Source organism: Mesoplodon densirostris, chromosome 8 (genome assembly GCF_025265405.1).
Source record: "Mesoplodon densirostris isolate mMesDen1 chromosome 8, mMesDen1 primary haplotype, whole genome shotgun sequence".
In the NCBI taxonomy this organism is placed as follows: Eukaryota; Metazoa; Chordata; class Mammalia; order Artiodactyla; family Ziphiidae; genus Mesoplodon; species Mesoplodon densirostris.
Window position 1 is genome coordinate 2659324 of NC_082668.1, and position 72089 is coordinate 2731412.

The following is a 72089-nucleotide window of genomic DNA, read 5'->3' on the forward strand; positions in this document are numbered from 1 at the left end:
CCGGCCATCTCTCTCTGGTTGACCTCTGGCCATCTCTCTGTGGTTGACTCCCGGTCATCCTTCTGTGTTTGACCCCAGGCCATCTCTCTGTGGTTGACCCCCGGCCATCTCTCTGTGGTTGACCTCCGGTCATCTCTCTGTGGTTGACCCCCGGCCATCTCTCTGTGGTTGACCTCCGGTCATCTCTCTGTGGTTGACCCCTGGTCACCTCTCTGTGGTTGACCTCTGGTCATCTCTCTGTGGTTGACCCCCAGCCATCTCTCTGTGGTTGACCCCCGGCCATCTCTCTGTGGTTGACCCCAGGCCGCCTGTCTGTGGTGTGGAGCCCACACGAGGTCTCTGGAAGTCCAGACAGAAGCTCCTGCTCTGCTGTTACAGCCCTGGCATACAGCCTTTCACCCCAAGGGAGTCGGGGTCTCCCAAGTCCAGAGCACCCATATCAAGTCTCCCCAGAAACATCCTGGAAGCAACTCTCACTAAGCCCAGGGTCAGAAGGAGACACCACTCACCCCATGCCCTTCCAGGGCAGGGCTCCCCAAACAGCTCTGTCCAAAGGAACCCCCTCTAGTTTCCAGGGATCCTCTTCTTGGCCTCTCCCCCTCTCCTGTTGGCTGGAACCGGTGGTCCACTCAGGATTTAAAGCTGGCTTCCTTCCACCACCTTTGCAAGCCCACCGCAGTGGCCTTGCAGCTCCTCTGGACAATGGCGTCTGTCTCCGCGGCCTCACGTGGGAGGGTCCCATCTTCACATCCTGGTTCACTCGCTTTTCCACGCTCTCCCCCCTCCCCCCAGCCTCTGGAGTGTTTATCAACTGAGGGCGGAAAAACTGTTTCTCATTCATTCTGCATTCTTCCCAAGTCTGCTGTTTATAACATTGGTTGCACAAACATTTAACGTTTAAAGACTACAAAGAACTTTTCTCAATGTGCAGTCTCATCTGGGAAGTTTCAAAAGTTAATTTTGAAACTCAAAACCTGAAAATGCTCTGCTTTGTTCTCTCCTGTTCTGTAGGGGCCTCCCTTCTTTGAGACGTGGATCTTGCACAAGATGCTGGCGGCTGGAGGATCTTGAGGGAAGGGTCATCTGATAAACGTCACTGCCGGGAATGAAGCCTCCGTGCCCCCGCCCCCTCAGCGCTGGTCCAGCCACCTCTACCTCTCACCTCATCTCAGCTCTGCCGGGGGCTCCCACCTGCTCTCCCTCCGCCTCCCTCCCCTTCCTCTCACCTAACAGCCTGTCTCTCTCCAGCGGCAGCTAGAGTGGTCTTTCTCAAGCTTCAGCTGGGCTGCACTGAAAGCTTTCCACAGTCTCCCATGGTACCTTCAATGAAACTCAGTCATCTTACGAGGCTTGAAGCCCCCGTGATCCAAGCCAGCACCCCCTCCCAGCCCCTCTCAGCGTCTCCAGCGCACATGCACCCAGGTCTTTGTTCCCTCTCCCTTTGTTCCCTTCTCACACCCAGTGTCCCTCTGCCTCGACCGCTCTCCCCAGTGTTATGTGGAGATAACACCGTAACTTCTGTGAGTTAACTTAAATGTTACTTCCTCAGGGAAGCCTGACTACACAATCTAAGTAATGTCCCCATGGTTTTCTTTGGGTGCGCATAATTTCTTTCACAAATTACGATTAACTAGTTGTACAAATTATCACAAATTACAATTATGTATTTTACAATCTGTTTACCCGTTTATGAGATATTTCCCTCACTATAAACTGTAACTCCATGAGAATCCAGAATATGGTCCATAGTCAGTGCTCAAAAAAATGCCTGCCATACAGTTTGTGCTCAGTGAGTTACTGCTCTTATTATATGTATTAAATCTGTGAGCACTCCTTCTAAATATTCAATTTTATCTTTTTTGCCAAAATATACTAATCACAGCTATTATAGATAATATATATAATATAATATAATCACAGCTATTATATATAATTATATATAATTATAAAATACATAATATATAATATATATAATATTATATATAATATATATAAATATACTGATCACAGCTATTGTATTCCTGCATGTCAGATACAGTATTAGACACCTATACCTCTCAGCAAGGTCTTGCCACATCAGTTTTCAGGTCAGTGAAATGTAGCAGGAAATAGTAGGACTGGATCCTCTTATTTGAAGTGAAGGAAGGAAAGAAATGATCATAAACTGTGTTTTTATGATACATCATACTTTGGAGTAAGTTCTTCACAAGCATTCATCTTGTTGTTTATTCCTTGCAAAAATCAGTTTTACAAATGAAGCCATAAAATTGAAAAAAACTGTGTTGCTAAATTAAGAATGGAGTCAAAACATGTACCTCAATTTTCTAAGTCTAAATCTCTTGCTTTTTTTGTTGTTGTTACACTGTGTCTTCTCCCTACTTTTAACGTCCGTTATGGTAATAAATATTAATAAATTCTTAAAATTACCCCCCAAAAAATGCCTTCACACACACACAAAAAATGCCTTCACAGAGCCAATAAATGAATGAATGAATGAATCAATCAATCAATCAAGGAAATCTGGCATGTTGGAAGCTTTCAGTTGGTTGTGCTTTGCAAGAAAGCCCAGGCACACAGAGGAGGAAAAAGGCCAAAGGAAGATTGCAAGGACAAAGAGGCTCCAGACTTCTCCTATTATAAACAATGCTGCCAAGAACCCACTGGCATGGAAATGTCTGTGTGTCTCTGGTTATTTTTTTAAACTAAGTAACAGGAAATGGAATTACTGGGCCAAATGGTACAAACATTCCCAAGCCTTTACATGTACATTGCCTTCCAGAAAACTGTCAGTCAACAAAAGTGTGTATCTGTCCCACCAGCCCTGTGGATACTACTGGGTGAGACTGATATTAGAGGAAGAGAAGGAGTCTAAAAAGAAGAAAATAAATGGAGAGAGAGACGTGCAGACACAGCAATGTATTGTTAACCCAGCACCGACGGACATAATACAAAAGTCTAAACGTGGGTCTGGGGCCGACTGCACTGTCTGTCCACGCTCTTCTCTTCCAGCCCCCCTTCCATGGCCCCTCCCATCCCTGCACACACACCTCTTTCCCATCCCTCCGTGCTGGGCTTGGCCAATGGGATGTGAGCAGGTGTGACGGAAGCCGAGGCTTGGAACAGTTCTTGCACTTCTGCCCCTCCGTGAGAGCCGCGTGCCCCGAGGAACCAACGGTTCCAAAACGAGGAAGTGTGTGGAGCAGTCCCCGCTGCCCCCAGGTGTGTGTGCTCTGTGAGGACCAGGTAAGGTGGCCAGGAGGAGTGGGCAGGACGGTTGGGAGGACACCGCCATGTCTGAGCTAGGGTTGGCGGTGATTGGATTAGGGCAATAGGTGTACATAGTCAAAGTAAATAAATAGATTTTTTGGATCTGAAACTTAGAGGACTTACGGGCAGATCAGTGTGGTGGCTTTAAAGGGACCACAGATTCCTCAGTCAAGAGATGGGGTCTTTTCCCAATAACATGTGACAGAAGTGACAGTGAGTGAATTCCCAGGTTGGACCCTAAGAACTGCAGCTTTCACTTCTGCTTGAGAAGCCGGATCCATCTGGAGAAGCCCCTGCAGGGAAAACCAGGGAACTCTGCTTGGTAGCCTTGCTGAGCTCGAGCTCCCAGCCAACAGCCAGCACCACTGCTGGCGAGGTGAGTGAACCACACCCAACGCCCCAGCCCTGAGGACAAGGACCCAGCCAAGACCAGGGAGCAGAAGGGTCAGCCAGCGGAGCCCAGTCAACCCAGAAACTCAGGACGGAAAACAAACGGTTGTGCTGAGGTTCCCGTACACTAAGCATTACCTTTATAGTTTACCGCTTTGGAGGAGCTTCAACCAAGGAGCCCCACCCCACCCAAGGAGCCGACCACCGAAGCTTCACCCTTGGAAGGGCTGGGAGATCTTCCACGACCCTGAGAGCATTTCCATGATGCTGCAAGTGGAAGCCGGCGGGAGAAGGTTGAGAAGCAAAGGGGGGCAGGGGGAGGAACTGGAGAGAGGAGAGAGCAGGTCGACAACACTTTCAAGAAACTTGGTCTAAGAGCACAGAGACATGACGCAAGGGCTGAAGGGAGACGCAGGGCTGCGAAAGCGTTTGTCAGGATACAAGCTATTCGGCACGTTTCTAAGGGCGAGATCTAGAGAACAGAAGGCTCGGTGGTGACGGCGTGAAGATTCTGAGCAGGCGAGAGGGGCCTGCGAGCAGGGCTGGTCCTGGGAGCAGAGAGACGTCACCCCCTGCCACGTGGGCAGCCAGCCAGGTGGGTGTAGACGCAGGTGAATTTGTAAATTGGGTGATGAGGGCTTCTCGCTGATAATGAGGACTTTCAAATAGAGTGAGGACATCAGTTGGGACTGAAGAATGGAGAAAGGGTGTCAGGAATATGAAAAGCAGGACGAAAGGGCGGTAAGGCTGTGAGGGAGAGGATTGCCAAGGAAGTGAGTGGGCATGACCACAGCTTGGGGCAAAGACAGCAGAGGGTGTTCCTAAGAGGGAAAGGAGAGAAGGCCTGAGGAATTCCCAGGAAGGAGAATACAATGCGTCTCTGAGATGGAGAATTAGTTTGTGCGCCCTCTCTTCTCTCTGTAGCCAGAAAAGTCCTACTAGACAGTCACCTGCATCTCGGGATGAGCAGGGGCCTGGTAATATGACTCCCCTCGGACAACTGGGGCTGTGACCTTGAAGATGATGGGAAGGGGGCTCCACTGCCCAGGAAAAAAAGGTGGAATCAGAACTTCTGTGCTTTGAGACTGAAAAGAAAAATCTGTCCCCAATGCTAGCAACTAGTGATCTGTCTTCATTATTTCTCTCCTTTCTGACTTCCTGCAGGTTTGAAAGTTTTCAAGATAAAAGTTGGGGGAGGAGGAAAGGAAGTTCTGCTTGAGCTCTTAAGGTGTAAATCTTCAAGTAAGAAAAGGGGACCGACTGGGGCTCTGGGTTCTGGAGCCTAGGCCACACTGCCCCGTCATCCTAAGAGAGCCGGGCTCTGGGGAGATGATGGAATGTGGGTTTGGGACATAGGTCGGGGCACAGGAGCAGGAAGATGTCCACCGAGCAAGGTGGAGGCTACCTGTCCTCTGAGCCAGACCAGGGAGGCAGTGGGTCTCTGGGTGAGCAGCCAGCCTGTCGGACCCTGGACCGCCAGCCCTAGACGGTGATGCCGCATGGCAGGAAGAGGGGCTACGGGGCTGGGGACTGACTACCCTGCACAGAAATCAGGCACAGGGACCCCAACACCCAGACTGCACAAGGCCTGGCGTCTTGGGGGGGACGGGGAGGGAAATATTCAAGAGAGAAAAATCTAGTACTTCCAAAAAAAAAAATGTAGGGTCCATATTTCAGGGAGCAAAAAAGCCTTTCTCAGGCCCCGGAGTTTGGTAGGACAAGGAAGCATCCACTGCCTCCATCAGTGGTCAGGGCTCGACCTGCCCACGCTGTGCTAGGCCCCAGCGAGGACCAGCACACACGTCTCTGTCCTCTTGGCATGCCCAGCACAGTGTGGTAGCTTCCGGTGGGCAGATCTGACAGCGGAGCCGGGGGACCAGGTAGGGGGGAAGCAGCAGGACTGAATTCAGACTCGGCCGGTCAGCAAGGCTCCCCAAGGAATGAGATCCAGGGAGACCGGGTTCTGGAGAAAGCCCTCCTCCTGGTCACGTCCTCACATGGCCTTTCCTTGATGCCCTCATGCACAGAGAGAGGGAGGCTCTTCCTCTCTTCCTAAGGGCCTCGATCCCACCATGGACCTCTTAGGGGAACCACTGACTGAAACCACGCACCCTGGCCAGGCCCTACAGTAACCACTTGATTGAGTTCTCTTACTACACGAGGTAAGGAACTCGGAACTAACTAACTACCACCAACTGGAAGAATTCAGGAAAGGTCAAAAAGAGAAAGTAGACACCAGTCTGTAGGTCCTACCAACCCCCCAGAATCCTTCTCGCTGGAATCCACGTTGGCTGAGCCATGCACGCACCACCAGGAAGGGCCCTGAGTCAGAACGATTGGCCAGAGACAACCTGGAAACTAACCCCATCCCCTAAAACCCCAGACTGCGAGCCACGCGGCAGAGGAGTCCTCCTGGGCCCCTCACCCTCCTGCCCCCCCCCCGGGCGCCCCTTCCCAGTAAAGTCCCCTGCTTTGTCAGCACGAGTGTCTCCTTGGACATTTCATTTCCGAGTGTTAGACAAGAGCCCGCTCTCGGGCCCTGGAAGGGGCCCCCTTCCTGCAACAGACTCACCCTCATGACCTCATATAACCCTACTCACCTCCCAAAAGCCCCACCTCCTCATACGGGGCCCTCATGATCACATTGGGAATTAGGGTTCCAGCGTAGGAACTTGGGGGGATGCAAACATCCAGCCCATAGCAGAAGCGACAGGACCAGATGCGCGTATCGGAAAGGCCATGTACACAGTGAATCCGAAGGGAGATTGGCAAGCGGGAAGACAGGGACGGGTGAGGGGACCTGCAGGGGGGAGGAGAAAGGCTGGGGGGTCTGAGGGGAGGGGCAGGTGGGACCCACAGAGCCCCCAGCACTGCCTCCTGGCACAGGGGCCATCACAGTGCAAGGCCTAAGTGAGCCCCCAGGCTCAGCCCCTGGTCAGCTGAAGGGAGGAGCCTGGAGCACTAGGCCTTCGGCACTTCTGGTTCTCCTCCTGCTGGCCGGCTACATGGTAGATTTGGAAGGCAGGAGGCACGTGACTCACTCTGACCAATTAGATGTGGGCAGAAGCACCCTGAGTCACCTCCAGAGGAAGCATTGAAGAGCCAGTGAGTGGGTTATGGTCGCACTTCTCCCCCTCCCGTGCCACCCTAACCCACAGGCTCCAGACAGTGAAGCCTTGAAAGGCTGAGCCCCTCACCAAGTGGCCAGCATGGTGAATGGCAAACAAGTGTCTGTTGCTCAAGCAGTGAGATCTTGCTTCAGCTGCTGAGATCTGAGATGTGTTTGTTACCACACTTGACCTAGCCCATCCCTGACTGATACATCCCCTCTCTGACTCCATCACAGGATGGGGGCCTCGGGCGGCAGGTCACGTTTCCCTTTTCTCCAAAACAGCATCATCAGCAGGACTGAAGTCCTTGCTTACAACATTCTGGGCACTGTTTTAAGGTCTTTATTTATATTGACTCATTTCTCACCACAACCCCATGAAGGGGTTACTATTCTTGTCCTCATTTTAAAGGTGGAGAAACTGAGGCACAGAGAGGTGAAGTAACTTGCCCCAGGTCACCCAGCTAGTAAGTGGCACGGCCAGGATTTGAACCTGTGCCCTCTGGCTCCGTGCTTTTGTTCACTGAGCTGTGCTGCCCCTCAGGAAGCAAGAAGTAGTGGTGAGAATTTACTGGGAAGGTACCTTCATCCTGGGGAAAGTTCTCCAGGAAACAGTAAAACGTGAATAAAGAGGAGAGCCTTCGGCACTCTGGGCCCAGGCCGGTCCCCAGGACCCACCGCGAGGAAAGCAGGAGGCCTTTCCCGGCCGGTCCCGACCCCGACACCTCCTAGAATGTTGCAGCCACAGCCTGGAGACCATCTCTCTCACCCCTGGCTCAGAGAAGAGAGACGCCCAGGCCCGCCCTGTCCCAGCCCCTCGGCCAAGCGTCCCAGGAAGAACAGCCGCAGGCACGTCTCACGTCACTGCACAGCCATCCGTGGGGCGGAGCTGCTCCACCACACCCAGGGCCCCTGGTCTCCAGCCAGGAGCACTCCACCATCCGCAGCTCGAGCCCACTGTCTGGACGGGCCTTCCAGGCTCTGCATCCCTTGCCCTCCATCCCCCCTCCTCCAGGTCCAGTTCCGGCTTCGGCACCAGCTGGAGGACGGATCAGATCCAGATCAGATCTGAGCCGCGCTGGTCGGCCCAGCAAGGTGTGTCCCCGAAGGGCGAGGAGGCGCCGTGTCCCTGAAAACACCTCTGCAGTTCAACCAAGTAGGTCCTGGCAGAGGCTGTGTCATCTGGGGGCTTGGGGGTTAGGCCGCCAAGGATTCTGGCACTTATTTTTGGCCGTGACCAGAGGTGAGTGCTGAGGCTGAGTGCATGGGAATATTATTCCAACTGCCTTTAAGAAAACTCGCTCCCTGTCATAAAACTCTTGGCTGGCACCTTGGCTCTTGAGCTTTCAGCCTTAAGTGCCATTGGTACGTTTCTCAGCAACATTAATTAAAATCCTTTTAAAGACCGGCCTGTTTTCCACACAGGAAGGCTCTCACCTGGGGAGCACTTTCACAGGTGAATTGACTCTTTAAAAGCTTTTAAATTAATGTCATTCCCCATAGCTCTTATTTTTCCAAAGAGAAAGCCTTACAACCTCACCTCCTTCCTCCCCGGTGGGCAGGAGAGCGAGGTCAAGGTCGGTGGGGAAGCAGGGGCAAGGCTGGCCCTGCAGAGGGCGCTCCATGGGAGGCCACACCGCCTGCCGGCACCTACACATGGGCAGCCCTCGCCGGGGCTTGGCTGCAATAACACGCTTCCTGAAAGGGAGGTCTCCCTCGCTTTGGCTTCACACACTGTTTCTGTTCAGAAGAAATTATCCGTAGAAGACTAAATGCCCCCCCACCACATTGTTCTATTCCTCAAAGACCCTGATAGCATCTCAGTTCGTGCACTTAACCCCCTGCTCCTGGCCAAGCAGGATTCCTGAGCAGATGCCGCCCCAGCATATGGCTGGGGCCTGTATTCAGTGCTTGGGGCGTGAGATCTAATTTCGTCCTCACAGCTACGCCCTGAGGAAGTGTTATGATCTCCTAAAAAGGCAGAGAGAGGCTCAGAGAGGCCAGGCGAATTGTACCAGGTAACACAGCAAGTGAGTGGGGAAGCAGGGGTTATATTTCAATTCTTCTGGCTCTGAAGTCTGTTTTATTTCCACTCTGCTCTGGAGAGTGGGCTGGTTTTGTAAATATTTTAATAAAGATGAAAGGTGCAGAGAAGAATCAGGTTGCCCAAATGTGCAGCTTGGGCTGTGACTCTGGCACTTCCTATCTCCCCCAACCCGGTGGGCGGCAGAGGGGGGCGTTCCTTAGCCCCTCCCCACCTGTTAGAGAGATCAGGGCAGAGGGCAGGGCTGAGGAGGCCCCCAGGGGCTCCCAGTAGAGGCCTTGGAAGCTGGAATAGAACAGTGTGCAGCTGTAGCCCCGGAGGCCCGGGGTGAGCAGATCAGCCACCCCAGGACCCCCGGGACCTGTGGTATACCTGTGGGACAGTGGGGAACCCAGGGCCAGGGCAGCCTCCAGGCCGTGGACCTGCTGCCCGGTGCCAGATGATCCAGGGACAGCACAAAGCGTGACTTAATCCAGGTTAGGTAGAAAGTAGCGCTGGGGCAGGGCGCTCGTCCAGCGGGCTTGTCCTGGGAAACACGACCCCCAACAGGAGCGAGAGTGCACGGGAATGGAGACGGGGGCGGGAGGAGGTCCGCAGCAGGCGGCGCCCAGTGCCCGGGCAGACTGGGCCACGAACCACCCAGCCTGGGGGACGCGCGACCCCAACTCCACCCTCAGCTGTGGGCAGTGCTCAGAGTCAGAGCTTCCAGGTGCCCAGAGGGCCCACAGCACGTCAGCAGGACAGCCAGGGCCTGGGACGCACAGGAGAATCCGGACAGAAACGGACGTCGAGGACAGAGCCCGTCGGTGGGTTGAGCTGCTGTGAAGGCGCCCCCTCCCCTGTTCTCGGCAGGGCCTGTCCGCTCACACACACGGCGCTGAGCCCATCTGCAGGGGCCCCAGGAGGCTCCCCGGGCTTCCGCGCAGAAGACGGGGCTCAGGGAGCAGGTATGCTGAGTGGAGGGCCTGCGGGGACCCCCGGAATCCTCTCTGGAGGTCACGGGCTGCGCGGTCAGCTGGGGTCTCTGATTCCGGGATCCCGCGGGCAGGGGGCACCTGGCCACATCCACGCGGAGGTGCAGGGGCCGCTGGGCCCAGAATGAGCAACAGGGAGGGGGCATCAGAGCTGCTGCACTGCCCTCGCACCCTGCCGGCGGTTCTCCCTCCCCACCCGACCAGTCCACTCTGGTCTAAATGAAAACCTGAACTTCTCATCCCGTTTAAAGCTTCCCGCCACCCCCAGCTCAGGCCTGACCCTCAGCCGGGCAGAGCAGTGGGGCTGGTCTGCTTCCCCACCAGCCCCTCCTCTGCCCACCCACCCCGACGGTTCTCCAGGCCGGGGAGTGCCGGGGAGGAGAGGGTGGGGTGGGGCTGCGGAAACCCACACCGGTGCCTCCCTCTGAGGGTCGTCCGCACGCTCTCCGTGGGGACCCCTGGCGTCCCTGTGCCGTGCTGGCCGTCACCGTGGCCCTCAGCTCCGCCTGGTCCACCCACCACGTCTCCCCCGCCTTCCCCTCAGCAGGAGCTTTCCAGGCAGCTGGCACTCAGCCACGTTCCGAGGCTCTCACACCACACCTTGTCCCGTCCCAGCCGGGGATGCAGAGACCTGCCACCCCTGCCCCCAGGCTGGGATTTATTTACAGGTAGTGCCAGGACCCAGGCTGCCGGCAGGATGACAGCCCAGCTGGGATCCATGCCCGATGCCCGCCCGTAGAGGGAGGCTAGCAGAGACACGGAGAGTCCGAGGGACCCCTCTCCCCACCCCTGTCCCTGCCAAGCCGAGACCCGGCCTGGGGAGACTCGGGGGGATCCCTGAACTGAAGGTTTAAACACCGGGGTCAATCTGGAAGACATTAGGTTACATTTCTGTTATCAGGCTCTGTGGAGCCTTGATTCCAAAAATATGCTTGGTTACAGAGAAATAATAATTACCTTTGGAAACCTTTTATTAAAGTGCACTATACAGGCAGAGAAGGGCGCCGGCTGTAAGTGTGGAGCTCAATGAATCTTTCACAAACTGGAGACACCCAATAAAACGGTTACTTTTTAAACTTTGCGTGTGTGGCCTGTGAGAACACTTCCCGCGGCAGGGGAAATGAGTCTTCCAGCCCACAATCGTTTTCAGCCCCCTTGCAGAGCCCCTCACAGACACAGGTCGCTGGGAGGTCTGGCCACATGGAGGACAGTGTCCAGCCGGCAGACAGGTCCCGGTCACCCCTGTGGGGATAGCGGGTTCCTGACGGGGAGACCTGGGAACTGGCGCAGGACACAGGCGATGTCCTCCAGAGCATCCGCCCTCCACCCGGCCCCGGATGAAACATCAGTCATGTTTCACCTGGGAGCTAGTGAAAGCCCGAAGCCCAGGCCGCCCCCCGGACCAGCTGATCAAACCTCCGAGGTTCACCCCTCAGAGCCTGTTTGTCGGAGGCGTCCAGACAGCTCCACGGGCTGGAGTTCGTGCCATAATCCTTGGGAACTGCCGTACACACACTCCCCAGGAATGGGCGGGTTCAGGAAACCTCAGAGAATCCTTTTTACACATTCAGAAAGTTAAGGAACTTCTCGAGGGCTAGTTGACCGGGGCGTTCGTCAGTGCAGGCCGTCATAGCAAGGAACCACAGACCAGGCAGCTTAAACAACAGAAACCTGTCTCCTCCCACTTCTGGAGCCTGGAGGCTGAGATCAAGACTCGGTTTCTTCCGAGGTCTCCCTCCTTGCGGTGTAGATCGCTGTCCTCCCTCTGTGTGTGTCCACATCTTCATCTCCTCTTCTCATAAGGACGCCCGCCCTGATGACCTCAATCTGACTTAACCTATGTAAAGAGCCTCAGAATGCAGCACATGCTGGGGTACTGGGGGTTACGACTTCTACATGTGAACTTGGTGGGGTGGGGAGACACAGGTCAGCCCACGCCAGCCAGGTACCTGCCACCTGACCAGTAGAGATGCCTGGGGCTGGGGCTGGGGGGCACCTTGTACAGAATTCTGTTTTCACGTGGACAGAACATGATGCTGGACGAGCCCTAATCAGAATCAGCCCGGCTTCCGATACCCAGAGGGCCAGCCCCCGGCAAGCAGCCCCTGCTCCGGCTGTCTTTCCGCAGCTGATTCTGGTAGTGTCTACACTTCACACGGATTTCAGACAGCGTGTCTGTTGTGTGGGGGAGGACGGATTTGAGCGGGAAGAGGCCGGGGTAGGGGAGGCGTCAGAGGCTGCAGCGATCGTCCTGGTGATAAGTGCTAGGATATAAAAGGGGCGTGGGCCGCGAGGGTGCACATGGCCCATGGAATCACTCACAGATGTCTGTGCACAGGGAGGAGAGCCAGGCTGCACGAGAAGACTCGCTGTGTCAGTCAGGACTGGGGATGCTGCCCTGACAAGTGAGGGCAGGAGCACCGCTCAGGGTCCCCCTGGAAATGCATCCCTGTCTGGACTCCATAACTGTAAAGGTGTTTTATTTCCTGCAACATTTAGATCAAAGGGCTTTGTTTTAAGACTTGGGGCTGCTATTTCCATTTCTCTGGAGAATTCATAAGAGGGAACAGCCAGCTCCTATCAGGGCAGGCTGAAGGGAAGAGAGAGAAAAGGGCTGCTTTCCTTTCAAAAGCAAGACCCATCAAAGACCCCTGGGCTTGCCGATCTTGTGTTGCCGGAAATGAACTCGGCCCCAATAGCGGATAAAGAATGAAAATTCCTTTGCTGGAAGGAAAAAGGATCGGGTACTTGTTGTGAACTTGCCCCTCTCTCCAGGAAACACACACATGCTCTCTGAAGCCAAAAAAAGAGGATCTGGGCTTCTCTCGTGGCGCAGTGGTTAAGAATCCACCTGCCAAGGAAGGGGGACACGGGTTTGAGCCCTGGTCCGGGAAGATCCCACATGCCGTGGAGGAACTAAGCCCCTGCGCCACAACTACTGAGCCTGCGCTCTAGAGCCTGTGAGCTACAACTGCTGAAGCCTGCTTGCCTAGAGCCTGTGCTCCGCAACAAGAGAAGCCACCACAGGGAGAAGCCTGCGCACCACAACAAAGAGCAGCCCCCGCTCGATGCAACTACAGAAAGCCCGCGTGCAACATTGAAGACCCAATGCAGCCAAAAATAAATAAATAAAATAAATAAATTTATTAAAAATGAGGATCTTCTCATTTGCTGCTTCTGCAGAAGTGAAGACACTTCTTCCACCTCCATCGCTGGCGGGGGAGACTCTGGGTGACCTCATGTTGTCCAGACCAGCCGTCCACCAGAGCTATCCTCACCCTCTTCCTTACCAATGGGAGACTGCTCCACTGGAATGTTCCAGGGGAACAAGAGACACCTCACGATCACTTCCACTTACATCACTCCCACTTCCCTTTCAAAGAGCTCAACAGCGCTGAGGTTTTATGTGTAAGGGGATCCTAGGGCCACCCACGTGGTAGAAGCCAGGGTTGCCAGAAGAATTTCCAGATTGCACATATCTCCCTTCCTGGATCTGGGTTCTTAATCTCATTACTAAACGTTGAGTCTTTTGCACTGAGGTATGAGATTTCAAATATTTATAAGCAGAGGCATCATTTGTAAAATGAAATCTTATGCAGCAACCTAATTTATAGAATAAATTACCGTGGAGCTCTGCTGGCTGCGGTGGGCCCAGAGCCTCCCCTCACCCCTGGGTGGGCTCCAGACAGCCCACAGAGCTCAGGTAAGTGCCTCCTGAAAGCCGGGGAAACAAAGGACTCCCTCACCAGGTGGAAACACCCAGCCTCCCCAGACGGACAGAGGGACAGTGGGACAGCTCAGGACACCAGTTTCTAGTATGTGCCTACGTGTGTCCTCAGGGGAGGTTTGTATGAGCCCAGCAACGCACCCAGTGTTGTGTTCACGCCTGAGGATAAAAGCGTCTCGGACGATCTTGCCTTTGCCCCCAGAGTACTGACGGGTCACCCGTGGGAGAAATGTAGCAGTAAACAACAATCGTGATTCACTTAAGGAAGATGTGAAGGAGAAGGAAAAAATATGGGAAGACACACTGTGCTTCTAAGTGTAAATTGGATTTTTAAATAAGTTAGATTTTCCCAAATTTTCATGAGTTTAATGCCACCCCCAAAATTCAACTGAATGATGCCAAAGATTACCTGAAAGAATAAACTGATAAGAATAACTAAGACTTTTGGAAAAAAGGAGCAGTGAGGGTTACTTGCCATTGGGATATTAAAACACATGAGAAAGTCACAACAACAAAAACAGTAACTTAAGGGTGCAAAGATCAATAGACCAATGGTGGGTATAAGATACACCTGAAAAAGACCCTACTAGTAAAACTTAATATACGATCAAAGAAGCATTACAGATGGCTAGAGAGGGGATGGAGCATTCAACTAATGGTGTTTGAAAAATGGATTCAATGGGAAAAACTTTAAGTTAGAGCCTCACTCCAAGCCATATCCCAAAATAAATTCCAAATAGATGGAAAAGCTAAACATAAAAAGAAACCATGATAATTTTTTTAGAAAATATAGTTGAATATTTAACTGACTTCATTGGTAAGTAAGATCTTATCAAGTATGAAAACAAATAGCAGAGGAAAAAATTACCTAAAATGTAAGAGGATCTGTACCTCAAGTGATAAAATTAAGCAAATGACAAATCAAGAAAAAGTATGGGTAACAAAGATGACAAAGAGTTAATATCTTACTCTAGAAAGGGTGTTTTAACACAATTATTTTTTAAAAGGCAAGCTTCCAATAGAAAAAAAAGAGGTAAAGACCTTCCAGGAAATTCACAGAAGAAAAACATAGAAATGGCCAAGAAATTATATTAAAAATATATTAAACCACATTAACCCATGTTTTCTTCTTTATAGTTTACTGCATTTTCTAAATTTCATAATCAGAAGAGAGTACAGGCAGTATGGATCCATTTATAGAAAGCTCCAAAGAGGCAGAAACTTATCCGTGAGGCTAGGCATGAGGGCAGAGGTTCCTTCTGGGGGTTAATCTCTGGATGCGGCAAAGGGGGTGAGGTATTCTGTACCATTCTAATCCTGATTTGGTTATGATTACACAGGCCTGTTCACTTTGTCAAAATTCACCAAGCTGAACACTTATAATGTGTATACTTTTCTGTATTTATGTGTACTTTGTTTACTTTAAAAAATTTATATGGCAAAAGATCCCACAAAAAATAGAAAAGAAGAAATGTACAAAATATATTTTTAACAGAGGTGACCTGTAAAGTGTAAATGCCCAAAATATACAGTGAGGGTGAACTCACAAGAAAGACCCAAATACCCAATAGAAAAATGGACAAAAGATATAAACAGGTAAAAGAAAGGAATCGGAACAAATAAATGTCCATCACACATCTGAGAAGGTGCTCACAATCACTAGAAGTCAGGCAAAGGCAAATTAGAGCAACAAAGAGACATCACTACACCCATCAGACCACAAAAAAACTTAAAAATAAAAAAAATCTGTCATACATATTCATGGTCGCGATATGGAGAAAGGGGTCTCCATACACTGCTGGTGACAATGTGAAGAGTCCTGGCGCTTTCAGGAAGCAAAGTGGCAACTGATATGAAAATTAAAATGAAATACGTGCCCTCCAGGTAGAATCCAAGGTAACAGCAACTAAAAGAGACACGGTGCTTTCAGAGAAGTTTGTCTTCTCCTTGTCTTCAAGGTCATAGGAGTTGCCGGTTCATATCCTATGTCCCCTGCTGGATTCTCCCCCCGTTTATTCATCCCGGAAGCAGGGACTGACCTGGACTGGTGTGTGCTCCCCTGCGCTGTCTGAGGGCTCTGTGTGCCCCTCTTGGTGTCCACCAAGCTTTGCGCTGGTGCAGTAGCCTTCTCTTGGGTCTCCTGGTGCCCCACTGAGCCCACTCCATCCCGCCTGCACACTGCGGCCAGCAGGAGCCTCAGAAAACACGGATGTGATCAGGGCATCTTCTGTCCATTGTTCTTCATTTTTCATTTTCAAAAAAAAAATGAAACACTCTCACCAGGGCCTTCACAATCTGGCCCCTGCCAGCCACGCCTGCTTCATGTCTCCACCCTGAGCCCCTCCCTCGCCCACCCCCTGCCACTCTGGCCTTCCGTCACCTCCTGGACCACACCAGGCGCCTTGTCCCTTGACAGCCTTCCCTCAAGCCCCCAGTGCTCGTTCTCCCCTTCCCCAGGATGCCCTGTCTCCCTGCGGCCAGGCTCCGGAGAGCATCACCATGCGCCCGCTGTCCCTTGGACCCTTCCCAGCTCTTTCACAACCATGAGTAAATAACTCTGTAAGCCCTGGAGTGATGTCTGTCTCCCTCCGAGACCGGAGCTCCTCGGCACAGGAGCACGTCCACCCCCCTCACCGCCGCATCCCCAGGTCCCCGCAGGGTCTGGCTCCAGGAAGGCACCCAGTCAGTAACTGCCGAATGCTGCATTAGTGCATTGTCCTCTGAGCCCAGCAGGTGGCATCTCCCAGCGCGCTCATGCGATGGAAGGAGAAGGGACAGTGGGGGAAGCATGCTGGTGTCCCCTGGGGGTGACCGATGCTCAGGCCCCCCATGTTTCCTGAGAATACCCCAACTACCTCATGGCTGGGGGTGTGGGGAGACCCCGGGGTCTACTCCGCAGTCAGATGCCTGGGTTCCAGGCCCAGCTCTGATACCAACAGCAGTGGGACCAGGACCTCTCCACGCCTGTTTCTTAACCTAAAAACTGGGCAGGTGGGAGGAGGTGGAGGATGACAGTGACACCAGGTGTGCTACCTGGGCAGCCACACAGGGCCCCTTGCTCAGAAGGCCTGCGTTTGGTGTAATGCCCTGTTGTCCCTGTCATGAGAGCCTGAAGACGTTTTGAACAAAGGGCCCACACTTTGATTTTGCCCTGCGTCCCACAACTTGTGTACCCAGGCCCGATAACACTTATCCCAGTGTGGAAATGCCAGGGGCGCGCCTTCAGCCACCAGAAGCGTGAAGGGCTCAGCAGGTGGCATCTGCTGCCTTGGGGGCCCACTGGCTCATGGGGGATGGCTGGCCTGACACCTCGTAGCCTGAGGGTGCCACCTCTCCAGCCCCAGGAGGATTTCAGGGACCACTGCACTGCTAGGTCGAAGTGACAAAGGTGCAGCCCGCCCCCTCTTGTCCCCCCTTTCCCCTCTTCCACGGGGCCCCTCCACCGTCAGGAGAAATGTTCACACGTTCCGGGACCCCTCCCTACAACTTCCTGTGGACACTTTGAGGCTTCTGACCCTCCAGGCTCACAGGGGGGCTGGAGTCGCCTCGCCCCCGAGCAGTTGGGCCCCAAGCAGCGGAGGTGGGTGAGCCCTCCGCCCTCCGCCCTCAGGAGCCACCGCAAAGCCACCGTGGCAGCTTTATGACGGGGCAACCGGCCTGGAGGGGAGAGAGCTCTGCTGACTCTCACTATCCTGCACAATTAGCAAAGACATATTTCAGGAATCATATATGCAAGCAGTCGAAAGGCAAATGGTTTTAACAGTGAATTATTAAAAGGGTTTTTTGCCGGACTGAGAGTCCCACAGCATATAAAGCCCGAAGCACTTAGCGTAATGGATTTAAGCGCCAGCAGGCGTGTGTGCTCTGCGCGGTCCCCCTGCTGGCGGTGCTGACCCAGGGATGCTCTCGTTCCCACCCTGGTTTGTTTCCCAGCAGCCGGGGCGCCCAGGGGTGATGCTGGGTGCTGAGTCCCCCTCACCGCCTCCCAATGCAGCTGGAATCAAACCTCAAAGCCCCTTCTCGCAGGGCGCTGTGGTATCTCTGGAAAGCCGCCCTGCAGAGTGGCTTATAAAGCAGGTCTGGTCCTCACCACCACCCCGGATAACACTGGAGATCATTTTAATGCCTCCAGTTCTTAATTTGAAAAACAGACGAGAAAAACACCTGAGATCATCTCTAAAAGTACAGCTAAACCCTACATTAACTTCACCTTATTTCTGCCATCCTCAACATTTTTTTTCTCTGTAGGTTAATAGTTCTTGAGAGAAACATGCTTGCCTCACCTGGAGATGGAACAGTTTCCCCCGAGACGACAGGTCACGGGAGGGGAGAGGAAGGGCCCCGGGAAGGATCTCACTCCGTGAGGGGACAAACAGGGAACCGAGGCCAGCCAGGGCAAGAGGCTAGAAGGCGGTCAGTTCCGCCGGTTCTTGGACGAGGTGTTGAGGAAGCAGCTTGGACAAAGGGAGGGAGGCAGGTGGGACGGAGGCCAGACAGGCCACCAAGCTGCCCTGTGCCGGGCCGGGCCACAGACTGGAGCCCGGCATGTGTGGGCCCAATGACCCCAGCCGGGGCCAGAGAGGGGACCCAGGGGACAGTCAGAAAGGGCTGGTCTGGACAGTGCCTTCGAGTGCAGAATCCAGCCCCACCTTACACAGGAGGAAACTGAGGTCCAGAGAGGTGAACCTGTCCCCCCTTCTCACAGAGGAGGAGGGCAGAGCCAGGCATGTGCCAGGCCCCTGCCCCCAACACAGAGCCCACCCCCCAGGCAAGCTGCACAAAGCTGGACAAGCTAAGAAATGCCAGAAGCAGGTACCTTAAAATGTACCTTTAAATGCACATCCTTTGCGTTTAAAGTGCTAACTCTACACCAAGCTGAACAGGGCAACTCTGAACCTTACTCACTTGGAGTCTAATGAGTCAAGTTTGAGCAGGAGCCCTCAGTGACCCACCCTGACCTGTCCTTCCCCTTCTAGAAGCACAGCCCAGCCCACACCCCACACACACCCGGGGCAGCCACTCCTCTGTCACCACCCCACCAGCTCCAGGGTGACCAGCTCGTCCCCATGACCTGGGACTGGGGGTCCCCCAAATGCAAAATTTCAGTTTTAAAAACAATAAAATTCCAGACACACCAGGACAAGCTGGTGAGCCAGCTCCCCTCCCAGGCGTCCCTGTGCCTGAGGGCCACCCCTGCCCCCAGACAGAACACCCTCCCCGGGGTCTCCCTGCTGCTGACTGCCTTCTTCCTGACCCAGAGCCACTGGTGCACACGTGGCAGCTCTGTGGTCAGGGGGGCGCATATTAAGGATCCTGTCTCCACATGGCGGGGTCTCTTACTTTGCAGCTGCTCACAAAGCAGCAGTTACCCAGAGCATCACAGAGACGCTGTTTGTGAAGCACACATTAATTGGGGCTCTCCTACCACCCACCATTCTGCTGCCGGCCGCCCCCCGCCACCCCAAAGACCAGTTTTAGGAAGTCAGTATAGGATTCAGGGGTGGCCGATGTTCCAAGAATCCCTCCTGCTCTGTGAGCACCCGGAGCTGAGTTAGCCATTCAGGACTATAGTGCATGAAGAAACTATCTAAGGACATAAACTGCAGCCCCGTCAGAGCTGCTAGACTGTGCTGGGAACAGTTTAAATGGCCTCCCTTTCTCCAAATGAACCAGGAGTGGTCCTTGTCCAGAGGCCCTTTCTCTCTCCTGTTGCTGCTGCACGGGGCAGCAGAGGGGTGTGGGTACACTGGGCACGGGGGTCCACACCACGTCTTTTCCAAGACACTTGGAGTGACCATCTCCCTTTCTCCCCTAGGGCCCCTCCCCACCTGCTTCTTTTTAAAAAGGGGGAAGGAAGGAAGGGTGGTGGGGAATAAAAAAAGAGACAAGAAGAAAGCGCCAGCCCATGCTTGACTCCTGTTTGGGGGCCTTGGAGCAGAACCAAGGGCCAACCATCCCCTGAGACCTGCCTGATGTGGGACACTGGGGCCTGTACGCAGTGAGAGGTGCTGAATCTCCTGCTGAGTTTAAGGCTGTCCTGGGCATTGCAGCCACATGCGTGGAGCCAAAGCCTGGCCCCCAGCATTAGGGGCTGGGGCCTCTCACCACTCATTGTGCCAGCTTGACATAATGCCCCCAGCCCTGGTGTGGAGTCCTCACCACGCCTGCGCTGTGACTGTCGGTGAGGGGGCTGGGCAGGGGTCTTCCTGCTGCTTCTGTGCCCCATCACCCAGTCCCCCTCCCAACACATCCTGGGCCACCCGCCTTTCACACCCGGGACCCCGAGGTTCAGCTGCCTGAATGCACTTGCTTCCCGCCCAGCGGAAACTCAAACTGATACTTTCCCGTCTGCTGACCACTCACCACTTGTCCGTCCACTTTCCAGCTTTGCAACGTTCTTAACGTCTCTCATGCGCCAATGTCCCTTTTCCTTTCTTCTGTCCTCACCGGTCCTCACTTAGCGGGATTTCAGAAGGGGCAGTGCAGTCCTGCATCTTTAACCACAAGTCCTCTGTCTACAGGGACAGCTCCAGAATTTCTACAGAGGACGGTCTGAGGGCAGCAGTCAGGGCGGGGAAGGAGGTTGCCTAGGGAAATGGTCCTAAAGCAGCTTTTGCTCAGCAAGCGCACCTTTTTTTTTTTTTTTTTTTTTTGGTGTATGCTCTATTTAGATTGTATGCCAGGCAGGATCCTGGCAGGTAACAGAGGACATCTCCAACTGAGTAATCTGAGGAGCATTTTTTATGGAACGATTTACAAAAATACAAGCAGAACTTTTAAAGGAAGCAGTAGAGGTAGCAGAATGTTCCACATTATTCTAACAACCACCAGGAGGTGCCACCCTAGTCCTGAAAGGGGCGTGGGGATAGCTCATGGGACACTACACACGTACACCTGCACTCACACACACATATATATACCACACATACACATATATACACTCACACACAATCACACACACGTACACCACACACACACAAAGCCACACTAAGTTGCTGCAACTCTTCCAGCTTTCTCAAATATTTTGTATAGATGTTGGCACATTTAAATATTCTAGCACTTCTTCAATTAATTTTAATGATATATGCTTTTCTAGAAAATTAATCTCTTTGGCCACATTTTCAAACTCTTTCAGCATAGAGTTGTAAGAATTATTCTCTTCAAATGCTGGTTTCTCTGAGGCTATTTTCATGTAATATATTCATGTTTTTCTTACATTTTTCTTGATTAACTAGCTAGTAGTTTATTCTATTTTCTTTTTCTATAGAGTGAGCTCTTGACCTCCGTTTATCAATTCTATTGTTTCTGTTTTCTAATGAGTTACTTCTGCTGTTATCTGTAGTCCTTTCTTCTGCTTTCCTTGGGTTTGTTTTTTTCTTTTGAAATTTCTTAATTCCCTCTGACAATTTTTAAATTATAAACTTATTTTCTCAGTATAGTTCCAACTACATCCAATAAGCTCTAACATAACTTTTTCTCTTCCATTCTTTTCTAAGTATTTTGTTATTGCTGATTTGATTTCTCTCTTTTAACCGTCAGATGATTGTTTTAAATTTTGCAAGAAGTTGGTCTTCTGTCTGTTTCTAATTTGTCCTTTAATTTGTATTTTCATTCTCTGCAGTTGGAGAGCACCGTCTGTGCTATTTCTGTCATTTAGGATTTATCGCTGATCCAAGGACACATAGAATAAGGGTCATTCTACATCTTCAGGGTACAGTTACAATGTAGACTTTTAGATCCAACTTACATTATTCACTTAAATCAATGCAGGGTAGGAGGTGACAGCAAGGAGGGACTTCTCTCAAGGTAGTGGGGGCACTGCCCATTGTGGGGAAGGGAAACCCAGATATTGCCTTTGTAAATATCAAGCTCCTTTTGGTGGGTCTGGGTTCTGAGCCTGCCTATCTAGACCACAAAATTCCCACTGGGCTATCATCCCCCCTGAGAATGGAAGGGAGAAGAAAGAAAGCTTTGCTTTAGAGGGAGAAGGGGCACTGCCACTGCCCACACCCCAAGTTAACACACAGGTCCTCACCGGCACCCAGAAGCAGAGGAACAAAGAAGGGCTGTGGACACCCTGTGGCACAGTGTACGAAGGCCTCAGACACATAGCTGGAGCTGTCAGACTTCAGGTAGACGGACGTGGCCTGGGCAGGGCACAGCTGCAGAAGCCAATGGACAGAGGACCAGGGCTCTCTCCGCTGTGAACCAGAGGGCTTCTCATGTAAGATTCAAGGGGGTGAGGCTTCAGTTTTTTAAAAATCTCATATCAGACTTGCCACCCATCTTGGCGGGTGGATGTTTCAGTTGAATTTAACTTGATTTGGGAGAAAGAATTTCACGTGTCATCACCTGCACTCTGAATGGTGTGGTGCAATGAACACCCTTAAGCCCACTTTGCTTTCGTCCGCATAATCTATCAAGACCTGAGAGGCAACTGGCAGAGTTTCTCCCACAACTGCATGTGTGAAAAGTTCTCCTTGTATTTCTGATCCTTCTTCAAATAAATATTGATATTGCATTATATATTATATACAGCTTTGTGAAGATGTATAACTTGATTGTGAACTGATCATTTCATCAATGAAAAGAAACCCTCTTCATGCAGTTTAATATTCCTGCTTTGACTCAATTTTTCTGGAGTACAGTGTGAGAGCCCTACTTTATTTTTGTTTTTATTTTCTTTTTCATTTACTTACAAACATTCTTATTAATATATGTCCAGCTTTCTGAGAGTTAATATACAACTGGTTTGTTCTATGTGCCACCTTGAGACTCTTTTTCTTAAAGGTGGTAATTTATTCCATTTACATTTATAATATAATGGATACATTTGGTCTTACTTTAGGAGATGGGATGTATCTAGATCTCCAGTTTTACATGCTTCCTAGCAGTCTCCTTGCATTGTTTTATTTATTGCTACACTGTTTACTTTTTCCTATCTTCTGTCTTCTCTTACAGTTTGCAAGAATATAATCTAGTGTGGTTGTTTTAGCTGTCATTGTTTTTACACCTTTAAATAAATGACCTCAACCTGTATTTCTGAGTGTATGATCTTCTGAAACAAAATAATATGAAGAAATTAGTATAAGTACACTTTCCCCACTTCCCCCACTCACCTATTTTTGGGTGGTGTGCTCTGAGAATTTTATCTAACCATTTGAGTTAAGATGCTATGTTTATCTTCTAATGATTATTCGTAGTTTTCAGCAAACACTTATTGATCACCTACTAAGTGCCAGGCTCTGCTATTGCTGGTGGCACAGCAATAAACAAAACTAAATCAGCCCCATACCCAAGCTCATAAAGATTGTAGTCTGGAAGAGAAGCGAACTGTTTCGTGATGAATCCTACAAAGAGACGTGTAGTCCATTTCAATTCTGAAATGCTTTTTCTTTCTCAGCCTCTCTGAGATCAAGATGTATCTTACACTTGGTGGCCTCTGACAATCTCCATCAGCCATGTGGAGACCTGATTAGATTAGGAGCCCGGACAACGTTTACGTTCTGATGTGAAGCACACTGCTGTTATTCAGACCTAATGTGACGTTTAAATGTGATGTCTGTGCTCACCACCGGCCTGCCCTCTCCTTCCCCGATCCACATTTTCAGTGGATGCCTTGAGTCTCTTTTGGTTGGTTAGAACAGACCTTCAAGTCCTGGCAATAGCAATAGAACTGCTTCTTTGAAGACAGCAGGCACACGGGACATGAGTCCTCCTGTGGGGGGATAATGTCTTCCGGTGCCGTTACACAAGCTGGGGATGGGCAGGGGAAATACCTTGGTTTCACAGATGGCTACCCTCAAAACCTGTGGATATTGGCCTGCTACCTTTTGTCATCCGGTCTCGAGAGGACTCTGATGCCAGCCTCCCGGGCTCCCTTTCTAAGTAACTCGTGTTATTCCTGGATCCTTGAGACTCTACTCCTCATCCTGGACAGGTAGGGGCTTCACCTGGCACCAGACGGAATTAATAATGTTCCCTCGGACACGCTAAGTTTTGTTAAAATGTAGATTTGTGTCTTCTTCAGTCACAGAAAATGTTCTCCTATTACAGCTTAAAAATATTATTCCCGCTCCTTTTGGTCTGGCCTCCTTTTCACACAACCGGTTCTCCTCACATTGCATCCCATTGCTGGCTGTTCATACCGACCAGCAGCTCTTGATTCCTTAATTTCAGAGCTTTTTGTTTCTGTTTGTGTTTTGTATTCCCACTGGTTATTTTGTCTAGAGTAGTAATTCCAGTCCTTGTTGCTCTAATAATAACTTAAATTCTGCAACTGCCTATTGGTTTCTTTATCATCTTTCCTTTATCAGCTCTCAAGCATCTTTTCATCTTGTATTTCATCTCTTTCTTAAAAGTCCATATTTTCTTTATTTGTCTTGTGTGTGCAAGGTATTGAATATCTCTCTAAATTTTTTTCTGGATAAACTTTAAAACCATGTTCTTTATTTGTTGTATGATATGTTTTATCTTTCTTTTTGTTCTGGAATCTTTTTGCACAGGTCCCATGTCAAATACTTTGTTCAGCATTGTTTTGCCAAAACTACAAGGATTTCAGGAAATTTTCGGATCCCATACCAGACACGGTAAGACCAACAACTGATCTCACCAAATTGTGGGTTCTTCTTTCTGCTGCAACCACAGAATCTGAGATTGGGGGTGTTAGAAGAAACGAGGTGATGGTGGATGCAGGGGGTGCTCTGGTGCGCAGTGGTGATGAAGGATACAGGGGGTGCTCGAGCATGCAGGGATCTCCCTGGTACACGAGGTGTACCTCCCCAGTGTATTGTGAGCAGGTAGGGAAGGTCACCCGAGTTTCAAAGGCCAGGGCTGCCCAGAAGAATAGTCAGTGATGTTGGGGAGATGGGCACTCCAGACAGAGGGAACAGCACAAAGTCCCAACGGTGGAGAGTTCACACTCAGGGTCAGGTGCTGGTGGCTTGGTCGAAAATGACTGGCCAGGATGTGTGCTGGGGAGGGAATCTGCCTCAAAATGCCCGAGCAGATTGCTGATTTGGATCTGGAAGATGACAGGGCTTCCTGAATTCCAGTTTAAATTATCCTAAAGCTTCATTTTCCTTTCTACTGCTCGAAAGGAAAGAGAGGTCTTCTTGGACCAATAAGTGCAGGAAACACTGATAAATCTCCCTGCCTCGGGGATTCAAAAATGCACACGAGCGTGACAGGATGAGCTGCTTCCCCAGCACGCTGGCCCCGATCCCTTTCATCAGAGGCCATCCGTGACATCTCCTCAGCCAGGGCTCCACGCCCACCCACCGGACGGCATTGCAGGAAAGAACCCTCAGGACACTCGGCCAGTGCTGTGCTCCACCCAGAGCCCCTCACTAAATGAGAGAAACACACACACCACACACCATCTACCACACACACATACACCATATGCGTGCTCACACGCCACACCACACACATACATACACATACACCACTCACACACCATAAACACACACACCATACACACCACACGCATCACACCACACATCACACACACAACACATACATACACCACACGCACGCTCACACACCAAACCACACACATACACATACACCACACACGCTCACACACCACACCACACACACGCACACTCACAGTTTTGCTGGCACTGTCAATCACAGGCCCCCTCATCTCATCAGGGTAAGCATGTGATCTGGGCCAATCACAGAGCTCCATCTTCCCATGTGCAGTGATTGGTGCAGGGCTGGGCATGTGACCAGGCAGGGCCAGTCAGGTCCTGCCCTGAGATTAGATCCGCGCGACCTGGAGAGAGTCTCTTTCAGATTGTGAGCCATGGCGTGGCTGGGGCTGCCAGGGCTCCTCTTGACCACAGGCAGTGCCAGGAGAAGCACCCACAGGCAGGCCGAGGGAAGGGTTGTGTGGTGTGTGTGCATGTGGTGTGTGGGGCGTATGTATGGGTGTGTATGTAGTATGTGTGTGGTGTGTGTGGTGTAGGTGTGTGTATGTGTGGGGTGTGTGTAGTATGTGTGGTTCGTGTGTGTGTGTGATGTGTCATTTGTGGGGGTGGGGCTAAGGCTCCCCTTGTGTGGTGCGCCCCTTTGAGTTGTCACCGGAACCAGGAAGTCTGAGCAACCCCCTGCCTCCAGACCGGATGTGCTTCCCGTGTGACCCTGAGTGGAAGTGTCCTCCGAGCCTCTGTCGTCAGCATGTGAAGTGTGGCAGGACTGGGCCACACTGGGCTCCCGTCGCTCCCCACGATTCCCACATGAAATCCTGCACAGCAGCGGCTTAGTCGCCCTGGAGAGGGGGGTGGAGGCCAGGGGTTGCGGATCACATCCTGGACTCCTCCAGCTGTGCTTCAAACAAGCGCCTCCCAACGTCTCTGTCTCTGAACTGCTCAGAGGAAGCACTGATTCATGTCACGCTTCACGTGTCCACCATGAGATCAGGAAGGCCCTCGGAGCTCCTTCAAGCCCGCGGTGGCTGTACCTGCGCCCCATCAGTCACAGATGAAACCGCGGTCGCACTCGGAGGAGGCGAGGATGTCCTGGAGCTTTGCCACACAAGAATCACTGGGACTCGAATAAGGAAGAAGACGGGGCCAGAGGAGAGACTGGAAAGGAAAGAGGAGCTGCTTCCAGAAGGAATGGATTTGCGCGTGTACTTTGATCCTGCTGTGATTTTCATTTGTTTTAGCCACATCCTTTTCACTGCATCACTCAGCCAAAGGTGCTTTAAATTAGATGGAGCTAGGAAGCCCTTCCCCCTCCTCCTGCCCTGCCCACAGGCCATGGTCTTCAATCAGTGTGAGACGTATAATCACGCCATGCTCAAATGTAACTGGAATAAACTGAGACAAATAAATAAACTCAAAGGCACCACATGCATCTGGAATGCTCTTTGCCATGGTTTCCTAACATGCCTGCAGACAGCTAACTCTCAAGGCAAACAAAAAGTGGCAGTATTTACCCAGTTTCAGTTTGGAGCATGTTAAGAGCCCCTGGCTCATAGATCGCTGCTGGTGGAATGTGCACACAAATCAGTGTTCATCATCACCGTGTCCATCATTCCCTTCCCTTTTCTGCATTCCTCTCTTTCCCAGTGATCCAGGCTGAACAGGGACTTATGTTGGGTTCACCGGCCTTCCCTCGTACCTGTCTTCAGTAGCACAGTACAGAGGTCGTGGTGTCCTGAGAGCAGGAAGATGGGAAATGAAAAGTGAGCCCAGGACCTTTGATCAAAGAGCAAACCGACACCCAGCCTGGCAGCCTCATTTTGCTCAGCTGTCAGGGGAGAGCCGTCCATCGACAATTTCCTCTCCTCTGTTCTGGTGAAAGAGGCAGATGCCTCCGGGCTATAAGGGAGTCTCTGAAATGAGCCTCTTACCTTTCAAAACCTTCTTCTGCAGACCTTGCTCCCATGAACAGCCACGTGGCTCTGGACTCACCAGCACCTGGAATCCTCCCCTCCCCTCTAAGGGGACATCAAGTCCATTTCTACCTTCGGGAGACACACGTGTGGGCTCTGCTCCTGGCCCGTTGGGCACAGCTGTGACAGCCTCAGGGCCATCTCCCCCAGCATGGAGATGAAGCTTCAACGGTGCCGAGACGAGCGCCCTGAGACGAGCGTGAGAGCTAAAGACTGAATCATGTCCATGTCTAAGGATTGACGAAAAGACTCGTAACTTTAAATATATATATTTATAAATAACATCCCTTATTTTCTGTGATTCCAGTAGCTTCATACAATGAATTGCAAGCTGGCCACGCCTCTGAGGAGGTTCCTATGTCTGACGCTCCACAGGTGTCTGTCTCTTTGCTCTCTCTAGATCTTCTTTGGCTACAAAACGCCCACTCTCCCTGCCTGTAACAGCATTCCAGTTTCCTAGTGGGGAGTTACCTCTCCCCTGTTGCCCATGGTCTGTGGGAAGGTGTTCTCCAAGTAGACCATGGTTCTATTGGTCAAGGTTCTCCAGAGAAACAGAACGAACAGGATATACATGAGAGAGATGTATTTAAAGGAATTGGCTCAAGCAGTTGTGAAGGTGCAAGTCCAAACTCTGCAAGGTGGGCCAGCAGGGTGGAGACCCAAGGCAAAGCTACAGTCCAGGTCCCAAAGGCCAGCTGCTGGTGGAATTCCTTCTTGCTCAGGGGAGGTCGGTCTTTGGTCTATCCAGGCCTTCAACTGATTGGGTGAGGCCCACCCACATTAAGTCCACAGTTTTTTGTTTGTTTGTTTGTTTTTTAATTTTTGGCTGTGTTGGGTCTTCGTTTCTGCGCAAGGGCTTTCTCCAGTTGCGACGAGTGGGGGCCGCTCTTCATCACTGTGTGCGGGCCTCTCACTGTTGCGGCCTCTCCCGTTGGCAGAGCACAGGCTCCAGATGTGCAGGCTCAGTAGTTGTGGCTCACAGGCTTAGTTGCTCCGCGGCATGTGGGATCCTCCCGGACCGGGGCACGAACCCGTGTCCCCTGCATCAGCAGGTGGACTCTCAACCACTGCACCATCAGGGAAGCCCAAGTCCACAGATTTAAATGTTAATCTCATCCCAAAACACCTTCATGGAAACATCTAGAATAATATCTGACCAAATATCTGGACACTGTGGCCCAGACAAGTTAACACATAAAATCAACCACAACAGGATAATTCCAGGTAATCAGCTTCCATTTACAGAAGGGGCAGGGCTGGGAGTACACCCTCACTGCGGGGGCAATAGCCGGAGGACAGGGGCAGGGATCCACGCCTTCCCCGAAAGCCATGCTGTGGCACTTCCTGCCTCCTGCTTCCTGGCTTCCAGAGCCACCTTCACTTCAGTTCACTCCACACATGGCGTGCAGCCCCTGGTGGATTCTGGGGGCATCTCTCCTCGCCCCCCCACCCCCGAGAAACACATTCAATATCCTCCCAATAAAACCACCTGGGATGGGGCACAGTTCTTGAAGGGAATTCTTAGAATCTTTTTTCCATTTCTTCCTATGCATCTCTTTCAGCTTCTTACTTCTTGGATCAACTCTGCTGATTTACACATCCCCCCAAATCATCCATTTCATCTGATGTTTTAATGTATTAGGATAGAGTTTGTGGCAGAACTCTTCAAAAATGTTCAACCTCCTCCACATACTACCCCAGGCCCTTGCAGGTTCACATGACTGGTTCTGACCAATAGGCTTTGAGCAGGTGTGACGTGCGTCACTTCTGGGCCAAAATACAGAATAGCCAGTGTGTGACTCTCCAGTATTTCTCCCCTGCTATACGATCCCAGACAGTAGCGTCTCAGGAGCCTGGGTCCCTGAGTGTCTGGGAGGAGCAGAAACCCTGCTGACCTATGTTGGACACGGAGCCTGAGGAGGAAATAAATCTCTGTGGCTTTAAACCTCCGAGACAGCACTCTTGGTTCCATCTCATTCCTAACGTCCTCTCCTCCCCAAGAATACAAAAGCATCCTCCTATATCTCCTTCTGCAATTTTGCAGTCTTCTTTTCTTACATCTAATCTTTAATCCAGCTGGAATCTATTCGAGGTATGACATGGAAAGGGATGCTAGTCTTCAGGTAACTTTTTCCCCCTATAGCCATAGCCAGTTGTCCAAAATCTTATATTCAATGTTCCCTACTTATTTGAAATGCCACCCTTATTAAATGATAAATTCCTCCATGTCATGGAATCTATATCTGGAATCGCTGCATTGGTGACCCTGTACTGATGGAAATTGCAGATTGTTGTAAATGTCAGTATGTTTGGGCAAGTTAGTTGGCATGTCACCCGTCACCCTGGAGTCAGTATCTCCCCTGGACGCACATACCTAATACGAACGGGCCAGGAGCCTCACTCCAGGGCCACGTGTGCAGGTGTCAGAAACGGATCAGAAGGTATCAGAAACCTTGCAGTGAGCAAACACTGGGCGTTAAGACTCACAGAGACCGCCAGTTTTCCTGAGGAAGGTCAAGGGGATTTGCCAAACCCACTTGAAGAACAAAAAGTGAGAGCTTCCCAACGGTGGACCCAGAGGGTGGTGACGGGACCTCCCGGGAGCCATCAGCCCCGGAAGGCCTCCAGCTCCAGGATGGAGAAGCAGAGCCTTGGAAGCACCATTCCTGATGCCAGGACAGCCCTGAGATTGTTGAAGTAGAAACGCCAGATCAGGGCCCTCTGCTCTTGGGCACCTTCCCAGCGCTGGCTGAGGCCTTGACCCTGGCCGGCACTCGGAGCTGGGTGGGGAAGGACAGCCACGGCAGCCAGGGGTGTCCTGTACCCCGGGAACACCCCATCTGGCAGCTCAAAACATCGAGGACCAAATACCTGGCTCTTTGCTGCGTCTCCTCTTTCTCAGGCCACAACTGCTTCTGACAAAAGGCGAAGGAGGCACAGGGAATCAGACAAATACAGTCGGTTCCTATTTCAAAATGTTATTCTGCCCCCAGTAAACTGAATGGTCTATAAGAATCTGCGTTTGTGAGGTTCCTTGGATTTTATTCATTTTTCCTGATTTCAAAATCCACTTGAATTTTACTCTGTTCTTCCAGTTCAAAATGGCAGGCTACAGTATTTACATCTTCTACCACAAATCCCATTGAAATGACAAAATAAATGTGGAAATAAGAATATACTTCCTGCAGCACTGAAAATAGGGAGCGGTGCCATAATTCTGGAAGACATAAAGTAGAGAGCATTACTTTGATGCAAACTCCATGCAGAGTTGAGAAGCCCAAAACACAGCTCAGCCTTGGGACTGGGCCCTTGGAGAGGAAGGGCGCTTGGTTTTCCCTGAGGAGCCTCAGAAAAAAATTCATGTTTGGGGACATTTGTGGCTTTGAGCAGCAGAGGAGCACGGGACAGCTATGGGGGGTCACAGGAGACCTCATAGGTGTAGAGTATATACAGAGAGCTCGGCCAAGACACTCCCTCTCCCCTGACCAGGCTATGGCCAGTGAGAACAGTTCCCTAAGTGAGGGCGTGATCTGCCTGGGGGCCATAACAAGAGCTTATGGCCACAGAGAGGCCTGAAGCAGTCCCCAACACAAACAGAGGAAGACAAAGGAACAGAGGCTTGGGAGGGTGGCAAAGTCACCCCGGGATAACGCCTCCCTGGGACCTGCAAGCATCGGGACATTCCAATAACTTCGATTAGTAAAAACCAACCCGAGAACTGCAGTCCGAGAGCCAGAAGAGCCAGAAGATCCCATGAGCCAATCTCTGCTCCTTAGCACGGAGGAGCTTGGCCATCTCACTAAACCAGCGCCACCCTGGCCCCCGTACTAGGCAAAGGGAACCACCTCCCAGCCCTTGGAGTGGCCTGAACATGCACTAAATCGGATTCTCAGTTGCAGATCTAAAAGCTACTTATGGTTGCCAGGGCTCGGAACACAGTCTGCCAATTAGCATTATACTTCCACGCTCTAGAGCACTAGCACGCCACTTCCTCCCTCCTGATGCCCACCTCCCACCCCCCGCCTTTTCTGCACACGCCACGTCCTGGGGGGCACTATGCTCGTTCCTACCACGTGACTGACTCAGGAATCCCACCATGCACTGGGGTTTCCACTTCTCTCCCAGTTCCTGGGGAGGATCCTGCTGGGAGGACTGGTCTCCCCCATCTCAACTCAGGCCCTCCCAGAGGGCACTTGGCTCTGCTGAACCCATGGCCGACCCAGCCCAGACAGCCTTGGGTGGTGTGGATGGGATCTGGTTTCGGGCCTCACCCCCTCCCCCTCCCCCTGGCTGCAGCACCTTCTGCTGGCTGGGTTGTCCAGGACAGGACGCCTTGATCATTTGCAACCAACCAATCAAAGTCTGCCCAGTGGCCTGAGCCCCCAGGAACCTGGACAGCTGGGCAACTGGCTTCGCCTACCCACTCAGAGCCAGAGGACACGTGCGTCCCACCCATCTCCCTCTCTCTGCCACGTAGCCTTTCCGCCAAGGGCTGGGCCCCCGAGCAGCCTCAGCATCCCGGGTCATCTGTCACTGCAGCCATCCAAAAGGACCGCCAAGAAAGGGAGCCCTTGCCAGCATCTGAGGTGGGAAGTGATGAGATCCAAACTGTATTTCAGGGAAATCTGCTCTCCGAGACAGAACTTGGACCAGGTCGGGTAATTCATTTGCTTGAGATCTCGGGAGACAAAGGGTTCTGGAAAGTCCAAGCGTTGGTTGTCAGGAAGCTTTGGATTCGAAATTCAGCTCTGACTCTGACAAGCTACGGGACTGCGAACAACAACTCGCCAGCCTTCTCCTGACACCAGCTTCTCCTGGACAATGGCGTGAAACCCCACCTGGCTGGGTCCGACAGGGATGTCTTCTCGAACGGGCCATGCCCGACACGTGATGGATGATCATCAGCGGCCCCGCACGTGTGGGTGTAAGTTGTGGCTGGCGTGGATGTTTCCTGTGACTCCGTGTTAGCAGGTGCCGTTTTGGTGGCTGTTGGTACAGAGCGTAGGACCCAGGAGGCTCCCTCCACCTCCCACTTTCCCAAGAAGCATCGGGTCCCTTCTCACTGCGTTTAAGGAGAAGACTTCAGACCAGAGAATCACGTGCTGTGCGAACTCATCCCGGCCGAGCCCGCCAGCACTGTCCATCTGGGTCGATCGAGAGAGAGAGGGGCCTCCCTTCTCTGACGTGAGACACCACCGTGCCCCCCTCCTGCTGCCCCAGGCCGTGGGGTGGCGTCCCCCACAGGAAGGCCCATCTCGTCCGCTTGCAAGAAATGTCTGCGGTGCTCTGGAGCTGGCTCTCCTCAGCCTGAAGTAATTACAGACGTGTGTCAGCACCCGACCCCGGCCAGACTGCCACGGGCCTCATCAGCCCCAGGCCTGGGGGACTTGGCCAGCCCAGAGCTGGACCTGGGGAGGTTGCAGCTGATGGCATCAGAGACAGGAATGCAAGAGCTACGAGGCCAGGAACCTGCAGTGAGGACCAGGGGGCAGAGGAGGTGGAAGGCGCCACCCTCCCAGGTGACAAAGAAGGGGCTGCCGCCAGGTGGGTGCTGCCTAAGGGGTTGGACATAGCATCTCATCTTGGCTGTGGGACGTCAGAGAGAAGAGTTTGGGACTCGGCGCCCAGGTCCGTTCCCCACCACCACCTCCCTCCCAAGCGGGGCTATTAAAACCCCTTCTGGCCTCCAGATGCGGGCCTGCAAGCTATTTCCCTTTTGTTATTTCAAGCTCGGGGCCTTGATCTTTTGCCACTTTGGAAGAAGCAGAGAAACAAAGAGGTCTGGGGTTGTTGCTTAACAGCAAGGCTGGCTTCCCCGCTCTGGGCCAGCATTTATCCGATCCTCCGAGGCGAGCAGCGAACCATCCCTTTGATGGCGTCAGGCAAGGGATCTGCAGGGAAGTGGGGGCATGAGCGCCCCGGTCCTCCCAGAGCAGCGCTCAGCAGCGCCCTCTCCTGACGCCTGGCGTCTGCGGCTCACTGGAGGGGGCTGGCCAGCCTCTGGTGTCTTCCTTCTTGCAGCGGCCGCCAGAAAGCAAGGGGTAAATAAGGATGAGGTTCCTGCTGCCAGCGACAGGTGGAAGCAGGGTGTGTGCCCTGAGCACCTGGGGCTGCCAGGCCCTGGACCACGCTTCACTCACTCGAACCAAAGGTGCAAAATGCCCTGCAGAGCCGTGCTAGCCCCTGACGCTGCTGCAGCCTGTTGGGAAGAGCACTGAACTGGGAGTCCACAGGCTGCGTCCCGCCTCCAGGTGGGCAGGGCCTGCTTGCCTTGTTGGCCGCTGCGGCCCTGGCTCTGAACACAGGGCTGGACTCAGTGGGGGGACACAGCAGACTCTTGCTGAACAGTGGAAATTCCAGTTCTGTCACTGGGAGCCAGCAGGACCCTGGACGTCCCATTCATTCATTCACTCACTTCGTCATTTATTCACGCACCCAGCAAGCACACTCCGAGCCTGCTCCGTGCCTCGTCATTAGGTACCCAGGGCTGTGACGCTCTGATGGCAGGACGCTGAGGGTGTCTCGCTCTCACCCCGACAGCGGAGAAGCAGGGCACGCTTCTTCCAGGCTGACGCCCAAACCCACCTGAGCCTGAAGGGTGGAGAGAAGGAGGAAGGAAGACCAGTCCAGGTGGAGGATGGAGCCCGTGGCTGCCTGGAGACACAGGAGAGTGGGAGCCCCTGGGGGCCTCTAGGGACTTAGTCCTGTGCCACTAAAGCAAAAACTGCCAATGGGCAGAAATGAAGATGCGATGAAGGGCAGGGGAGGCCCAGGTCCCGCCCGCGAGGGGGGATGTGCTTTATCCTGGGAGTCCTGGGAGTAACACAGGGGCTCAGAGCAGGGGGTGTGGCCCAGCTGGAAAGTATGAGGCGCAGACTAGACTAGGGGCTGCAGGCGAGCAGCTTAATACAGCGGCCGCCACACCCAGGAACAGCAGCGAGGGGGCCCCCAGGAGGTGGCAGGAGGAGGCAGCGCTGAGAACTATTGGGATTAGACAGGGAAAAGTGACAACCACGCCACCAGCTTCCTCCAGAGCAAGTCGCGGAGTGGGGGTGGGAGAGGGACTCAGCTTGGCCGTGTTCCAGGTGAAGTGACTGAACCAGGTGGCAGGACGCCAGGCCAAGGGCAAGCTGCGTTGGGAGATCAGGAGGGCAGTCTGCGCTAGAGCCTGGGAGGGACCTGAAGCCACGCGAACATGGGAAAGCAGAGGCTGAGGATGGAGAGAATCCAGGGAAGCATCCCTATCCAAGGGCCAGGCTAAGAAATGGAAGGTGGGCAGAATGCCAGGAGGGGTCCTGGGGGCGGCTCGGCCCGCCCAAAGGAAACACAGTCACATGTCCAGGCCCCCTGCTGCTGGAGGAGAGGCAGGTCCTAAGGCCTGTGGGCACAGGCTGCAGCCCTCATAGCCGACTGGTTCCCCCACAGAAACATCCTTTTCCACCTCAGTCCCTGCAGACCTGCTCCTCATCTACGTTGTCCTGGTCCTGGGGGGTCGGGCTGTGGCCACATTTCTCTGAGCCTATGCGTCCACAGAAAATACCTTTCTTTCCAGAAGTCTTTGGTTTGAACAAGGTGCCACCACTTTCAGACCGAAGAGGGGCAGAGTGCTGGGCTGGGGAGTGAAAGGTCGGAGTCAAGTTCAGCTCTACCTTTGGGTCAGTAGTAACATCTTCTCTTGGCTTCATTCACTCCACCGGGTGATTGATATAATGCCTGAGTGTCTCCCCAGAGGGTCGGGCAAGTATCAGCTGAGTATGAAAAGGAATGTTGTATGCATTGTCAGCATAACATGAACATAGAAGATTATATCACCGTCACCCTCATAATCACCATCACCACCACTATCATCATCATCACCACCATCATCATCATCACTATCATCACTATTCCCACCATATCACCCTCATCACGGTCACCATCACCACCACCATTATTATCATAAACATCACCATCGTCATCATCACCATCATCAGTCCTGCTCTTGAAGTCCTGCCACCACCCTATCCCACCAAGTGGTCTTCCTGTGGCAGAGAACACACCACCACCTGAGTCAGCTCAACCTATTTACAGGCAGCTTTGCTAACAGAAAGTTCTTTGCCTTTTTGTTTGTTTGTTTCAGTTGTAAATCAGCTCCTCCATCCTCTTCAGCAAAAAAAAAAAAATCAGCATCCCTCTTTCACGCAACATTTCTTCAAATATTTTAAGACAATCATTGAGTATCCCCAAGTCCTTTTTATTTCAGACCAAACAGTTTCTTCCACCATTCCATTTTATTTTTAACTAACATTTTAATTATGAAGTTAATACATGCTCATAGTCAAAAGTTTAGAAAAAAGAGATAAGCTCCCAAAATAAAAACAATTATCAATACTTGTAAATCCCATCACTTAGAGATAACTACTTAGTGTTTTCATTCTTGAATTTTTTGTATATTATATATAATAAATATATACATATTTACCAACCAAAGTGTAAGATTTATCTTGTGACCTGCCTTTTTCATGCAATACATCAGTAACGTGCTCACTAAAAACCTTTCTAGAAAAACATCCTTCTCCTAGGACGTGGGAAGAGCAGGGATTGTGGGGAAAGCAGTACCTGGTGCCTGGGTCACCTCCAGGGACCAGGGTTGCCGGTGGCTGGGCCCCCAGAGGACAGGGCTGCAGATGAGTGGGAGCTCTGTGAGCACCCAGGGAGAGGCCGAACTTGACCTGGGCAGAGCCCACCCCTGACCCTTCTCCAGGGGCCCAACCAGCTTCACTATGTGTCAAGCCAGGCCTCTTGAAATGGGAGAAGTAAAGATGCATTCAGGATAAAAAGGGAAACCTGGGCAAAGATTGGGGAGGGCAGTCTCTGGCGTGGAAATGGGACGGGGGACAGAGGTTGGGGAGCCAGCTTCCAGTCCAGCCCCATCACTAGTCACCAGGGACTTGTTTATTCACCTGGGCCTCACTTTCTGGTCCTTAATATCAGGCTGGACCAGACACTGCCCCAAAGACCAGAAGATGTGTGTGTGTGTGTGTGTGTGTGTGCGCGCACACACGTACATGTGTGTGGGTATGTGCACACCCCTGGGAAGAGGCCCGGTTATTTTCAACAGATACCCCCCAGGGGCCAGCACTGAAAATTGAATAAGAACCTCTGGATTCAACACCCAACCACTGTGGCTGGTGAAGCCTCCCTGGGTGTGGAGGGGGTCCTCAGAGAACAGATGCAACCCCAGAGCCAGTGGGGACCCCTGAAGAATGGTGAGAATGCCCCGACTTTTCCTTTGCTCCCTCTAGGTAAGAAAGCCTGCAGGATCCTTGTCCAAATACTGCTGGTTGAAGAAAAGCTAATAGGGGCCTAGGGTGCAGATTAAAGCAATGAGTTCACGTTGCAGGAACAGGTCCTGATAGGCCAGATCTCAAAGTTGGACATTTAATTGATGAATCCCTCCATGTAAAAATAAACAGAGAGATGACCCAGCTCTGTTTCAATGCACAGAGAGGGTGGGGAAGGAGGCGAAATCTGCCCTACACATGGCGAGGCCAGGAACGTGTGGGTCTGAGTGTGTGCAAGTGCGTGTCTGTGTAAGTAAATACATGGACGTGTGTGTGAAATGTGTTTAAACATCAAGTGCTCGGACTCTCTGCTTGCCTTGGGAGGCGGAAGCCCTCAGAGTGAAAATCAGATGCAGTTCTGTGTCAGATGGAAAGTCCAAGTCTAATTAAAGCAAGGTTCCTGCCACCCACACCCCGCTGGGGACTGAGGTGACCCCTGCAGATTCGCAGCAGGTTCTGCAGGTTTGGTGCTTTTTTTAGAAGAAGCTAACCATCAAGTATGAACCATGAACACTATATCTTTCCAGTTAAGCCTCCTGAATCTAAAAGGGTATTCAATTCCATGAAAACCACTGAAACCCTACAGGATTCTGAGGAAAGTCCTTCCTGAACCTCTGACAAGGCAGAATTCTTTCCTGATGAGTCTCCTGCTCCAAAGCTGGATGGACATTTCAACGAAGCAAGAGCCTTGATGTGAGAGAATTGCTGTTATTTGGGCTTACAGATGTGGCTGCCCCACGAATGGACCAAGGAGATTTTCTGTTCATTAGCTTTGACAAATTCCAGGGCTGAGGCAGGGTTTTGCTCCCTCCGAAATGACAAAAGAAAGAAAATGGCAGAATAATGTACATTGATCATGATACCATACATTCTTTTTTTTTTTTTTTTTCTTTTTTGTGGTACGCGGGCCTCTCACTGTTGTGGCCTCTCCCGTTGCGGAGCACAGGCTCTGGACGCGCAGGCTCATTGGCCATGGCTCACGGGCCCAGCCACTCCGCGGCATGTGGGATCTTCCCAGACCGGAGCACGAACTCGTATCCCCTGCATCGGCAGGTGGACTCTCAACCACTGCACCACCAGGGAAGCCCAATACCATACATTCTTACATAAATCACACCTCAAAACACCCTCTCTTTTAACCAGTGCCACAAAAAAATAAAGAAAATGATCAAGGATTCCGAAATCAGGAAAAGCCACAATCTTGCAATGAATGACCTGGAGGAAACCAGCAGTGATGTGTAGAGAGGACTCCAGGCAAAACCCCAGGGCTGGGGCCCAGGGAGGGGGGTGGGGTCAAGGCACAGGCACCAGGCATACGGGACAAGGACTTTGCTCTTAGGTCCTGTATTGACTTGGGTCTAAGGGAAAACCCATATGAAACTCCCCTCCAAGATGAGTAAATGAAAGAAATCCAACATCTTCACTAATGAAAGAATTCACAATCAAAACATCAAAATATAAAAAGAAAGCAGATGAAGAGAACACTACATAACACTTGCTGCAAGAAATTAAAGTTTACAAAAAAACTGCACATCTTCTCAAGCAAATAAAAGAATATATGTAAATATATATACATCTAGCTATCTTTTTGTCAAACTACCATTTTAAGTGCTCTCTCTCTCACTGTGCTAAGTAAGCACAGTACATATATCATCTTACTTAAACCTTAAGTATTATTTTCATTTTACAGATAAGGAAACTGAAGCCCAAAGTTAATTGATAATTATAACAATAAATATAAATGGGACAAATTCCTGTTCCCACTTCTATTTGCTATGCAGTGAATCACCCCAAAACTTGGTAGTGTAAAGTCATTTTGTTTTGCTCACAATTCTGCAGGTCAGGAATCAGGGCAGGCACAATGAGGAAAGCACATCCCTGCTGTACAATGTCTACAGCCTCATCTATTATGTCTCAAATAGCAGGAGATGGCAGGGATGGCTCAACTAGAGCCATGTGTCTGGGCCTCAATTCTTCATAATGTGGCATCTTCTGGGGCTAGAACTACCAAGATGACTTCTTTTGGCACCTACCTGGAACATGGGATGGGATGGCTGGATCAGCTGGGGACTTATGGGCTGAATGTCTGTGTCCCCCCAAAACTCATATATTGGAGCCCTATCCCTCTGTGTGGCTGTATTTGGAGACGGGGCCTCTAAGGAAGTAGTTAGAGTTAACTAAGGTCATAAGGGTGGGGCCCTGATCTGACAGAATTACTTCCTTCCAAGAATAGACACTAGAGAGCTTGCTCTCTCTCTGCCATGTGAGGACACAGTGAGAAGGGGGCATCTGCAAACCAGGAAGAGAGCTTGCACCAGAAACTGACCATGCTGCATCCTGATCACAGAATTCCAGTCTCTAGAACTAGTTTCTCTAGTTAGAAAATAAATTTCTGTTGTTTGAGCTCTCCAATCTGTGGTATTCTGTAATGGCAGCCTGAGCAGACTAGTACAGGGATGGTCAGCACTTCCCACTCCTCAGGTAGCTTCTCCACATGGCTAGCTTGAACTTCTTATAGTATGGTGGTCTCAGAGTAGTTGGATTTCTTACATGGTGGCTATCTACCCTGACCCCCTCACAAGCAAGTATTCCAAGATACCAAAGCAAAAGCTGCAAAGTTGCTTCCAACCTTGCCTTAGAAGTCATGTAGCCTCAATTCTCCTGCATTCTGTTGGCAAAACAGTCATAGAGCCTGTCCAGAAGTAGGGGAAGGGGAGCTATAGACCCCACCTCTTGATAGGAGACATATCAAAGAATTTATGGCCATCTTTAATCCACCATACTAACTTTTTAAAGGAAAAAAGTCACTCAGGAATCAGGAAAAGCTGCAACCTCATACTGCATACACTGGAGGAAACTGCTGAAGAAAATAAACAACACGTTCCTAAATAACCAATTGGTCAAAGAAGAAATCACAAGGGAAGTTATAAAATACTTTGATATGAATGAAAACAAAAACACAACCTATGAAAATTTATAGGTTGCAGCAAAAGCAGTGCCCAGAGGGAAATTTATAGCTGTAAATGCCTATAGTAAGAAGAAAGATCTCTGGTGGTGGCCAGAGGCAGGGGGTGGGGGATAGGAAATTGGGTGAAGATGGTCAAAAAGTACAAACTCCCAGTTATAAGAAAAATAGGTGCTAGGGAAGTAATGTACAACATGGTAACAATAGTTAACAGTACTGTAGTGTGTATTTGAAAGTCGCTAAGAGAACAACTCTTAAAAGTTCTCATCACAAGGGGAAAAATATAACTGTGTGGTGATGGATGCTAACTAGACTTATTGCTGTAATCATTTTGCAATATATACATCTATCGACTCGTATTGTTGTACACCCAAAACTAGTACAGTGTTACATTCAATTATACCTCAATTTTTTTAAAAAAAGAAGAAAAATCTCAAATCAATAACCTAACCTTCCACATTAAGACACTGGAAAAAGAAGAGCAAACCTAAAACAAGCAAAAGGGAGGAAATAATGAGATTAGGGCAGAAATTAATGAAATAGAGAATAGAAAAACAATAGAGAAAAACCAGTGAAACTAAAACTCGTTCTTTGGAAAGATTAACAAAATTGACAAACTTTTAGCTAGACTAACTCTTTAAAAATGAGAGGGAGAAAGAAGCCTCAGATTGCTAGAATCAGAAATGAAAAAGGAATACACTACTATTTATAAAATAGATAACTAATGAGAACCTACTGTATAGCACAGGGAAATCTACTCAGTGCTCTAGGGTGACTTAAATGGGAAGGGAATCTAAAAAAGAGTGGATATATGTATATGTTTGACTGATTCACTTTGCTGTACAGCAAGAAACTAACACAACATGTAAAGCAACTGTACTCCAATAAAAATTAATTTAAAAAAATGAAAGAGGAGACATTACTACGGAACCTGCAGAAATAAAAAGTATAAAGGAACTATTGTATGCCATGAACTATGGTATATATATACATATATAAATTATGTGCCAGTAAGTTATATAACTTAGATGAAACAGACAAATTCCTAGAAAGACACAAACTACCAAAACTACTCAAAAAGAAAGACAATCTGAATAGATCTATAGCAAGTGAAGAGGTCAAAGTAGTAATCAAAGAACACCCATAAAGAAAAGCCCAGGCTCAGACTGCTTCACTGGTGAATTCTACCAAATATTAAAATAAGAATGAATACCAATTCTTCAGAAGCTATTCCAAAAAATAGAAGAGGAGAGAATACCTCATAACTCATAATACAAGGCCATTGTTTTCCTGATACCAAGGCTGGAAGCTATCACAAGAAAAGAAAACCACAGACCAATATCTCATATGAATATGTATACAAAAATCATCAATAAAATACTAGCAAACCAAATCTAGAAACATATAAAAGATTTATATACCATGACCAAATGGGATTTGTCCCAGGAATTCAAGGTTGGTTCAACATCTGAAAATCAATTACTATAATACATCATATCAATAGAATAAAAAGCAAGAATCACATGATCATCTCCATAGATGCAGAAAAAGCATTTGACAAAATCCAATACCATTTTGTGATAAGAACAATCAACAAATGAGGATCAAAAGGTAACTTCTTCAACCTGATAAAATGCATCTACAAAAAGCCCCCAGTTAAACTTATACCTGATGGTGAAAGACTGAATGCTTTCTCCCTAAGATCAGGAACAAGACGAGGATGTCTGCTCTTACTTCTTTTCAATATTTTATGGTAGAGGTTCTAGCCAGGGCCAACAGGGTGGATTAAAGATGGCCACAAACTCTTTGACATGCATTGTACCATGCCATCTGTATGTAGAGATAGTTTTACTTCTTCCTCTCCAATCTGGACGCCTCCTATTTATTTATGTCCTGGCTGGCTGTCAAGCAGGGGCTGGTTTTTGCTCCTGGAGGCTGCCCACATTCCTCATCATGCTTTCCATGTGGCCCCTTCCACTCCCTACATTTAAAGTTTTCTGACTTCTCCTTGGAAAAGTGCAAGAACTGCCAGGAAACAGGAACTTAAGTCTGACATCCTCAATAACTATATTAGGACACCGATATGAATGAGCTTGGAAGTGGATTTTTCCCAGAAGAGCCCACATTACTTTGTAGCACCTTAGGGTCCTACACTTTAATTTTGGACCCTGAGCATAGAACCCAATTGAGTGAAGTCCGACTTCTGACCTACAAAACTATGAGCTAGTACCTTGTGCTGTTTAAGCCACTGAGGTTGTGATGGTTTGTTATGGCAGCAACACAAAACTAATACCCACTCTCCCCTTGTAACTATCCTACAAAACCCTGCCTGTACATCAATGTAGGGGAGGAGAAAAGGTTATTCAGGCCTCAGATGGGGCATTCCTGCTCCTTTAGGTAAACACCTTTCATGGTCTTGTTTGGCCCCAGAACAGCATGGAACAAAAGGGTGAAGACAAAGCAAGAAGTTAATCTGATGACAAAGTTATGGAACCAGGATCCTAGGATGGGAGCTGGACCCCAGATCATTTGCTTTGAGGGTATTTCTTCCCTGTGGTTCAGTTGCTCTGTGATGCCAAAAACTTCTGTTACTTTTGGGACACACAACAGCCCTGTGTTAGATGTGTTTTGAGGAGAGAAAGTAGAGGAATGGCATCCATTTCAACCACTGCTTTAAAAGCAGAGCAGTGCAGGAAATGAACCAGTGAGCAAGTCAATCCAAAGGCAAGACTTGCACAGCATAGTGGTCAGAAACTCAGGCCACTTTACTGGGTATCAAAGGAAGGAGTGACCCCAGACACCAGAGGGCACTGGGACATGCAGGAGGAAGATATTTGCATTTTTTTCAGCTTGTTCTTGCTTTAACATTGTTCTTTTTTTAATAACATTGTAGTCTATGGATGTAATATCTTCTTAATTCTCTCTGAGGATACTAATATAATTCTTTTATTCTAACTTTAATTTTTCAATTTAATTTGATTTAAATTCTAACTTTTTAACATCTTTATTGGAGTATAATTGCTTTACATTGTTGTGTTAGTTTCTGCTGTATAACAAAGTGAATCAGCTATACGTATACTTATATCCCCATATAAGTAACCCCTCCCTCTTGTGTCTCTCTCCCACCCTCCCTATCACACCCCTCTATGTGGTCACAAAGCACCAAGCTGATCTCCCTGTGCTATGCGGCTGCTTCCCAAATAGCTATCTATTTTACATTTGGTAGTGTATATATGTCCATGCCACTCTCTCACTTCGTCCCAGCTCACCCTTCCCCCTCCTTGTGTCCTCAAGTCCATTCTCTACATCTGCATCTTTATTCCTGTCCTGCCCCTAGGTTCTTCAGAACCTTTCTTTTTTTTTTTTTTTTTAGATTCCATATATATGTTAGCATATGGTATTTGTTTTTCTTTCTGACTTACTTCACTCTGTATGACAGAGTCTAGTTCCACCCACCTCACTACAAATAACTCAGTTTTGTTTCTTTTTATGGCTGAGTAATATTCCATTGTATATATGTGCCACATCTTCTTTATCCATTCATCTGTCAATGGACACTTAGGTTGCTTCTGTGTCCTGGCTATTGTAAACAGTGCTGCAATGAACACTGTGGTACATGACTCTTTTTGAATTATGGTTTTCTCAGGGTGTATGCCCAGTAGTGGGATTGCTGGGTCATATGGTAGTTCTATTTTTAGTTTTCTAAGGAACCTCCATACTGTTCTCCATAGGGGCAGTATCAATTTACATTCCCACCAACAGTGCAAGAGGGTTCCCTTTTCTCCACACCCTCTCCAGCATTTATGTTTGTAGATCTTTTGAAGATGGCCATTCTGACTGGTGTGAGCTGACACCTCATTGTAGTTTTGATTTGCATTTCTCTAATGATTAGTGATGTTGAGCATCCTTTCATGTGTTCATTGGCAGTCTGTATGTCTTCTTTGGAGAAATGTCTGTTTAGGTCTTCTGCCCACTTTTGGATTGGATTTTTTTGTTTTTTGATATTGATATTTTTTGATATTGGGTTTTTTGCTTTTTGATATTGAATCTGTAGATTGCTTTGGGTAGTATAGTCATTTTCACAATGTTGATTCTTCCAATCCAAGAACATGGTATATCTCTCCATCTGTTTGTGTCATCTTTAATTTCGTTCATCAGTGTCTTATAGTTTTCTGCATACAGGTCTTTTGTCTCCTTAGGTAGGTTTATTCCTAGGTATTTTATTCTTTTTGTTGCAGTGATAAATGGGAGTGTTTCCTTAATTTCTCTTTCAGATTTTTCATCATTAGTGTATAGGAATGCAAGAGATTTCTGTGCATTCATTTTGTATCCTGCTACTTTACCAAATTCATTGATTAGTTCTAGTAGCTTTCTGGTAGTCTTTAGGATTCTCTATGTATAGTATCGTCATCTGCAAACAGTGACAGTTTTACTTTTTCTTTCCCAATTTGGATTCCTTTTCTTTTTTGTCTCTGATTGCTCTGGCTAAAACTTCCAAAACTATGTTGGATAACAGTGGTGAGAGTGGGCAACCTTGTCTTGTTCCTGATCTTCATGGAAATGGTTTCAGTTTTTCACCATTGAGAACGATGTTGGTTGTGGGTTTGTCATATATGACCTTTATTATGTTCAGGCAAGTTCCCTCTATGCCTACTTTCTGGAGAGTTTTTATCATAAATGGGTGTTGAAGTTTGTCAAAAGCTTTTTCTGCATCTATTGAGATGATCATATGGTTTTTCTCCTTCAATTTGTTAATATAGTGTATCACATTGATTGATTTGCATATACTGAAAAATCCTTGCATTCCTGGGATAAACCCCATTTGATCATGGTGTATGATCCTTTTAATGTGCTGCTGGATTCTGTCTGCTAGTATTTTGTTGAGGATTTTTGCATCTATGTTCATCAGTGATACTGGCCTGTAGTTTTCTTTTTTTGTGACATCTTTATCTGGTTTTGGTATCAGGGTGATTGTGGCCTCATAGAATGAGTTCAGGAGTGTTCCTCCCTCTGCTATATCTTGGAAAATTTGGAGAAGGATAGGTATTAGCTCTTCTCTAAATGTCTGATAGAATTCACCTGTGAATCCATCTGGTCCTGGGCTTTGTTCGTTGGAAGATTTTTAATCACATAGTTTCAATTTCAGTGCTTGTGATTGGTCTGTTTATATTTTCTATTTCTTCCTGGTTCAGTCTCAGAAGGTTGTACTTTTCTAAGAACTTGTCCATTTCTTCCCAGTTGTCCATTTCATTGGCATATAGCTAGCTGCTTGTAGTAATCTCTCATGATCCTTTGTATTTCTGCAGTGTCAGTTGTTACTTCTTTTCCATTTCTAATTCTGTCAATTTGAGTCTTCTCCCTTTTTTTCTTGATGAGTCTGGTTAATGGCTTATCAATTTTGTTTGTCTTCTCAAAGAACCAGCTTTTACTTTTATTGATCTTTGCTGTTGTTTCCTTCATTTCTTTTTCATTTATTTCTTATCTGATCTTTATGATTTCTTTCCTTCTGCTAACTTTAGGGTTTTTGTTGTTGTTCTTCTTCTTCTTTCTCTAATTGCTTTAGGTGTAAGGTTAACTTCTTTATTTGAGATCTTTCTTGTTTCTTGAGATAGGATTGTATTGCTATAAACTTCCCTCTTAGCACTGCTTTTGCTGCATCCCATAGGTTTGGGGCCATGGTGTTTTCACTGTCAGTTTTTTCTAGGTATTTTTTGATTTCCACTTTGATTTCTTCAGTGATCCCTTGGTTATTTAGCAGCGTATTGTTTAGCTTCCATGTGTTTGTGTTTTTTAGGTTTTTTTCCTGTAATTGATATCTAGTCTCATAGTGCTGTGGTCGGAAAAGATACTTGATACGATTTCAATTTTCTTAAATTTACCAAGGCTTGATTTTGACCCAAGATATGATCCTGGAGAATGTTCCATGAGCACTTGAGAAGAAAGTGCATTCTGTTGTTTTTGGATGGAATGTCCTATAAATATCAATTAAGTCCATCTTGTTTAATGTGTCCTTTTCTTTTTTTTTTTTTTTTTTGCGGTACGTGGGCCTCTCACTGCTGTGGCCTCTCTCGTCGTGGAGCTCAGGCTCCAACGCGCAGGCTCAGCAGCCATGGCTCATGGGCCCAGCCGCTCAGCGGCATGTGGGATCCTCCCGGACCGGAGCACGAACCTGTGTCCCCTGCATTGGCAGGTGGACTCTCAACCACTGCACCACCAGAGAAGCCCCAGTCTGTGTCTTTTGATTGGAGCATTGAATCCATTTACATGTAAGGTAATTATCAATATGTATGTTCCTATTACCATTTTCTTAATTGTTTTGGGTTTGTTATTGTAGGTCTCTTCCTTCTCTTGTGTTTCCTGCCTAGAGAAGTTCCTTTAGCATTTGTTGTAAAGCTGGTTTGGTGGTGCTGAACTCTCTTAGCTTTTGTTTATCTGTAAAGGTTTCAATTTCTCCGTCAAATCTGAAGGAGATCCTTGCTTGGTAGAGTAATTTTGATTGTAGGTTTTTCCTTTTCATCACTTTAAATATGTCCTTCCATCCCTTCTGGCTTGCAGAGTTTTGCTGAAAGATCAGCTGTTAATTTTATGGGGATTCCCGTGTATGTTATTTGTTGCTTTTCCCTTGTTGCTTTCAACCTTTTTCTCTTTGAATTTAATTTTTGATAGTTTGATTAGTATGTGTCTTGGCATGTTTCTCCTTGGATTAATCCTGTATGGGACTCTCTGCACTTCCTGGACTTGACTATTTCCTTTCCCATATTAGGGAAGTCTTCAACTATAATTTCTTCAAATATTTTCTCAGTCCCTTTCTTTTTCTCTTCTTATTCTGAAGCCCCTATAATTCAAATGTTGGTGTGTTTAATGTTGTCCCAGAGGTCTCTGAGACTGTCCTCAATTCTTTTCATTCTTTTTTCCTTATTCTGCTCTGCAGTAGTTATTTCCACTATTTTATCTGCCAGGTCACTTATCTGTTCTTCTGCTTCAGTTATTCTGCTATAGATTCCTTCTAGAGAATTTTTATTGTGTTGTTCATCATTGTCTGTTTGCTCTTTATTTCCTCTAGGTCCTTGTTAAACGTTTCTCGTATTTTCTCCATTCTATTTCCAAGATTTTGGATCATCTTTAATTACTCTGAATTCTTTTTCAGGTAGACTGCCTATTTCCTCTTCATTTGTTTGGTCTGGTGGGTTTTTACCTTGCTCCTTTTCTGCTGCATATTTCTCTGTCTTCTCATTTTGCTTAACTTTCTCTGTTTGGGGTCTCCTTTTCACAGGCTGCAGGTTCATAGTTCCCATTGTTTTTGGTGTATGCCCCCAGTGGGTAAGGTTTGTTCAGTGGGTTCTGTAGGCTTCCTGGTGGAGGGGACTGCTGCCTGTGCTCTGGTGAATGAGGCTGGATCTTGTCTTTCTGGTGGGCAGGACCGCATCCGGTGGTATGTTTTGGCATGTCTGTGAACTTATTATGATTTTAGGCAGCCTCTCTGCTAATGGGTGGGGTTGTGTTCCTGTTTTGCTAGTTGTTTGGCATGGGGTGTCCAGCACTGGAGCTTGCTGGTCGTTGAGTGGAGCTAGGTCTTAGTGTTGAGATGACAATCTCTGGGAGAGCTCTCGTCTATTGATATTACATGGGGCCGGGAGGTCTCTGGTGGTCCAGCATCCTGAACTCAGCTCTCCCACCTCAGAGGCTCAGGCCTGACACCCGGCTGGAGCACCAAGTCCCTGTCAGCCATACGGCCCAGAAGAAAAGGGAAACAAAAAAGAAATAAAAATAAAATAAAATAAAGTTATTAAAAAATTTAAAAATATATTATTAAAATATAAAAAATTTTTAATTAAAAAAGTAGAGAGCAACCAAACGAATAAACAAATCCACCAATGATAGCAAGCACTAAAAACTATACTAACATAAACATAAAACTCAGAAACTAGTCAGTCTCATATAGCAATCCCCAAGTCTACAGTTGCTCCCAAATTCCACTGCCTCAATTTGGGGATGATTCATTGTCTATTCAGGTATTCCACAGATGCAGTGTACCTCAAGTTGATTGTGGGGATTTAATCTGCTGCTCCTGTGGCTGCACAGAGAAATTTCCCTTTCTCTTCTTTGTTCACACAGCTCCTGGGGTTCAGCTGTGGATTTGGCCCTGACTCTGCACGTAGGTCGCCCTCTGGCATCTGTTCCCTGCCCAGACAGCACGGGGTTAAAGGAGCAACTGATTAGGGGGTCTGGCTCACTCAGGCCAGGGAGAGGGAGGGGTACAGAATGCCGGGCAAGCCTGCAGTGGCAGAGGCCTGTGTGACATGGCACCAGCCTGAGGTGCACCATGTGCTCTCCTGGGGAAGTTGTCCCTGGATCATGGGACCCTGGCAGTGGCAGGCTGCACAGGCTCCTGAGAGGGGAGGTGTGGATAGTGACCTGTGCTTGAACACAGGCTTCTTGATGGCTGCAGCAGCAGCCTTAGCGTTTCATGCCCATCTCTGGTGTCTGCACTGATAGCCGCGGCTCGCACCCATCTCTGCAGTTTGTTTCGGCGGTGCTCTGAATCCCCTCTCCTCATGCACCCCGAAACAGTGGTCTCTTGCCTCTTAGGCAGGTCCAGAGTTTTCCCTGGACTCCCTCCTGGCTAGCTGTGGTGTACTAGCCCCCTTCAGGCTGTGTTCACGCAGCCAACCCCAGTCCTCTCCCTGGGATCTGACCTCCAAAGCCCAAGCCTCAGCTCCCAGCCCCGCCCACCCCGGTGGGTGAACAGACAAGCCTCTCAGGCTGGTGAGTGCCGGTCGGCACCAATCCTCTGTGTGGGAACCTCTCTACTTTGCCCTCTGCAACCCTGTTGCTGCACTCTCCTCCATGGCACTGAAGCTCCCCACCTCTGCCACCCGCAGTCTCCGCCCACGAAGGCGCTTCCTAGTGTTTGGAAACCTTTCCTCCTTCACAGCTCCCTCCCATAGGTGCAGGTCCCGTCCCTATTCTTTTGTCTCTGTTTATTCTTTTTTCTTTGCCCTACCCAGGTACGTGGGGGAGTTTCTTGCCTTTTGGGAGGTCTGAGGTCTTCTGCCAGCATTCAGTAGGTGTTCTATAGGAGTTGTTCCACATGTAGATGGTTTTTGATGTATTTGTGGGAAGGAAGGTGATCCCCACATCTTACTCCTCCACCTCCTTGAAGGTCCTTCTAAATTCTAACTTTTAATTAATTTTTCTTTGTTTTTTCACGTTTGTTTTTCATTGAGGTAAAATTGACATACAACACTATATTAGTTTCAGATGTACAGTATAATGATTCCATATTTGTATATATTGTGAAATGATCACAAGTCTAGTTAATATCTGTCCCCATAAGTAGCTATAAAAATTTTTTCCAATTCTAATTTAATTTAAACATTGTTTAATGCTCCCTGAGCTGTGTCTACTTTCTGCAGAGCCAGTAGTTCTGTCTGTCATCTTCGTCCATGCTAGCAGTCTCCCTCAATGTCAGGCCATCCTTGGTTTTAGCCAAGATGAATGGACACAGGACCAGATGGAGAAAACTGTGGCCCAGCTGTCACCGGCAGCTGAGTGTTTGGGGAAGCAACTGGGGGCTTCATGGCCACAGAGGGCACCCACTGCCCTTGCTCAGACTCCCGGGTGTGGGTCAGGCCCCTGCTAGGCACAACTGCCTTCCCTTTGTTCCTTTAGTATCCGATTGGTGACCTGAGCCACCTCAAGCTTAGCTGTCTCTCCACTGGTCCCAACTCCCACTTTAGGGGCCCCTCATCGAAGACTGACTATGGGATGATGAAAGGGACCATCTTGTCTTGAGATCCCTGCATCTCTAACCCTAACATAACCTCAACCCCAACCTGCATAGGAATCACACGGGCTGTGAGAATCCTGAGCCGCTCTGCCAGCCTCAGATGGAATGAGGCTGAACGGGATTCTATGTGACCTTTTCTGTGATCCCAAGTTGGGGCTGAGGATCCCAGAGGTTCAAAGAATGGGGCAGGAGGAAGCCTCCTGGACTGGAGCACCATAGCTGTAGGAAGCTCCGGTGGGTCATGGTGCTGTGGTCCATCTCCTGCCCCTGAACATCCCAGCTGCAGCCACAGCCAAGGCTTCTGAAACCAAGACCACCACAGAGGTACCACCCTTCCTGCAAACCTCCCAGACACCCAGGAACCTGAATCCCCACTCCCTGCACAGGCATGCATGTGCACAGACACACACACACATGGGCATGTACACACTCACATGCACACACATGCTCACTCATACGTATACACACATGTGCACACATACACACACACACACACACACACAAATCTCCACCACCACAGCTGCCATGTGGCCTCAATATGGCATCACCCTGAATTTGCTTCTTGACTGTTGTATTAATGTCCCAGGGCTATCATAACAAAGTACCAAAACAGGGCAGCTTAAAACAACAGAAATTCATTCTCTCACGTTCTGGAGGCCAGGACGTGCTGCCTCCAGAGGCTCGAGGGAAAGGTCCTTCCTTGTCTTCTGGTGATTATTGGCATTCCTGGGTTGTGGCTACATGTCATCAGTCTCATGTCACCTTCTCCTCTATGTGTCTATGTCCCTCCTCTCTGTCTCTTTTAAGAACACTTCTCGTTGGATTAAGGCCACCCAGAAAATCCAGGATGATCTCATCTGATGATCCTCAACTGAATTACACTCGGAAGAGACCCTTTTCCAGAGTTAATGCTCTCCTGTTCGGGGCATTAGCATGGCACTTGCTGGGGCCACCTTCACAGAGCACAGCAGCGTCTGCACAGCGGTGGGGCCAGAGCGAGGGACAGGGCGCAGTCCCACAGCCCACCACTAGCTCACAGCTGCCCGAGGCAGCTGTCCTCACACCAGATAGAAGGTGGCCACCCACCTAGACAAGGAGACCTTCTCCAAGATGGTCACGGGGACACCCCTGCTGAGCTCTGGAGTCAGGCTGTCCCTTCCTCGCTTCCCTGTGTCGGCGTTGCCAGAAGAGCATAGAAGCCAACCCCAGAGCCAGCCAAGGTGTCCTCCAAGGCCAGAAGCGCCCAAGGACCAGGGACCACCCTGCTCCAGTGGGGTCATCAGTGCTGCCCCCACGGGGGCCCAGAGGAGGGTGCCCTCTGTGCACCCCAGCCTTCCCAGCTCCGGATGGAGAGTGCCTGCCCTGTCCCCCAGGGGTCTCTCTTCAGGTGAAGAGAATCTGGAACCTGCCCGACGGCATCCCCCCTGCCCGAGGTCTCCTGCTCCTGAAACAATAGCCACACTGGGCCCACCCTCACACCTGTCCCTGGATTTGGGGTCCTGCTCACTTTCCAGGGGGGCCAGCTGACGTATTCAGGGCGCCTCAGGACATTCGGGTGAGGGGGGAGCTTAGAAAGACGGAGGGAGGTGCGCACACATGTGTGTGTGTGTGTCCGTGTGTGTGTAAGTGTGTGTATCTGTGTGATGGGGGCAGGATGTAAGTGAGGGGCTCAAAGAGAGCTGGACCCCTACTTGGTAGAAAGTCGACAGATCTGAAAAATCAGAAAGTAGCCATGTAAACATGTTATTCAATGATATGACGTCAATACCAGCAGAACTGGCTTCAAGACTGAAAGTGAGGAATTGTAGGAGGGGACCTGTGAAAGGGCTGTTTTGACCCTTAAAATTCTCTGCATGTGTAACTGATAGAAAGAACAATTAACTGTTTAAAGAAATAAGGTTTTTTTTAACCTAGGAAAATATCAAGCTAAAGCCAGAGTAGAGACTGAGAAATTTCAGCAAAAGTCCAGGAAGCGGGGTGGATTGTGCAGGGACGGCATCAGCCTGAATCTTCATCTCACACGCACGCACCGGGACCGTGTGAATCCTGAATTAACATCAATTCTAGGTAAAAACAGTTCATGCCCTCAGTATGGGCAGCTTCAAGCCAAGTCCCCTCCTCCCTCACCCCTTTTAACTAACCCTCCTCCCCTAAATTCTGGGACCACCTGTATTAGTTCCCTACTGCTGCTGTAACAAATTACCACAAATTTAGTGTCTTAAAATAACACAAATTGATTATTTTACAGTTGGAGCTCAGAAATGCAAAATCAGACTCAGGGGGCTAAAATCAAGGTGTCAGCAGGGCTGCATTCCTCCAGGGAGGGTCCATCTCCTTGCCTTTTCCCACTTCCAGAGGCCACCTGCATTCAGGATAATGCAGGACACCCCCCGCCCCGTCCCAAGATCCTTAACTTAATCACACATGCAAAGACCCTTTTGCCGCGTAAGGTCACATTCATGGGCTCCAGGAATTAGGCCATGGACATCTTTTGGAGGCCATTATTCAGCGCACCACAGTCTGGTGGTTGTAGATTTGACACCCTAAGAGGCGCAGGAGGAGGGGGCCATGAGCGGAGGAATGTAGGCGGCCTCTAGAAGCTGGAAAAGGCAAGAAAACGTGTCTTCCCCTCAGAGCCCCAAGAAGGATTCACTTTGGACTTCTGACCTCCAGAACTGTAAGGAGAATAAATTTGTGTTATTTTAAGCCGCTACATTGGTGGTAATTTGTGTATTGTGTCCAGGTCTTAAATTTATCACAGAGACCAAGTGATGACCCGGAGAGGCTTATGCCATTGAAAGTAGGGTTTTAATTGTCCCAGTTCCCCTGGAGACAGAGGCACAGCACCTGCCACACAAGGGGGTGGGGAAGTGGACCGACAAAGCATCTGGGATGCGCCATTATGACCGTGGTAGCGGGAAGAGCCTAGGGGAAACGTCCCCTCTGGGTCAGTGGTCAGGGGCCCAAGAAAGCTAGTCTGCAGTGAAGACATAAACCACGTGGGTCGTTAGTCTCGGCCTGTGATTCAGCAGACGAATGGAGAGGGTAGGAGTAATAGACGTCCGAGAGCCAATACAGAATTAGCCATGATTAATACATAATTAATACAATCTGCCCAGGGGCCCAGGACACAAATGTACCCCTCCTGGAAGCATCCTTCCTGCAGTTGACATGGACACTGAGGAGATACTGAGAACAAAGAAGAAACAGGAGAGAGGCAGGATGGGACCAATGCCCGTGGGGTCCCTGAGTCCTGAGTCCCCCAAGACCAGAAGCCACTCAGCCTGTGGGCACTGCAAGCAGGGTCACGTGTCCAGTCCTGAGCCCAGCGGGGCGTCCAGGCATCTTGGACGTCTGAAAACATGCTCGAGACTGGCTCCTGGGAGCCACGGTCCCCCCAGCTTGGACAGGGTGTCACCGCACAGGAGGGCAGAGGTGACACGCCAACCTGCTGGGTTGAAAGTGGTCAATGGATCACACCTTAGTGACAGGAGCCGCGCTCTCACAGCCAGAAGTGACCCTGGAAAAGCAAACCCCAAACAGAACTGCTCTGGTTGGTCCCTCCCTGCAGAGAGCAGGGGAGGTGGAGGGTCCCAGGATATTCCCGGGATTCTCACACCGTCTCAGTGGCACGTCCAGAATTCAGCCCGTGACCAGCCGACCGGGCAGAAAGAATTACGACTTGCGAGTCTGGAAAGCGAGAAGCAGCCCGGGCTCCCCGCTCTGCGGCCCCACCACCGGCCAAAGACGTTTGGGGTGGGAAGTTCAGGACACATTTCAACTGCAAAGAACAAGGTGATTTAGAAGGCAAAACACTGGCAATTGTGTCAGATTTCCACACCTTCCCCCAGCAGGTCCGGCGTCCTCACTCCCCACACCACACGTCTGGCCTGGGGTGGGCGGCTCCTGTCTGCAGGCTAGAGCCCCCCGCAGCCCCCAGCTCCCTCGGCCCTACTGGAGTCTCGGACTCAATCCTGGCTGGGCCACCCGGGGTGCCTGCGGCCTCAAAGCTCTGGCAGGGCCCGGAGCACACACTGCCCCATTGTACACAAGCCTGGGCTGGCCAGAGGCCAGACACGGCCCCGCTGCAGCACATGGTTTAAATCCTACCATTTATGTATTTGGTTTGGTAGCTTTAGGTTGACGATGTACTGAATTTCACTTCGATATTGAGTTTGAATGAACTGAAAGGAAAACACAGATATGAAACAGTGCCTGGCCGGGCTCAAGGTGGGGAACAGGTGTTTCCTATCTGGATATCCCTCTGCATCTGATCCATCGGCAGCCCTCCCTCCTTGGGAGCTGGGTGTGCCCCGAGGCAGTTTCTTTTAAACAGCTTTGTGATGGACATGCAGTCAGGGCCCAGCTGGGCACCCCTTGGGGCAGCCCTCTCTTGGGTCTTTTAAATACAGCAGAGTTAGCCGGAGGGCTCACTTGTCACATAAATCGTCTGAACCCAGGGTTAATGATTTGCGACCATCCAATGCTCCAGCTCCCACTGCAGGGACGAGCAAGGGAACGACCGTCTGCAGACAAGGTGAGAGATTCCCACCAAAATTCACCCCGCCTTCCTTCCAGAATCCCACTCTACACTTGTGCAAAAGTGAGTCTTTAAAAAGAGGTAATAAAAGGACAGAAGAGCAGAATAACAGGATTAGCAGGTAAACCCACGTTTTAGAGAAACCGCTTTTGCTCTGGTGGCAGGTGAGAGCAAGGCCTGGCCTCAGGACCGTGATGGCCGTTTGCCTTGGAGGGGCCTGTGCAGTCCTCCCCCTGGGTCCAGGCCTGAGCCCAGGCCAACGTCCCAGTGCAACAGGGTGTCACTCCTATGGCCTCAGCCCTTCTGAGTTTTGTCCCTCCTCAGCCACTGGGCTGGCTCCCTGGGCGTGTGACCATGAAGTCACACAGCACCCCACGCTTGGAAGGGGGCCCTGCACAGGGTGGTCAGCGCTCTGACATCACTGTCCTGAGATTCCTCTCAATTTCCTTTGAACTTGTGTTTGGTGAACAAAGTCCAGTGGGACAAAGGAGTTCACTGCTCCCCAGCCCAACGACCTGCCCAGGAGGGCTGGGGGCAGGCAAGTCGCAGGGTGGGCCAGGACTCCTGTGAGGGTCTGCACATGCAATAAAAAAAACACTGACAGGTCAAGAGAGAAACCACAGGAAACGAGTTTTTTTTTCCTGCTTTTTGAACAAGGGGCTCTGTGTTTTCATTTGGCACTGAGGCCTGCCAGTTACATAGCTGGCCAAGCTCAGTGACCCGGGGTCCACCTTGGATGCAGAGGAAATGCACCTCTGTTGGGGGCAGAGGCATTGGGTCCATAGAAGGCCTTGCTGTCAACCAGCACATTGAAAAAAGAGGCCACAGACGGAGGAGGGGGCAGGGAGCCAGCCAAGGACACCAGGGCAAAGGTGAAACCAAGTCCCCCTTAAAACCAAGTTCCCCTGCCAAGTTTATGATAAACCTCTCTATCCAAAATTTTATTCCCCTTCTTATCCCATCCCCCTTCCCCTCAGGATTGAGGAGAATCCAAAAAAAGCAGGGATTGAAACCGAGCAGGACACGGTGGGGCCTTCCCACATACAAGAGCCCCTCCGTGTCCTCTGTTTCTTGTTTGTAGAATAAGGCTGTAATCCCCTAGGCCTTCCCTGAGTTCCAAAGAGCAGACTCCAGCAGCTACTAATTAGGGAAGTGAAAGAATGCAGAAACAAAGGAAAAGCAGTGAAGCAAGAAAAGTAATGACAGCTTAAACAATAAACAGAATCCTAGTTCCTCCTCAAGGAATGTATATAACAATCTGATGTGTATCTTTGAGTTATTCTGCAGAAACTAAGACCCCATCCAGGTGGAGGATGGTGACTACATGCTGACCACAAGCACGTAGACCCCCGACTAGCTGAAAGCAGAAGGTTGATAGTTAAGACTGCCAAAACAACACCCTGTTACCTCACCACCAACCAATCAGAAGAAAGTCCATGAGCTGCAACCCTCACCCCAAATGTTGCCTTTAAAAACCATTCCCTGAAAACCATCAGGGAGCTTGGGTCTTTTGAGCATGAGCTGCCCATTCTCCTTGCTTGGCACCCTGCAAATAAATGCTGTACTTTCCTTCACCACAACCCAGTGTCAGTAGAGTGGCTTTGCTGTGCGGCAGGCAAGTCTGGTTCAGTAACAAAGGGTGCAAGGCCCAGGGACAAAGGTCTGAAGTGGCCTCGACAGCCCATGGGGTGTGTGAGAACAAGCAACATGCTCCCGCACAACCGGCAGTTTGCAGATCTCCCTGGGAGAGCACCTGACATCCCAGGGACCCCTGGGCGCTCAGAGCTTGGGGGCAAGTGCCAGCCAGCACCGGGACTGCAGAGCCCCTGCAGGACACAATTACATGAGTGTGCATGCCACAAAAGGCTGGAAGAGAACGTGTGAAATATTCAGTGTTTCTCAGAATGGTGGGTAACCAGGTTTACGCTTTCTTCTTTACATTTTCTATGTTTACCAAATTTTCTACAGTGAACTGTCACTGCAATTACTGTCAGAAAAATTAAATCATGGGTGTATGTATGTATATGTAGGTAGATTGTTAACACTATATAGACACACACACACATATATACACACACATATTTTTAAGGCTAATGTCATACTGTCAGTCTACACGGACACTTGAGTGTGTACTCAGATACGTGCGTGTATTTTATGTCATAGTTGAGGAGTTTGGCCACCTGTTCTTTTTAAGCGGCAATTGGTAATTACCACTCAGCACAAGAAGTGGTGAAAAATTTAGTAAGAATCCACGTGTATTTCTGGGAAGGTGTCCAGTATCCTAATGGGGCTCCATACATGACCTGCTCCTCTGTCTGCAGCCCCAGCCAAGGGCATGGGTGTGCAAGCACACACACACAGAGGTGCACATGCACCCTCACGGTAAGCACACCTAATCCACACTCCTGTTGCTTACAAAGCCCAGACCGGGGCCTTGCCTGTCATAGGCCAGCAATAGATCTATCTGTTAAGCAAAGGAGCATCAATATTTTATTCCTTCTGATAAATCTGCAGGAGATTCCTGCCCAGCCCTATAGTCACATGCTATACTAACCTGAATCTTCATCACGTATCTCTGTCTGACTTCCAGTGCACTCCGGCTTAATAGACAACCTGGGCCTGGAAGCCCTGTGTGACCTTTACTGCCCACAGCACTCAGCGGACAGTAAAGGGAACACAGGAGTGACCGTGTGAGTGAACCAACGGATGACCTGGTGTCCTGAGGGCAAACAGGATGGCCCACAGGACCGGTCTCCTGACCGGCACAGTGTCAGCCTGTGGGCCGTCTGCAGAGGGCGACCCTGAGACCACGTCTGTCCTCAGTGAAGGTGGTGTCACCCATGGACAGTTGGTGTCTGTCCTGGGCGGGTGTGGGAGGTGCAGTGGCAGTCAGGGGCTTCACGCTTGCTGGCTGAAATAGCCCTTTCCCCTAATTTTAAGATAAGGAAACTGAAGCCTGAGAGAGAGTGAAGTCCTCAGGGTGACCCCAGGTCGAGTTGAGTCACGAGAGAGGGGGAAGCATGTGGCACCCAGCCAGTCACCAGAGCCACCTCCATGGAGGTCCCCCTGCAGCAGAGGGAGTGAGGATCAGTTGCTTGGCCGGAGTTGGCGCCTGTCGGGGAAGCGCCCCCATCCCACCCCCGGCTGCCACAGGCACCTCCAATCTGAGATCACCACGTGCAGAAGAGGTGAAGTGATCTCGTTCATCCTCGGCCTTTCCACTGGCCACTTGTCACCATGTTGCATGGGGTTGAGTTTAACGGGGAGAAAATGATCAATAGCTCTTTCAATAGCCTCAGGCTGCCAACATAGCATTCTTCAGGGTATTTTCAATTCTCTTGGCCCAAAAAATTGCTTAATATGAAAAAAACTATAAATGAGATCGATATAAAGATATTTTTAAAAGCTTATTTTGCTCTGTCTAGGACCCCAATAAATGTATGTGTCTGTTAAATAAATACAGCCCCGGAATGTTTCATTAAGCATCAGAGTCCTCTAAATTCCTCATCAGGCCCAGCCCTGTGAAAAGAACTGAATTTAAGGGCCGCAGGAACATCCGCTTGGAAGGGGCTGCCCACCACCACCTCCTGTCACAGGGCCCTTGTAGGACTGAATATGTCTTGGCTTGGGGCAGAGAAAATGCATTTGCCAAAAGGGTTATTATTACCTTAGCAGTGATTCATTTAAGTGGTTTCCCGGGAGTGGTGTTTTATTATGATTTCTCGGCTCTCAGCTTGGTTCTTTCCCAGCTCTGGGCCAGGGCCGCATTCCTGGGATACTGGGCTGTTCCTAGCGCACAGACGGCCCATTCACCACGCCCCGGGGGCCTCTGCAAGCCGCCTCCCACCTCCCAGCACTGGGCCCTCCAGCCACAGCCCCTGCCCTGCCACCCCAGGTGCGCTAACCCCAGGGTCCCTGAGGTGGGCCTGGGCTTGGAATCGGTTCACATCCCGGGAAGGACAGCAAGGCCACTCCCTTCCTGGTTCCCAGAACTCGCTGAGGCCCAAGGGGGCGCGGGCGTACTCCGGCGGTCAGGTCCCCTCCCGGGGTCCTGGCCGTGCTGGCCGCCCCGTCAGGCTACGACATCTCGCCTGGACCCTGATTGTGCCACAGGAAGACGAAGCACTGAGGAAAGAAACTACTTGTAAGAAAGGTCTGCAGGAGAACCAGGCTTTCGAGATGTGGCTCCTCAGTAAAAACACAACTGATATTTAAAGACAAAACATGAGATTACCAAGGCTGCCACGTTTATCACAGGTCTGTTCTTGGGTTTGGGTAGAAAAGACCAATTTTTGACCTCATTATCGTATCTGGATGGTCAGAACGGATATCCCAACACCTGCGGCCTTGCAGGGGCTGGTGATGTGGGAGTCACACAGCGAGGGGAGCTTCTGTCCCTCACACGGGGCCCCCAGCCTGACTCGAGCGTCACCACCAGCCCCTTCTCAGCTCCCTGCGGGTGGAGGGAGCTCCGTGTTCCTTCAGGATGCACTGAGTGGCGCCCAGGAGAAGGCACCAGAGCCCCCACCCAAGATTCCAGGCCTGAGGGGGAGGGCCTCCCCATGTAGCCCCGGCTCCAGGGTCACTGTGGCGGCTCCTCATCTTCTGCCGACCGCCTCAGACAATCAGGGCATGTGTTAGGAAATGTGTCCCTGCAGTGTCCAGTCCAGCAGGAGTCCCTCCCAGATGTGGCAGGTGCCCCTCCTACTCACCTCCACCCACTCCTCCCAGAGGGCGGGGTTCACCTGCCCGAGAAGACATCCCCTCCCTTCATGGGGCCCTGAGCCTCGCACAAGCCAGCCATGCAGCAGGTTCCCTGTCTCAGCTCCTCTTGGAGCTGCAGCGTCCAGGACGGCAGCCACCATCCACAAGAGGCCACTGGAGCATGCAGGAAGGGCCTCACACACATACACCGGGTGTCGAAGACTCAGCGTGAAAAAGCATGTGCAATGTCTCATTGATAATTTGTGTATGGATTGCAGATTGAAATAATATTTTAGAAGACAGTGAGTTAAATAAACTATATTATCAAAATGAATGCCACCTCGGGCTTCCCTGGTGGCGCAGTGACTGAGCGTCTGCCTGCCAATGCAGGGGACGCGGGTTCGTGCCCCGGTCCGGGAAGATCCCACATGCCGCGGAGCGGCTGGGCCCGTGAGCCATGGCCGCTGAGCCTGCGCGTCGAGCCTGTGCTCCGCAACGGGAGAGGCCACAGCAGTGAGAGGCCCACGTACCAAAAAAAAAAAAAAAAAAAAAAAAAAAAGAATGCCACCTCTTTTAACAGTGGCATAGATGTAATGTTAAATTTTCTCATAGCCACTTTTTTAAAAAGCAAAAAGCAGGTGGAATTAGCTAACAGCCGTGGAGCCCGCGTCACAGGTGTGTGTCCATCACTGCCTTAGCCCGTCCCACAAGGTGAGGCCCCATCCTCCCCAGCAGCTCAAGGCAGAACACCCGCCTTGGCCAGTGACTCGGTCCAGAAAGCCAGGAACCCCCTCCTTAACTGAACCTTGTCCTGGGTGGGCCTGGCGCCCAAGACCCCGGCCCAGCAAGGTGACAGCTGGCGTCCTCGTCGGGACCGTGCCGGCCCCCACTTCGGCTCAGCCCCCTCCCGCTGCTCCTCGGGCCCCTGCCCCAGCTCCACCTCCCTCATCTCGTCTCCCGCGTCTCCCTCCAGCTACCGTCTTACCATCGTTCTCACGTGCTCCGCACACGTGAACCCATTCACATCGCGGCTTAGATCACTGGTGTACTGCAGAGTGTTTCCAAAAGGGAGGAGCACCGTGGAATTCGGGTGAGCACAGTAGAGTGAGCTTAAAGGACGGAGGTCTGAGGTCAGCAGGTATTTCAAACCCTGCCCCGTACTCCCTTCCCTGCAGCTCCTCCCGACGGACAGTGCTCGCTGATGGGCGGGTCCAGCCACTCCGCGGGGTCCCTGGACCAGTACCACCCCCGCAAGATGTCAGGAGCTCACCCAGGAAGACACGAGGACCACGTGAGAGCCCAGGACAACAGCGTGTGGAGCAGAGGAAGGGCACGGGGACAGTCCCTTCTCTCCACATAGGCCCCTTCCTTCCCATGGGATATGGGTTACTAGGGCGGGTTATGACCTCCTGGAGGCCGTCCTCCTTCTGTCCGGGACTGAGAAGCCCAATCCCCTGGTCCCAAGACACAGTGGGTACTCACAGGTCGATAACCGCTCCCCGTTCCTGTGCTGATGCCCCCAGGTCTACCCGCCGGCCCAGCTGCTTCCCACCTCATTCAGGGTCAGCCCGGCCCCCTGTGAAGCAGTGACACAGGACCCCCACAAGCACCCCAACAGGGCTGACCGCATTCCTCCCTCCTGCCCCAAATCTGCTCCTCACCGACATCCTCCGCCCCGGTGTTCCCTGCTCCGTCATCAGACTGAAAGCCTCTTCCTTCAGTTCCCCTCAACCCCTCACCCTACCCTTCTCCGAGGCCTGCTCACTTCACTTCTACATGTTTCTGGAATCCCCTGTCCCCCCGGCGTGTTGCCTCAGCCTAAACCCTGGTCAGCTCTCCCCGGGACCACGAGTCTCTGCCCATCTCCCCTCCCTTGCAGACCTCCTCCCGTGCTGTCACCAGAGGGACCTGTGTAAATAGTAAAGGACCTGGCACTTTGGGGATCACACCGTCCTCTGAGGCCCACGTTCACCCACAGGGTAAGAGTCCAAATGTGTAGTTTGTTTTTATTTTTTTATTATTATTATTTTGGTGGGTGGGCCGTGCAGCACAGCATGCAGGATCTTAGTTCCCCAACCAGGGATCGAACCCGTGCCCCCTAGAGTGGAAGCGCCGAGTCTTAACCACTAGACCTCCAGGGAAGTCCCTGTAGTTTGTTTTTGAATAAGAAACAAGTCTCTCGATATCTCAAGGTCAGGAATTGACTATATCAATAAAACTTTGTCTTGTCTGAGGGTCATCCTTGCTAAGATCACATCGCCCCCAGGCACGAGAAACCTAAGTGGGGAAGAAAAGAACTCTCCCGCAAGTAAAGAGCCAGTAAGAACACGCCCTCGGCACAGCACTGGCACCTCCTGGCCAGACACCTTCCACCTCCCGAGAGGACAGACAGCATGACCGTGCTCATCCCCCGCCTCCCTTGCAGAAGTAGAGAGTAACGTTCTTAAAATGTGTTTGAGGTGGATCTAAGTCATCAGAAGATATTCTGTGCACAGCAAAGAGTGCTTCTAACTTTTCGGTCTGAATCCTGGAGGCAGAAGAGCATCTGGGCTGATGCCCAAAGCCAGTGCCCCTCCGATGGGCTGCCACAGGGTCCGGCCCTTCGACTGTGACAAATAGGAAACCAAAGTTCAGGGAAGGTGGGGTGATCGCTCCAGGTGGCCTAGCCTGTTCGTGGCAGAGTAGGAACTCCAACAAGGGTTCGGAGTGATTCGCTTTTTTCCCCTAGTTTATTGGATTTTTAAGTTACAGAGGGGCCAAGAAAGATGGAAGAAACTGGAATTAATACTAATCTGCTTGGTCCAGCTGGGAGCAGGGACACAAGGGAAGGAGGAGGAAGTGGGGGAGCACAGCTTTCGATGCAAAACACAACCCAGTTCTTGGACTCGACTCGACCTGCATGGGGGGCTGTGGCCAGGCCCATGCCTTCCACGGTCTTTTAGAAGCTGTGTGTGACAAGTAGGGACACGGCGAGTCCGTGCAGTGCAGGGATGGGAAGCAGGTCTCCCTGACACTCTCTCCCGACTGAGCAGGTGCCCGCCGGGCCTTCTCCACCCTTGACCTACTCTCTGCCTCCCTCTGGGCACCAGGCTATGAAAAGCCTCACCATGTGGCTGTCAAGTGGGCAATCACGTGTTTCCCCACAGAGACATCGCCAGACGGTACGACAAGAATCTTGTGAAGCTGGGTACACGGAGTCAGAGAGTCAGCACTCCGTGTGTTTGAGGGACGAATGAACCACAGGATGTCACTGTCTCCAGAACCAAAGGGCACCACCGACTGTCCTTGTGACCCTGACAACGAGGAGAGAGTCAGCAAGAGTCCTTCTCCCCCCGCGACCCCCCACCACCGCGTGGCGTCGCGTCGGTGCAGCCTGTGTCGCAGGTGAGGACGGCAGAACCAGAGCATGAAGAGAGGGCCGGGGACTTGGGGACACTGCAGGGCCTGCTGCTGCCCTGTCCTGTCCTCAGAACACACTGCATCCCCCCTCACGTGCTGCCCAGGAAAAGAAGCACCACAAAAAGGGCTGAGATTGTTTTCAGCCTCCTTTTGAATCTGGAAACCTCATCCCTGCTCTCCCTTCTGAGGGAGGAAATGGTTTGGGTTCGAGGAGCGGGAACGGGGGCGCCTGCAGCCAGAAAGAGGAGCCTGCAGGTCGGCTGTGGGCTGCAGTTGCCCATGTGCCACCCCCCTTGATGCTTTCCCGACCTGCTGGAACACCTAAGCAGACCTTTGGTGAAGGGCTTCTGGTACGAAAAATAATCACTGGTTCAGCTAAAAGCCGGAGCAAACTAAGAATGGGGAAGCAAAAGTCCAATTTCTCAGTTATTAATTTTATGAACTACACGGGGTTGCAATCATTCCTTGCATCAGCCTTCCTTTGTCATGGATGAATGTAAACAGACAAAACTTCATTGGAGACTCTGGTCAAAATATTTAAACAGAAAAGTTTATGAGCAAAAGAGCTGCTTTTATTATTCGGTCTGTTACAACCAGCCCCTTGAGCTTTCCCTCAAGTTTATTTCAGCTGGAAGGCAGTCCTCTGTTCATTCTCTAATCTCTGCAACCCAATTAGCCTGAAACATTTGATGAAACATTACTGCGTCCTATTTCTTCTTATTATAAAAGGAATTCATGTTTCTTTTGTTTCTGGAATGGAAAGCAGACCTCCTTTTCCCTAAGTACAGCTAAAAGCCCTGAACATTATATATAAAACAAACATAAAACACATTGAAAGGTGGAGAGAAGATGGTAGACCAGGACCCAAGTGACAACACAATAGGAGATGCCCAGCTTTTCTTTTGCCTCATAGATTCCAGACTTGGGTATGAACAAGGCTGAAACCCAGAACTGTCCATGGGCAAAGATACCACCCCACCCCACCCCCAGTAACAACAACAAAGTTCTGCTCTCTCTAGCCAAAGCATCAGAAAGCACGCAGCCTGGAGGGACAGAAAAGGTTTAGAGAATGACTGCTCAGCTCCAGCCAAACACCACAGAGAGAACTGTGGCCCCCCTTCACCTACACCGACAACAGCAAAGACTTCTTTGCTGGGGAACTCAGACCTCTACTTCCACCAGGCAGTAACAAGGCAGGACCCCCTCCTCCACAAGAGCAGGTCACAGGCTTCCAATAAAAATCACCCATCACACCAAGAACCAGGAAGATCTCAAACTGAGTGAAAAAAAAGACAATCAGTAGATGTCATCAGTGAGCTGGCAGACATTAGAACTGGCTGACAAAGATGTTAAAGCCACCATGATAAACATGTTTCAACAAGCAATTACAAACGTGATTGAAACAAATGGAAAAATTGAAAGTCTCAGTAAAGAAAGTCTCAACTAAGAAACAGAATACATTTTTAATGGAAATTTAAGAACTAAAACATTTAATAACTGAAATATAAAGCTCAGTTGAGAAGCTCAACAGCAGAATGGAGAAGACAGAGGAAAGACTCAGTGAACCAGGAGACAGAACAGACATCAACCAAACTGAATATTGAGAGAAAATGTTCTGAAAAAAATAATAAAGAGTCTCAGGGGGCTTCCCTGGTGGCGCAGTGGTTGAGAGTCTGCCTGCCAATGCAGGGGACGCGGGTTCGTGCCCCGGTCTGGGAAGATCCCACATGCTGCGGAGCGGCTGGGCCCGTGAGCCATGGCTGCTAGGCCTGCGTGTCCGGAGCCTGTGCTCCGCAACGGGAGAGGCCACAGCAGTGAGAAGCCCACGTAATGCAAAAAAAAAAAAAAAAAAAAAAGAGTCTCAGGGACCTGTGGGAATATAACAAGAGATCATACGTTCACATCATCAGAGTCCAGGAAGAGAGGAGAGAGAGGAAGAGCCTGAAAAAGAGTTAAGTATATAATGGTTGAAAACTTCATCAATTTGGCAAAAGACATAAACCTCTAGATTCAAGAAGCTGAGCAAACACCGAACAGGAAAAACCAAAGAAATCTGTGCCAAGACACATCATCATTAAATGTCTGAAAACTTAAAACTCAAGACACAAAAAGAGATCTTGAAAGCAGCCAGAGAAAAACATCTTACTGTGCAGAACAAACAACTGGAGCGACAGCAGATGTCTCATAAGACACCAAGGGGTCCAGAAACAAGTAGCACGCTATTGCTCGAGTGTCAGGAGAAAAAACAAAAACCCTGTGTCCAGAACGCTACACCCAGGGGAAATATCGTCCGGAAACGAAGGTGAAAGCAAGACATTCTCAGATGGATGAAAATTAAGAGGATTTGTCACCAGCAGACCTGCCCTAAGGAATGACTAAGAAAAGTCTCTCAACAGAAAGGAAACAGTAAAAGAAGGAAATGTGGAATGTCAGAAAGGAAGGAAAACACATATAAGAAAAAGATATGGAGAATTACAATAGGCTTTCCCTCTCCACTTGAGTTTTGTAAATTATATGTGATGTTTGAAATAAAATTATAACAACGTGTGATGCAATTCTAAATATATTTAGGGGCTTCCCTGGTGGCGCAGTGGTTAAGAATCCGCCTGCCAATGCAGGGGACATGGATTCGAGCCCTGGTCCAGGAAGATCCCACATGCCACGGAGCAACCAAGCCCATGCACCACAACTACTGAGCCTGTGCTCTAGAGCCCATGAGCCACAACTACTGAGCCTTCATGCCACAACTACTGAAGCCCGTGCGCCTAGAGCCCGTGCTCCACAACAAGAGAAGCCACTGCAACGAGAAGCCCTCTCACTGCAACAAAGAGTAGCCCCCGCTTGCCGCAACTAGAGAAAGCCCGTGTAGCAACAAAGACCCAGCTCAGCCAAAAATAAATAAGTAAATAAATATTTAAAAATGAAAAAAAAGAATGGGAGAACAACCCAGACATGTAAGGCACAGGTGTCCTAAAGGGATTCAAGAGTAATAATGAGGAGAGGGGGGTCTTGGGCCATGGGTAGCTGGAGGGCATGAGGTCTCTTCTGCGGGAAAGAGAAAGGGTCCAGGGTCTTGGGTGAGCCCAGTAAGTGGTTCCTCCAACCACCCGCTGGCTTGTGTACAAAACAAGAGGACAGCCTTACCATCAGAAAGGTGATCAGTTTCCAAAACTCTAGAATTAAGACAGCAAATAGGGTCCAGGGGGGTACAAAATGAATCTGAACTTTTAGAGGTAGGCTGAGAGAGGACGCTAAATCTTGAAACACCCCAGGCTGCAAGGATGACAGGGACTGAAGAAAAGGTTTCAGAAGCAGCAGGTGAGTACAGAGCACGATGACTCGAGCTTGCACCAGGTGACCAGATAGTTTATGCCAACACTGTGTTCCATGGCAAATGCAAGTCTTGCTCTGGGGGTTGAGTAGCTGAGGCCAGTCACATAGGCATGCAGTGCCCACTAGCCCTCTGAGGTCTGCTGTGAGGTGGCCGGAGTCCACAGGGACACTGGGGGGCCTAGAATGGAAGCTACATGAGGGGAGGACCTGGCCAATCTCATTTTCTACTGCGTCCAGGACCTGGCACAGTGCCCAGAGGTACTCAGTGTAAGTTGCTGATGTGTGGATTCCATGATGATGGAAGGAAGAAAGAGGGGAGGGAGGGAAGGAGGGTGGGGGGAGAGAAGACAGAGGCACAAGTAACCTCCAGAGAAGAGCAAGATGGCACAGGAGAACATCCCTCCCTAAGCTGCATTAAAATGTACCCAGGATTTTGGCTTTACTCGGGTAAGGTGAGGCCAACAGGTCAGGAGACAAGTGCCATTGAAAAGATAGTTTATTACTCACCGTTCCCAAGAGAATGGGGGCAGGGGGCAGCATGCCACATGGGGCCACGGGAGGAAACACCAAGGCCGGTCACAGGCAGAGAGCATGAGTGAGGGAACTGTGGGAACGTCTTTATGGGGGCTCCCGAGGGAAAGAAGGAGCAGGACAGGGTGAGGGGGCTGACCAGGCCAGGACTGGCTGCTTTGGATAATCTTAGCGGGTCGTAGGGGCTGCCCCCAGTTGTCTGATGCCTGACCCTGGGCCAGTCAGGGAGGGGAAGGGGCTAGTGTCTCAGCAGTGTAGCAGCCCAGATAAGGCAGGTGGGCTGGGGGTCTGCAGGTCAAGCTGTGCTCACCAGCGAGTAGCTCGCTGTCTCTAGGAATTGGCTGACCTGGCGGTGGGGGACCTCTCCCGGGTCAACAGGCCCCAGATATCAAAACAACAGATACAGAAGCTAGTAAACGTGGTTAACACATAAGCCAAGAGTAGATCTCCCCCAGGTGGTCTGTCCCAGGCCCTTCTGGGAGCCAGGGGAGTGGAGTGGAAGGCCAGGCCTGTCCACCCATGATCCATGCCGGCAGCCTGGGGCTCCTCGAGAGAGGAACAATTCCAAAGAGAAAAGAGAAGTCAAGGATTCCACCCCCTGTACCTCCAAAAGTGCTGCTCCCTGGAGGAGGGCTCTGAACCCCGTCCAAGCGTCTCTGTGGAGGGTCAGCATGGGGGGCGTGGTAGGGCCCAAAAAGGCTTGTGCCCTCCCTAGTGTGGGCGTGCAGTCCCAACCGGTGAGATCCTGGCGGCTTCAGCCTGCCCTGGAGAGAGAAATCGAGAAGAAAAGCAAACACATCCCACGAGAGCCAAAGCACCTTGCTCCAGACCAGGCTTCCCAACAGCGACGCTACTGACGTTTGGGGCCGTGTCAGTCTATGTTGGGAGGCTGTCCTGTACACTGCAGGACGCTGAGCAGAGTCCTGGCCCCTGCCCGCTGGATGAGACCCCCTAGGTGTGGTCACCAAAACCGCCTCCTGCCATGGCATTGTCCCCTGCAGTTGAGAACCACAGCTCCAGGAGCACTTAAGTCATGTTCAATTTTTTCTGTTCAGCTACTTGCGTTTCTTCAAAACCACTTTTGTCTTATCAAATAGAGTGACTCACACTCCCCCACAGAAAGCCAACTTCCAAGAGGTACAGATGAATAAATATGCCAGGATGAGTCCAGGATCTTCAACTGGGCAGATCAGCGATGGGGGAGGGAGGGTGGAAAGGGCCCTGGGGGTCTAAGAGCTCAGGGAGGTGGGACCTCCTCCACTCTGGTGGGCTCGTGGCTAGTGGCCCAAAGTGCCCTTGACTTGTGCCCTGGCCCCGCAGATTCCACGGGGAGGCCTGAGGCGGCTGGTGGCGGGGGTGGGTCCTGGAGGTGAGGGCGGCCTCTCTTCCCCAGACAGACACAAGATGAGGACTCATCCAGGCGAGGTGTAAGTGCAGGACAGGCTGACAGACCCAAGGGACTCTCGTCTGCCAGCTGCCAGCCCTGAGGGAGAATGAACCACACGGACACCAGACATGGGGGCACACTTCCCATCTCAGGGTCCCTGCCAGCCTGAGGGCCCCGCCACATGCCCAGAGCCCAGAGCAGAGCCTGGGACCCACTGATGCCTGTCCAGCCACGAATAGTCGGGCCAGTGGCTGCAGAGGGAGGAGGAAGCAGAAAATTCGAGAAAGAAGAATAGACGCGTGTACACGTGTAACTGACTCACTCTGCGGCGCACCTGAAGCTATCACTACACTGTTAATCAACTATACTTCAATATAAAATGAAAAGTTAAAAAAAGAAAATTTGGGGAAAATCCGCCCCAAAGAAAGAGAGCTCAAGTGTACTGTAGGTGAGGAGGTAGGCAGGGGCTCAGACACGGGGCCTGGGAGCAGGGCGGGGGACCAGCCACCATGGAGTCAGGAGGACCTTCCACCTCCTGGCCGCTTGTTTGAGGCCACGACCCAAGACAGACGCCGGGCAGGCACCCTCCCGTGGGTCATTCTTTTTCTGGAGGGTTCAACCGGCCCGCCTGCTGCTGTCCAGAGAGCACAGCTCCGCGAGCCGCCCACACATCTCTTCCGATTCGCACCCCCAGGACAGTACGATTTTGTAAACCTGCAGGGGCAGCTCAAGGGTTTGAGACATTGGGGAACTTCAAAGCACAGCATGAGGTGTGAGAACGTGGTGGAGGGGCTTCAAATGGGCCACCGCCCGGCCACTCAGCCCCAAAGCCAGGGTCAATACTTCGAAGGGAAGTTTCCTTCTTCCCCATCCACCCGTCATTCCTTCCTTGGTTCCTGCCTGCTCCCCAGGCCTCCTGGTACCACGGAGGAGCAGAGGCCCTGTGCTCGGCACCTACACGATTCCTACCCATCCACCCATCCATCCATCCATCCACCCATCCATCCATCCATCCATCCATCCGTCCATCCGTCCATCCGTCCATCCATCCACCCACCCACCCACCCATCCATCCATCCACCCACCCACCCGTCCATCCGTCCATCCACCCGTCCACCCGTCCACCCATCCACCCACCCATCCATCCATCCGTCCATCCATCCGTCCACCCATCCGTCCACCCACCCATCCACCCACCCATCCATCCATCCATCCACCCACCCACCCACCCACCCGTCCATCCGTCCGTCCGTCCGTCTGTCCACCCGTCCACCCGTCCACCCATCCACCCACCCATCCGTCCACCCGTCCATCCATCCATCCGTCCATCCACCCATCCATCCATCCATCCATCCGCCCATCCATCCGTCCATCCATCCATCCATCCATCCATCCCGAGCAGCCAGGGAGGTCTGGACGCTCAAATGGGCGGCAACCCCGGGCCAGAGGAATTCTGCTTCCAAAGTCGGTCTATGAAATGCTGCTGGCCATTGGTGCATTTTTCCTTCGAGGGGAAGCAGAATAGTTCTAAAAGCTGCCTCTGGGGTACAGGCCTTGCCAAGGGGGAGTCAGTGAGAGGGGAAATTAATGTTCTCTTGAAAATGATGAGTAACTTTGCACAGTCACCAGGGCCCAGTGAGGCCTGTGACATGAGCCACGTGGGCCCAATCTTGGCCCTCCCTCCCTCCCTCCCTCCGTTCTGGCCTTTGTGAGGGTGTGGGACTCCGGGGGCGGGGGGACCACGGGCCTGCAGGGAGGGGGCAGACGGGAAGGAGGAGGGGTCTGTGAAACTGCAGACTGCCAGAACGCGATCGCACGCTCCAAGTCTGATCAAAGGGCAAGGGCGGCCTCCCTGCTTTGGAATAAACTCTAAACACGTCAAGGGAAAGTGGACGCCACCTCAGACCTGCGGCCTCAGAGGCCAGAAAGGAGGCCAAGAGAAGCAACGTGTGGAAAGACGCCAGAATGTGTGGGTCGAGGGAAAACGCAGGCGCAGGTCGGGGAGGCAAGGCTGGGGGCCCCTCAGGGGCACCTGGGAGCCCGTGCCACTGGAAGCCGGGTTCAGACCTTGTCCGGGATGCTATCGTTAAACTTGAACCTTGAACCGTGCCCTTTCACCACCATCTGCCTGCCCTCCCCACCCCCACGGGTCCAGATCGTTCTGGACAAACCCTCTCCTCTTGAGGTCCATAGGCTCCAGGATACACCAGCCACTAGCCAGTCCCCGTGTCACCTGGTAGAGCCCCTCCTCTGGGGCCCACGGGACAACCACTTCCACATGTCACCTCGTTACCTCTTTTCGAGTCACCAGCTGAAAGTCCCAGGAGGGCAGGATCTGGTCCGTCTTATTCGCCCAGCACCTGGAACAGTGGCTGCTTCTTAGCGGGGGCTCAGGAGATGTTTATGGAACTGCATTTCCTGGAGCTGCCATGACAACGACCAAAGACTGGCGGCTTAAAACAACAGAAATGTATTCTCTCACCGGTCAGGAGGCCAGAAGTCCAAAATCACAGCATCGCAGAGCTGGCTCCTTCAGGAGGCCCTGCGCGGAGTCCGTTCCAGGCCTCTCCCAGGGCTCCCTGGCTTCCAGCAGCCTTGGCGTCTCCTGCAGCGGCACCGAGCCAGCCTCTGCCTGCGTCCTTGCTGCTCTCCTCCCCTCTGAGTCTCCTCCGAGTGTCTTCACCCAAACCTCCCGCTCCTTCTTCCTTGAAGGGCACCCGTCGTTGGCTTCAGGGCCTCCCCACTCCAGTGTGCCCTCACCCTAACTGATTCCCATCCACAAAGACACTACTTCTGACTGAGGCCGCATTCACAGGTCCCGGGGGTAAGACTTCAACACACCCTTTGGCAGGTGCAACTCAACCCAGCACCGTACTGCCTGAACAGAGGAAGGACAAACAGCCCCATCCCGGGAAGGAACCGTCTCCCTCAGCTCTGCCAAGGCCTGCAGCGGCGAGCGCCTCCCGCACTGAGAAAGGTGAGTGACCAAGTCCAGATGGTGCCAGCGGTGCCCGCGACGAAGCCTTCCCCACCGTCCAGTCCCCGCACCTGGGATTCCAAGCATGGAATCTGACTCCCAGTCAGGAATCGTAACTGCATCCCAAACACACACACCAAGCCACAGCAGAGGGAATACATACGTGGGGTAGGACACGTGTGCGAGTGTGGGATGTGGCGTACGGGGGATGGTGTGTGTGTGTGGTGTGCGCGTGCAGGAGTGTCTGCTTCACTCCGCCCACCCTGGGAGATGTTGTAGTCAGTGGACTTGATGTGCTTCATGAGATAAAGAACGTTTCTAAGAAACCACGAAAGCCTCCCCAATACAGGTTGGGAGGAGGAGTTCTAGTTTCAGGCTCTGTCAGTGATAAATGAGAGGCATGCTGGTCAGCTCGGGCTGCTATAACCAAGCGCCACAGAGGGGTGGCTTCAACCACAGAAATAGATTTCTCACTGTTCTGAGGCCAGAAACCCAAGATCAAGGTGCCATCAGGGGTGGTTTCTGGTGAGGCCTCTCCTCCCGGCACAGAGAAGGCCACCTGCTGCCTGGGTTCCGACGGCCTTTCTTCTGTGTGCAGAGAGAGGTCTCTGGCATCTCCTCCCCTTCTGACGGGAACAGCAGTCCTAGCGGATTCAGGCCGCATCCTGACGACCTCATTTGGCCTCGATCACCTTCCTAGAGCCGCCACCTCCCAAATACAGTCACACTGGTGGTTAGAGCCCCAACATGCGAATCTGGGGGCAGACAATTCAGTCCATGACAAGAAGTAACTTGAGGAAATGGATGTCGATGCCACGTCTCCATCTAAAAGGGCACAGCACCGGGGAGGAAGGGTACCTGGCAGTGTTGAAAGAACCCGGAGCGCGGCGCACCCTTGCCAGGAGGCCGGGGTCTGAGGACGGAGGTGTGGTCGGCTCCTGAGGGGCTCCGGGAACCTCCAGTGAAGCTGGGAAGTGTGGCCCCTGGACCGACACGGGAAACACTCGGAGCTTCCTGGCGCCCGGGCAGGGAGCGAGTGCTCCCCAGAGGAGTGTGAAGAGTGAGTGTCCGAGCGGGACAGGCCAGCCCAGCCTCCCTCACAGGACCCCGGGTGGCCTCGGGACCACGTGCCCAGGGGGCTGAGGGAGGGGTTCCTGGGGGATCGCAAACAGATTCAGGAAGCCCGGAGTTGAGGGATCTCCAGGTGAGGTGTGGCGACCAGAGGGCCTGATGCCACGTGTCCTGAGATGACTATCCCACACTCAGCAAACTCGGGAGATGTCAGAGGAGCCTGGGTTCCACCGAGCGGTCACACCAGACACGAGCCATCCGCCATTCTCCCGTGTTTTCCCCAAACACTCCCCGGGGGCCAGTCCATGTCAGCTTCCAGGTCCTCTAGACTGTTCTTCACGCCACACGGGAACAGCCACCCAAGGAGGGCCACTTCCCCTCGGAGGCACAGTGACAACGAAGGGGACCCTTCCCCTCTGCTGCCCTTCCCAAGAGGGAGCCAGGCACAGGGGAAGGGCCCAGGCTCTGTGCCTCAGGTAGCACAACCTCCCAGGGCCTCAACTCCGTCACCCGCGGGGAGGTGCTGGCGCTTCCCTCAGGAACGGTGCACCACGTGGTATTCAACCCGTGAAGTCAGTCTGCCCACCACCTCTCCCCACAGTGCTGCCCATGGCATCTGAAGAGGCATCCCCAAAGCAGTCCACCCCAGAGGGCACCCCACAGTCCCCGAACCTCTGTTCAACAAGGGCTGGCGTCTGCAGCCCTGCTTCTCAGTGCCTCCGCTCAGAGGAGGTGGTGAGGAACCCCCTCACTGCAGGCGGAGCAGGTTAATTTGCTGCCAGGACGTCCCAGTCACTGAGAGTGACATAACTGCAGCCACGTGGTGTTTGCTTACAGAGCGTTTCACTCACGTTTCACTGACTGCCTTCTTTTTAACTCAGCGACTGAACCACCGTCCACCAGGTCCTCTTCTTCAGTTACTGCTGTTTCCTGATCCCTGAGCACAGTTTGGATTCCGTTAGATGGTGTCAGGTAGAGTGCAAGTAGCTTTCAGTGTTGGGTAAGGCTTAAAGAAGATGGTCCACCACGTGTTAGCTATGGAAACTCCATCAGCCACTGTACCCCTCTAAGCCTCAGTGTCCCCCATCTGTAAAGTAGGGACAATAACTCTACTACTTCACAGGACAACGATGAAAATCTAATTTTAAAACCA